General features: G+C 47.1%; 1 protein-coding gene across 2 annotated transcripts; it reads left to right on the forward strand.

The window, feature by feature from the left end:
• The first annotated feature begins 10043 nt into the window (after nt 1-10043).
• Nucleotides 10044-59199, forward strand: IGFBPL1 (insulin like growth factor binding protein like 1). 2 transcript variants are annotated; one of them, XM_073346314.2, is made up of 5 exons: nt 10044-10538; nt 37126-37235; nt 38619-38735; nt 39099-39246; nt 57200-59199. In XM_073346314.2, the coding sequence occupies exons 1-4, from the start codon at nt 10130-10132 to the stop codon at nt 39240-39242; spliced, it is 780 nt and encodes a 259-aa protein (XP_073202415.1). In that variant the 5' UTR covers nt 10044-10129; the 3' UTR covers nt 39243-39246; nt 57200-59199. The 2 variants fall into 2 exon arrangements, with proteins under 2 accessions (XP_073202415.1, XP_073202414.1); XM_073346313.2 differs by lacking the exon at nt 57200-59199 and adding an exon at nt 40481-41151 and having other exon boundaries at nt 10045-10538.
• The last annotated feature ends 12656 nt before the right edge of the window (nt 59200-71855 follow it).

The raw sequence follows: 71855 nt of genomic DNA on the forward strand, positions 1-71855 counted from the left end.
TGAGTGACCTGAGCTGGGTGTAATGGGGCTTGATTAGGCCCTGACCTCAGCTGCGGTGGCAAAGCGGTAGAGCACTATTTAAATAGAGCCAAGTCCTCACTAGAAGAAGGAAGACTCTGGAGGAAGAAATACCTATTGAATTCTGGGAAAGGGGCAGGTATGAGCCCACCCTTATCAGAAGGCCCCTTCCCCAGCCTTAGGGAAGGAGCCACTAAACCCAGGGTTCAACTGATCACGTAGGACAACAAATGATTAAACAGAGATTGAAGTGAGAGTCATAGGTTCAAAATTAGGAATCCAGAGGGGGACATTGAGCAGAGAACCAGGACAGCGCCCACTGCTCCTCAAAGGTGTCTAGGGAGCCAGCAGACACCACCCAGAGGAACTCTACCCAGATGCGTGAGACCAGGGAGGAGCGGAAATAGGCCCCCACAGTCACAGAGCACCTCCCCATCCAACATCCTCCTGCTGGTGTTGTAGATGGCCACTTTGGCCAGGGGCAGGAGGAGGCTGACGAGGAAGTTTCACGTCTTGGTGGGGCCATGGACTTTGGGGGGGTGTATATGAAAAGGTGTGGGGAAAAGTGCAGCTAGAACTTCAAAAGAAGGTTCTGGAGGAGCCGGAAAAGAGGCTGAAACCTGGTGCATCCCAAATAGGCATGTGCCAGGGTCTGCCTCACACCGCAAAAGGGACAGGCGTCGGGGACGGGGGTGAACAGCGCCAGGCACACACCCGTGCTCACGGCTCCATGGAGGAGCCACCAACTGATATCCCCGGCGGGCCATGGGACTAAGGTGGAATACAGGCTGGCCCACCGGGGTTCCTCACCCTCCACAGGTGGTAAAAGGTCCCGACACTTAGTTTTGGGGTAGGACACGAGGGTGAGGAAATGAAATGTGTAGAGCACGAGCGTGTATAGTTGTTTCCTAGGCATGGTTCAGAAGTGAACTGCCTGCAGGTCACGTAGCCGGCTTGGGTGACAGAGGGGAGGGGGCGGCTCATGGGGCAGAGGCCCGCTGAAAAGGTCCAGAGGGCCAGAGGTGAGGGGTGGGCAGGGAGCACCCTCCTGCAGGACCTGCTCAAGGAAAACCCGATAGGTCTGGAGGGAGGAACAAGGGGAGGTTTCCTCTGGGACGAGCCTGAGGAAGGCAGACTGAGGCACCCCCAGAGAGCAGAGCAGGCTCCTGACTAAGGGAATAGGCTGGAATAGGGCAGACGAGCTATTAGTTATAAGTAGGGCCCTTCGTTTTCAGTTTTTATTTTATTTAATTTTTCCAAGGAATGTATCAGTGTTTATTACTACAACAACAAAAAGAGGCGAAAATCCGTGCCAAAAGCTATTTTAATCATTTTTCTGGGTAAATATCGGGGCTTATTTTGGTGGACGGAAAGACAGGGGGGAAAGTATGCCGTAGATTAATGCTTTGAATGCCGTTCATCAATGTGGTTTGCTGCAGAACTAGAACAGAACTCAAAACACAACGCCACTGCTGAGTTTAAGAAAACGATACGTCTCTAATCCCCAAATACAACTTTTCATCTTAATAAACAGTTTACTGTTGTAGGCTTAGACCTATTAGCCTATACATATTTACATGTAATAATTGGATCACCCCATTTGCAGCACGTACACTCAACTTCATCCTATTCTCCTGGCTTTTTTTTTTAAATGTTGAATACTTCCTTTTGTGTTCTGAAACAGATTTTAGTTTTCTTCCCATTTTAGTGCATCAAATCTTTAAACTGTTGTCTGCTAACAGCTTGAAACCTGTACGTGGTGAGCGTGAGATTCATCAGCACGTTCAGATGCGCGCACACGTCAGAGCTTGTGGGCCTGTTTGTTTATTGGGTTTATCTTCTAGACTAACACATAGCCTTACTTCAACAGGCAGCTTTGCATATCCACACAGACTAATGTATTATCGTAAAACATATATCTCATGCCAAGCGTTGTATTTTCCTAATAAAACAAGTTATTCTTGTATAGTTGAACGATACAAAAGTAGAGGGAAAATCAGAAAAAACAGAATAATACTTTTTGTAAAACCTGGGGAATTTTTCGGTAAAAGTCGGTTTAAACTGAAAACGAAGGGGCTTGGTTATAAGAGGAGCTCTGCAGTAGAGAGACTCCTCGGGAAAGCTGCTGGAATCCCCGGGGAAGGGAGGTGGTAGGAGAATCCTGCTGAAGAATACACAAGCTGGGAGAAGCTCTGCAGGGGCCAGGAAAAGGGGCCAAGAAACAGGGGACTTTAGGGAAGACTATGAGGGTCAGAAGGATTATTAGTATGGATATTTTATTTGGACTTTGAGTTGGACCTTTGGTATCCTCGGAAAGGGACCAAACCACTGTGTGAGGGGGCCAGAGGGCTGAACCACAGAACACCTAGTGAGTGAGTCTGGGGAAGAGACCAACTGGGGGTGGTCACTGTGGCTGAGAAAGTGGCCACCACAGGGGGTGTGAGAAGGGAAGCCCCCTGCAATATGTCCAGGCCTGATAGGGCACGGTAGGTGAGGATGTGCAGTTACAGGGCTCTTCAGTTTAGCAGAGAAAGGTGTAATGTGATCCAATGGCTAGAAGGTGAAGCTAGACAAATTGATGCCAGAAATGAGATGTAAATCTTTAATGATGAGAGTAATAAACCACTAGAACAACTTGCCCAGGGTCATGGTGGATTCTCCATCACTGACAATTTTTTAATCAAGATTGGATGGCTTTCTAAATGATACACTGTAGAAATTTTTGGGGGTAGTCCCATAGGATCCGTTATACAGGAGGTCAGACTAGATGATCACAATGGTCCGTGAGCCGTTCTGTTTATGTGACAAATCGGAGGAACTGTCCCAGATTGAGGTGTCAATAGAGGAGGTTTTGGAACAAATAGATAAATTAAACAGTAATAAGTCACCAGGATCAGATAGTATTCACCCAAGAGTTCTGAAGGAACTCAAATGTGAAATTGCAGAACTACTAACTGTGGTAGGTAACCTATCATTTAAATCAGCCTCTGTACCAGATGACTGGAGGATAGCTAATGTGATGAATTTTTTTTTAAAAGACTCCAGAGGAGATCGTGGCAATTACAGGCCAGTAAGCCTGACTTCAGTACTGGGCAAACTGGTGGAAACGATAGTAAAGAACAGAATTATCAGATACATAGATGAAAACAATTTGTTAGGGAACAGTCAACACAGCTTTTGTAAATAGATCAGTGAGGCATGATTTCCATTAGAATTCTCTCAAGGGGTCAACAAATGTGGACAAGGGTGATACAGTATACTTAGACTTTCAGAAAGTCCTTCAAAGGCTCTTAAGCAAAGTAAGCAGTCATAGGATAAGAGATAAGGGATATGATAGAGGTCTATAAAATCAAGAATGGTATGGAATAGGGCTGTCAATTAATTGCAGCTAACGCCTGTGATTAAGAGAAAAAAATGAACACGTTAATTTTTGTAATGCGTTAATCGCATACTTCTGGGTGGAAAGGGAGGCATTGGCGGTGGGGGGCTAAAGTCCCAGCCCGCAGCTCCGTGGGCACCCCCAAGCAGGGCTGGAGCCCAGAGCCCATGCAGAAACCCCAGAGCCCCCAGAGCACCTGCAGAAACCCATAGACACTGAAATCAGCTCTGCATAGGAAGGCTCAGCTAAGGAATTGCCCAGGACTCATGTGCACACCCCCCTCTAAAGGATAAACCCCAAAATTTTACCATCTTGCACTGCACAGAGATCTGTACAGTGTAAGCCCATAAAATTCGCCTCCTCCCTCAATGTGGAGAGGAATACGCACAGCTTTCTGTCCCAAGTTATGATTTCCACACACACTGGATTTAGACAAAACACAAACAAGTTTATTAACTACAAAAATTAGATTTTAAGTGATTATGAAGGATAGCACACAGATCAAAGCAGATTACCCAGCAAATAAAACAAACACGCAATCTAAGCATAATATTCTAAAGAAACTGGTATAAATAGCAGATTCTCACCCTACATGTCGATTTAGGCACATTGCAGAGATTTTTGAAGGCAAGCTGCACTTGCTTGCAGCTTAAAACTCCAGTTATTCCTTTCACAGGCCAGACACCCTCCAGCCTGGGCTCAGTCCTTCTTCCCTAGTGCTGTCTCTTTGTTCCCAGGTGTTAAAGCAGTCTCTTTCTTGGGCGGGGAGTGAAGAATGAACCACAATGATGTCACTCTCCTGCCTTAAATAGTTTTTGCATATAGCGGGAATCCTTTGTTTCCCAGTTTGATCCCCACCCCCGGTCAGTGGAAAAAATACTAGCATTGTCATGGAGTCCAGAACCAGGTGACCTGGTCACATGTCCCTGCAGCCACAACTCAGAGGCTGTTTGCAGCGTCTCCAGGAAGGCTTCTCAGGACGGTGAAAAATTAGCATCTTCAAAGACCTATTGTTTTTCCCTAATGGCCCTTTCCAAACGGCGGTCCAGACTGATTGCATTCTGTCTAGTGGGTGTTCCCCAGGTGTAAACACATTTATAAGGGATGCATAGACAATATTCCTAACTTCAGATACAAAAATTATACATGCATACAAATCAGATAATCATATTCAGTAAATCAAGACCTTTCCAGTGACATCTCATATGACCCATCTTGCATAAAACACATTTTAGTTATGCCATAATTATATCATAACCGTATCTCTCTGAAGAACATGGGGCGTGGTGTTACTTGGGGTATTTGTCTTATAACACAGTCTTTTTTCTGCAAGTATAGCTGGCAACACCAGACTGTTTTCCTGGCTCAGCTGAAGTATCAGTTCAAATAGTAGCAGTGGATGTGTTCAGTCCAAGGCTGCCAGACCGGGCTGTGCAGAAATGCAGGGTGGTGGTAAAGAATGTGTCTCCATCCTGCATTTGCATCTTATTGACTTTTGTCTCGAATTTCTGGATGGTGATGCACGTGAACTTCTCCTAGGATAGGAACTCTAGAGGGTCAGTTAAATTCCAGGGCAGGGCATACTGGTTATGTCTGCCTCTCTAGCACATGACCCCCTGCATACAGAGATGTGCTGGTCAGTCACCAGACACCGAAAAATCTCCTGAGCACAGGTGGATGGCTCGCCTCCGCTAGCCTGGAACAGAAGTTCCCATTCCCACTCAGGTGCCCCGCGGATAACAATGCTTCCAGAGCTTGTCCTGCCTGAAAGACACTAACCTGGGAGGAGACGTAGATATGCTGGAGGGTAGGGATAGGATACCGAGGGACCTAGACAAATTGGAGGATTGGGCCAAAAGAAATCTGATGAGGTTCAACAAGGACAAGTGCAGAGTCCTGCACTTAGGACGGAAGAACCCCATGCACCGCTACAGACTAGGGACCAAATGGCTCGGCAGCAGTTCTGCAGAAAAGGACCTAGGGGTTACAGTGGACGAGAAGCTGGATATGAGTCAACAGTGTGCCCTTGTAGCCAAGAAGGCCAATGGCATTTTGGGATGTATAAGTAGGGGCATTGCCAGCAGATCGAGGGACGTGATCATTCCCCTCTATTCGACATTGGTGAGGCCTCATCTGGAGTACTGTGTCCAGTTTTGGGCCCCACACTACAAGAAGGATGTGGAAAAATTGGATAATGTCCAGCGGAGGGCAACAAAAATGATTAGGGGACTGGAACACATGATTTGTGAGGAGAGGCTGAGGGAACTGGGATTGTTTAGTCTGCGGAAGAGAAGAATGAGGGGGAGCTGATAGCTGCTTTCAACTACCTGAAAGGGGGTTCCAAAGAGGATGGATCCAGACTGTTCTCAGTGGTAGCAGATGACAGAACAAGGAGTAATGGTCTCAAGTTGCAGTGGGGGAGGTTTAGGTTGGATATTAGGAAAACCTTTTTTACTAGGAGAGTGATGAAACACTGGAATGGGTTACCTAGGGAGGTGGTGGAATCTCCTTCCTTTGAGGTTTTTAAGGTCAGGCTTGACAAAGCCCTGGCTGGGATGATTTAGTTGGGGATTGGTCCTGCTTTGAGCAGGGGGTTGGACTAGATGACCTCCTGAGGTCCCTTCCAACACTGATATTCTAGGATTCTATAAAAGGACTGTAAAGCCAAAGTTAGTAACAGGGCCCCTCACAGGAACAGCCCCTGGGGGGGAAATGCAGGACCGGCTCTAGACACCAGCAAATCAAGCACGTGCTTGGGGCGGCACAATCCCAGGGGTGGCATTCCGGCCACCCCTTTTCTTTTTTTCTTTTTTTTTTTGGCTTGGGCAGTTGCGCTTTCAGACCTTGGGGCGGCAAAAAGCCTAGAGCCAGCCCTGGGGAAATGAGATTGAGGAAGTATGATAAAACTGACATACCCAAATTAAAATAATGCATCTTGGCTTGCCGGGGCTTCTGAAGAGGCCAGTGAATAAAGTCGGAATAAAATAAAACCAAATCATAACAAGTATCATCCTGTGACCTTGAAGAGAGACAGTCCCTGGAAAAGGGGAGGAATCCTTCTTCCTCCTGGTCCGACAAGGACCACGGCAGGCCCATCCCCCTCTGCTGGGCTGAGACAGGAGCCGGCGGGGGAGTGGACCGTCACCCAGCATGGCGGAAGGGAGAGAATCAGCACTGAAATGATGCAGAACGTTTTGGCTAAGGCGGAGGAGGAGGTGTCAGAGAGCCAAGGAGCCCCCCCAGCATGAGGCGCCGTTCTTGGGGCAGACGGCAGGTTGAGGGAGGAGTGAGCATAGCAGAAGCAGCCAGTTTGTCATGAACACCAGGCTCCAGCTTCACATGCTGCCATGTCCTGCAGCAGGGGCTCCCCCAGAAGGCATTCTCACGGTACACCCCAGGGCTCCCTGCCGCCTTTCTCCCGGTCAGCTTGCTGCAGCTCCCTGTACTTCTAGCTGTTGCTGAGCGAGTCCCAGGGTGGCATAGCAGAGGGGAGACAGGCTGCTGGAAGTGGGTGAGGCCAGGCAGGCCTGCTGGGCGGGGGGAGCCCTGGTGCAGGAGCCAGCCCCACGGCAGCAGCCTGATTGCCCGTCCCCTTGCCCGGTCAGGTTGGATCCTGCGGCTACCCCACCAGGACAGCAGGGCTGCTGGGCCAAAGCTGAGAAGGACTGACCCCTCCTGCTGTGCACCAGGCCGCAATGCCACTCACTGCATGTAGGCCCTGTGCTGCCTGCCCCCATCCTGGCAGAGGGGGGCTGCCAGGCTGAAGCTGCGTAGGCAGTGGGGCAGCCAGCACTGCTGTGAGCAGGGCCCAGTGCTGATGACTTGGCGCCCGCCCTGCCTATCGCTCACATCGTGTGTAACGTGCCTGTAACTGCAGGTGCCACTGTGCTGCGGCCCGTGGACTGCGTATGGACTCCGTGGCCCAAGCCGCGAACGGTACGTGGCACAAGCAAACTCATGTTCTTCACCTCTGAGGACAGGACAAGAAGCAAGGGGCTTAAATTGCAGCAAGGGCGGTTTAGGTTGGACATTAGGAAAAACTTCCTGTCAGGGTGGTGAAGCACTGGAATAAATTGCTGAGGGAGGTGGTGGAATCTCCATCACTGGGGATTTTTAAGAGCAGGTTGGACAAACACCTGTCAGGGGGGTCCTAGATAATACTTAGTCCTGCCTTGAGTGCCGGGGACTGGACAAGGTGACCTCTTGAGGTCCCTTCCAGTCCTGTGATTCTACGTACCCAGTACGTCGGTCCCCAGCTGTTTAACCACAGCCAGGCCTGTAAAGTGCTCCAGAAGGGCCAACGAGAACAGGAAGACAGGGAACGCACAGAAACACAGGGGGCAGGCTGTCCCTGCCGGGATCGGGGGGGGGGGGGCAGGGGCTGGGCTGAGGAAGGGGGTCAGGAGACCAGGATGTGTTTGTGGGGAGGGGGGGCTGGGCTGTCCCAGCCCAGGGTTGGAAGAGTGGGCTCGGGGGCGGGGAGGGGGGGGCTGTCTCTACCCAGGTGGGGGGGGCTGAGGAACAAGGGGCTAGGCTGTCCCTGCCTGGGTTGGGGGAAGCGGGGAGCTTGGGGGGGCTGGGCTGTAGCAGAGGGGGGCAGGGGGCAGTCTTGGGGGGCTGGGATGTCACAACCGAGGTGGGGAGAACAGGGGGCTGTGCTGTATGGTGGGCAGGGATGTCCCAGCCGGGGAGGGGGAAGCGGGAGGCTGAGCTGAGCTGTCCCAGATGAGGGGCGGGAGCTGTTCCAGCCCGGGTGGGCAAAGCAGGGGGCTGGATTGTAGGGGGGGCGGGGGCTGTCTCAGCAGGGTGGGGGGAGCAAGGGGCTGGGCTGTAGGGGTGGCAGGGGCTGTCCCAGCCAGGGCAGGGGGAGCCGGGGGCTGGGCTGTGGGGGAGCCGGGGGCTGGGCTGGGGGGTGGCAGGGGGCGGGGGCTGTCCCAGACGGGGTAGGGGAGCAGGGGGCTGGGCTGTAGGATGGCAGGGGGTGGGGGCTGTTCCAGACGGGGTGGGGGGAGCAGGGGGCTGGGTTGTGGGCTGGCAGGGGCTGTCCCAGTCAGGGCAGGGGGAGCCGGGGGCTGGGCTGTGGGGGGAGCAGGGGGGTGGGTTGGGGGGTGACAGGGGGTGGGGGGAGCAGGGGGCTGGGTTGGGGGGTGGCAGGGGGCGGGGGCTATCCCAGCCCGGGCGGGGGGAGCACAGGGCTGGGCTGGGCAGGGAGCAGGGGGCGAGGGCTGTCCCAACCCGGGCGGGGGGAGCAGGGGGCTGGGTTGGGGGGTGGCAAGGGGCGGGGGCTGTCCCAGCCGGGGCGAGGGGAGCAGGGGGCTGGGCTGTAGGATGGCAGGGGGTGGGGGCAGCAGGGGGCTGGGCTGGGGGGGGGAGCTGGGGGCGGGGGCTGTCCCACCCCGGGCAGGGGGAGCAGGGGGCTGGGTTGGGGGGTGGCAGGGGGCGGGGGCTGTCCCAGCCCGGGCGGGGGGAGCAGGGGGCTGGGCAGTAGGATGGCAGGGGGTGGGGGGAGCAGGGGGGTGGGTTGGGGGGTGGCAAGGGGCAGGGGCTGTCCCAGCCGGGGCGGGGGGAGCAGGAGGCTGGGCTGCGGGGGGGGGAGCTGGGGGCGGGGGCTGTCCCAGCCCGGGCAGGGGGAGCAGGGGGCGAGGGCTGTCCCAGCCCTGGGTTGGGGGGTGGCAAGGGGCGGGGACTGTCCCAGCCCGGGCGGGGGGAGCAGGGGGCTGGGCTGTAGGATGACAGGGGGTGGGGGGAGCAGGGGGCTGGGCTGGGGGGTGGCAGGGGGCGGGGGCTGTCCCAGCCCGGGCGGGGGGAGCAGGGGGCTGGGTTGGGGGGTGGCAGGGGGCGGGGGCTGTCCCACCCCGGGCGGGGGGAGCAGGGGGCTGGGCTGGGGGGGTGGCAGGGGGCGGGGGCTGTCCCACCCCGGGCGGGGGGAGCAGGGGGCTGGTCTGGGGCGGGGGCTGGGGGCGGGGGCTGTCCCAGCCCGGGCGGGGGGAGCAGGGGGCTGGGTTGGGGGGTGGCAGGGGCTGTCCCAGCCGGGGCGAGGGGAGCAGGGGGCTGGGCTGTAGGATGACAGGGGGTGGGGGGAGCAGGGGGCTGGGCTGGGGGGGTGGCAGGGGCTGTCCCAGCCCGGGCGGGGGGGAAAGGGGGCTGGGTTGGGAGGTGGCAGGGGGTGGGGGAAGCAGGGGGCTGGGGGGGAGCAGGGGGCTGGATTGGGGGGTGGCAGGGGGAGCAGGGGGCTGGGCTGGGCTGGGGGGGTGGCAGGGGGCGGGGGCTGTCCCAGCCCGGGCGGGGGGGGGAAGGGGGCTGGGTTGGGGGGTGGCAGGGGGCGGGGGGGAAGGGGGCTGGGCGGGGGGAGCAGGGGGGGAAGGGGGCTGTCCCAGCCCGGGCGGGGGGAGCAGGGGGCTGGGCTTGGGGGGGGGGTGGCAGGAGGCGGGGGGAGCAGGGGGCTGGGTTGGGGGGTGGCAGGGGGCGGGGGCTGTCCCAGCCCGGGCGGGGGGGGGGGGAAGGGGGCTGGGTTGGGGGGTGGCAGGGGGCGGGGGGAGCAGGGGGCTGGGTTGGGGGGTGGCAGGGGGCGGGGGGGGAGCAGGGGGCTGGGCTGGGCTAGGGGGTGGCAGGGGGCGGGGGCTGTCCCAGCCCGGGCGGGGGGGAGCAGGGGCTCTGAGCCGGGAAGGGGCCGCGCCCGGCACTGCCTGGCTGCGCTGTCCAGCGGCTGCCGAGCGCTCCCTGCCCCGCACCATGGCCCGGCCCGGCTGGCTGCGGCTGCGGCTGCTGCTGCTGCTGGCGCTGGCGGCGCGGCGGGGCGCGGGCGGCGGGTGCGGGCCCTGCCGGCCCGAGCGCTGCCCCCCGGCGCGCTGCCCGGCGCCCGAGCTGGCGGCGCGGGACGAGTGCGGCTGCTGCCCGCGCTGCCTGGGCGCCGAGGGCGAGCGCTGCGGCGGGCGGGGCGCCGGGGGCCCGCGGGGGCCCCGCTGCGGCCCGGGGCTGGTGTGCGTGAGCCAGGCGCGGGGCGCGGGGGCGCCCGAGGGCACCGGCCGCTGCGTGTGCAAGGAGGACGGGGCGGTGTGCGGCTCGGACGGGCGCTCCTACCCCAGCGCCTGCGCCCTGCCCCGGCGCCTCCGCAAGGCGCACGACGGCGAGTGCCGGCTGGGTGAGACGAGACGAGACGGGGCCGGGCGCGGGCGGGCGGCCGGGGCTGGGTCCAGCGGGGGCGCCCGCTCTCCCCAGCCCGGGGATCCCCGGGGGGGGGGGGGGGGCTGGATCCGCTGGGCGGGGCGGACGGACGGACGGACCCGCGGGGCTCCAGCGCTCGGGTGCAGCGGGCGGCCTCAGCCCTTGCCCCGGGGTTGGGATCAAATGCGCCGGCTGTCCGGGCGGTTGCGCCCTGCTCCCCTCCCGGACGCTGCCTGGAAACCCTCGGGCTCGGGGGTGTCTTTCCGTCCTTGTGCAGGACCCGGCTCCCTTTGTGTTTGTAATGAGAGCAGTAACCCTTTCAGCACCGATCTCAGGGCACTTGGCAAAGGAAGGCTCGCTTCCCGGGGCGGTTGGGTTAATGTTTGAATTGTTTCCGTGTTACTTAGTGTAGGTTTAAACCGGGCTGGCCTTTGAGGTGCCATTTCCGTCCCCAGCCGCCACTCGTGTGTGCGCGCACTGGAGGTACAAACAACGGCGCACGTGCATTTGAACAAGGCTAAGATGCGTGTGCAAATTTGCACCCGCAAAAACCCGTTCGGACAAGTGAGTTTTGCAGATGCACTTTTCAGCCCCTGTGCGAGGAGGGGTCGAAGTGTTGTCGTGAGCGCAGGCGCGGGTGCGAGCCCAGCCTTGCACAGGAGGCTAGGTGGGGTCTGGGGGGAGAACTTGGCCATGCTTGTGCAGTCTCTTGGCAAGGTGAGCTGGGCAGGATGCCTCACATGTACTAATGTGTTCTTAAGAATTGACTGTCACCATTGTGATGCCCTACAGCAACACCGCAAGGTGCGAGCATTACAGTAGCTGGCCTGCTCACTCCTTGTCCCCCTTACATGCACTTCTGGCCCCCAGCGTGAGCTGTGTGTGAGGGCCAGACTGCTGTGGATTTGTTTGAGGCTGTGGGGGAGCAGGACAAGAGCTGCAGGCTGTGGATGGGTTTGGTGGGTCATCAGGGGGGCTACACTCCTCTCCTCAAGATACCCATGGGGGAGCAGAAGAAGCCTTCCTCCCCAGGCAGTAATAGCTAGAGGAGGTCTGAGGGGAGACTGAGGGGAGTGGGTTGAGGTGGGTGGGCCAGGGAGTGCTGTGACAATACTCCACGGGGGCTAATGGTGGGAGAAGTAGTTATGGATACAGCCTTATGAACTGATGCGGGGCGGGGGGCTTGATTCACCCTGTGGCTGCAGGGGGTGCATTGTGTTTTCCCCTGCGTCCGAGGGCCTCTGAGGTCCTGCCAGAGGGGGGCAGCTTTAAATCCCAGCATAAAGCTCCGACTGCTGGCTCTGTGAAGCATTGGGATCCTGCTGCCCCTCCCAGGCCAGAGCCCCTGCTAGTCAGCCCGCTCTGGGTCCCCCGCAGTGGAGTGAGAGTTAGAGATGGCATACCCTAGGGCAGCCTCTGCTCTGGAAGGCGTTTCCAACACGGGGAACCTAGAGCAGGAATTCTGCAGTGGTGAACAGAGCCCATTCACTCTGTGTTTTCAACCCCCCTGCCCTCCCACAGCCATTAACGGAGAGAAAGGCAGCACTGCACTTCTGAACTGGCCAGAGACATTTACCAAAAAGTAATAATGCTACTTGTCAATTCAGTGTTCTGGGTTAGATCCTGCAAGGTGCTGAGCACTCATGGCCTGGTCCAGCAAAGCACTTCACCACGGGCTTAACTTTAAGCACATAAAATGGGACTCATGTACTCAAAGCTAAGCACGTGCTTAAGTGCTTTTCTGAATCGGGGCCAGAGTGAGAAAATAATACTGAAAAGGCCAGCTGAGAGTATATAATCTTGAAATATCAGTTATATGGTCTGGCAATGAATGAGTTAAGGTTAGGTGCTGGTTCATTCTGTGTCAATGTCATAATCCAGAATTTTGAAGTTCTGTACCTCAAGCGCTAATTCTCTGGTCTGTCTTGCAAGCAGCATTCCTAAAAAGTAATTTTCTGGGTTTCTTTTTGAAATGGTTCACTGGAGGGGTATAATAAGCACATCTCTCAAAATCCTTTTCTCCAAATGCACATGCAGGATTATTCTGTTCCTTGACTGTAACTTATTCTTCAAATAAACTCATAATACAGCTAATGCCTCTGAAAGGCAAAGGTTGGGTTTTGAGCCTTTAAGTGATGAGAACTGGAGAGACTTTACCTAGCGTATTAGAGAATGGAATTCCAGATTAGACATGCTCGCTTTTAATATTTTTTTTAAATGGCTCTCTGCCTTCATATAATCAGCTTGTTTGGACAGTTAACTCTGTTAATGTTTCAGTAATTAACCTACATTTTCAGAGTTGAAAACTTGGTAATAAAAGTTGACTTGGAACTGGAATTTGGCATGCTAAGAACAAAATAATTGCCATGGATTTAAAAGAAAATAGAACCATTTTGGCCACTTCAAAGTTCCTTTAGTGTTTTAAGAAAAAACAATAGAAGTTTACCAGGTTTAGAGACTTTTTTTTTTGCACTTGAGCAACTGGAAATTTTGATGTAAATGAACTGAGGTGAGTTACTAATCTTATGACGCTTTAATCCCATTCAGTATTTCGAAAAGGAGTTTAAATTGGCCAGGAGATTTCAGTCCTTAAAACTTGACACAGCGGAATCTTTTCTTAGGAGATTCTTAATGTACAGTTAAATCCGTATATACTCAAAATGTAAAACTTTCCATGAAAATAATGCCTAGGATAATTCTCCCTTCCTCTCCCAGAAAACTAAATACACCCCAGTGAGGTCAAATCCTAAACCCTGCACAAAGCCAAAAGCACAGGGGACCTCTGCCAGAAATGCACTCTGCTGTCCCCCTCACAACCCCAACAAAAAAAGTGCTCCCCACCTGCTCCTGCAGTCTCAGTGGTGCACTAACCTCAGAGACAAGTGCAATTCCCCTATATTGTATAGTTGCAGATTCACTGGGCGTGCCCCATTCTGCCTCCCAAAACACCCCTGCCCATTGCTGGGGATGGAGCCCTTTGGATTCTGCACACAGGCGCTGCAGAACTCCCTTTGCAGGCTCCCTACATGTCATCCTCCTGCATATTGAGCCTTCTGCCCTGCAGATGGACAGAGGATAGCTCAGTGGGGGGAGGGATAGCTCAGTGGTTTGAGCATTGGCCTGCTAAACCCAGGGTTGTGAGTTCAATCCTTGAGGGGGCCATTTAGGGATCTGGGGCAAAAATTGGGGGATTGGTCCTGCTATGAGCAGGGGGTTGGACTAGATGACCTCCTGAGGTCCCTTCCAACCCTGATAATCTATGATTCTATAATCTGTGATTCTAGGATGGGGCGAGATGTGGGATTTGCTCCTATCCATATAATAACATTAAGGCCCTGTAAGGTGGTGTGTGGCCCTTGTGGAGTTGAAGGGGCCGGCCTGCCTGCAAGGAGCCAACTGCAGGATCGGGGCCTTAATGTTCTTGTAGTCTTAAGCAAGGTCACTGCATGGGCGCCAGAGTCTGTCTGCGGATCTGATTGCAGAAACGACTGGTGTAGTACGGCTGCTGAGAGCCATTGCACCGAACTGTAAAATCTACATGTGATGGAAACCACAGCAGCACCCTTAGTTTCAGCCCCTATGTGCAGGACAAAAGCCAAGCAATTCTGAGCATCCCTTATGCTATGCCAGTCTCCCTGTCCACAAGAGTGTGACCGAAGGACTGTCAGCCTTTGCACTTCCTTCCACTGGCAGATTTGTGTCACAACCACCTCATTACTGAACGGTGGCTGTCAGCGTCGAGCAACATTTTCTTGCATCTTCCTCCTTTTGTTTCCATAATGACGAAAATGCAACAAGGAGGGGGTATTTCTCTATAAATGAGTACCTCGTTATAGTATGACCATAGGGCACTAATTTATTCAGTTGTAATCAGAGGGATATTTTTTAACAGTTCCCCCTGGGGGATGGGTTGTATGCAGACTGGGTAGGCCTGGGTACCAGCTGCTTCCTTTCCTATTTGTAATCAAACCATCCCTTTGAGTTTGTTTATTTTTAATGAGCATCCCTGAAGCCCATAGAAGGAAAGGGCTCCTAAATTAAATGTGGTTTTGATTCTCATTGTGTAGCTGGAACATTTCTGAGACAGAATGGTGCCCATGGAGATCTGTTTAAAATACACTTCCCGCTCTGGCTTTTAAACATCCTGAATTGTAGCGGGGAACACTGGGTTATTGAAGGTTTGGACCCCTGGGCGTACACAAACAGTGCTTCCTTAGCTCCGCTCCCTGCCTTCTCATCAGCACTTTAGTTGGGAACAATCACATTGATTCAAAGGCTTTAGACCCTTTTCCAGAGACAAGCCCAGGTTCTTGTACAATCCTTCGGAGGAAGCTGCACTCTTACAGTGAGGAATCGCCTGTCAGATGGAACAGTCCTAAAAGAAACCTTTGAGCCACTGTCACCCAGAGTGTTCTTTACAGTGCTCTGAATATTACAAGAATAAATGCCTGATCTCCTTTCATCTCTTGCAGCGCTTTTGATACTCCCTTTAATCCTCTCGCTGACTCAGCCAGTGAGAGATTAGGCAAAAGCTCTGCTAAATCCAGTGCCAATGTGAGCACAATTTGATATTCATAAATTAGTCTTGTACCAGTAGATCCCAGTGAGCTTGGCTTTGTCTCTACAATATTCTTTCCTCGTGATCTGTTTTAGTACTGTAATATGCAATAACAAGTACAGGTCACACTTGCCGTAGCTAAGGTTGCAAATCAGATTCCATTAAAACTTTGTTACTTAAACTTTTACAAAATAGTCAACTTTGGGGCAGATGGTTTTCATGGTAGGTCTGTGCCCGAAAGTGAATATTTTACTTGTGCCTTTTAGAAGTATTTGAGAAAAATCCCTCTGGCTATTTTTGACTAATATAAAGTGGGGAGAGGATTGCACGTTTGTTCAGTGGAAAGACAGAAATGGACCCTGCCCGTGTTTTCCCCACGAAAGCTGAAATGCTTTGAGCAGGCTGTATTCCTCCACCAGGGTTTGCGGGTCAGGGTCAGTTCAGCTTGTGCTTCTAACCTTATGGAGCACTAGAACTTGATCAGAGCATTTCAGCTTTCTTGACTTGTGGAAGTTTGTTATATGGGAAGGTGCTGTCAGTTGCGACTACAGCATGAGTTATTTGCATGTCAATTTTGTGTGAGAATTTGAGCTGGCCTTACATTAAGCGTGTTAATGAGGCCCCGGGCTTGTGCTTGTCAGCACAGATGAGCATTTTAAGGATGACACGTATTAGAAGAAAATCTGTAAAATCTGAAATGCCACTAAATACGGAAGAATCTAAAGAAACAAGTACGAGCATCCACTTCAGCCATTTAAGACTACAAAAGGGAAGAAAGCAAAGAACTAGCAAGCTGTAAACAAAACCAATCATTAGGTCCTGAGTTCTAGTCTTACCTCAACTACTGACTGACTTTCATCCCTTGGACTTCAACAGCATTGTACAGTCCTTATTTCGGCCTCCTTCCCTCAGATACAGTAACTCCTTTCTTCACGTTTTAGTTATGTTCCTGAAAAATGTGACTTTAAGCAAAACCATGTTAAGCAAATCCAATTTCCCCATAAGAATTAATGTAAATGGGGGGGTTAGGTTCCAGGGAAAATTTTTTCACCAGACAAAAAACTATATTTTATATATATATGTATATACACACACACAATATAAGTTTTAAACAAACAATTTAATACTGTACACAGCAATGATGATTGTGAAGCTTTGTTGAGGTGGTGGAGTCAGAGGGTGGGATATTTCCCAGGGAATGCCTTACGGCTAAATGATGACCTAGCACTCGGCTGAGCCCTCAAGGGTTAACTCGTTGTTAATGGAGCCTCACGTTCTACAAGGCAGCACGAATGGAGGGAGGGGAGACAGCATGGCAGACAGCATGGCAGACAGAGACACATACCCTGTGTGAGAGAGAGAGAGATGCGCATTGCCCCCCCCTTTAGTGCGCTGACCCCACTCTGAGTACACTGCCTTGTTAAATATATCAGGAAGTTGAGAGAGCAGCTGCGGCCAGCAAGTTCCCTCCGTCCTGAGCCCTGTCCTGTCATTCCCCCCTCCCCCGCACTGCTCTATGGAGATGGGGTAAGCAGGGGACAGGAGCGGGGGGAGGGGGATACCCTGACATTAGCCCCCCACTTCGCCCCCTGCACAGCAAGCAGGAGGCTCTGGAGAGCAGCTCCAAGGCAGAGGGCAGGAGCAGCACATGGCCGTGCCAGGAGGGACAGCTGAACTGCCAGCAATTGGTAGCCTGCTGGGCAGCTGCCGCACAAGGAACTTAGGGGAGCGGGGAGCTGATGGGGGGCTGCCGGCCCACCCTGGTTCCAAGCGCCCACCAGCTTGCTGCAACGGACTGCTCTTCCTGCAAGCAGTGAACAAAGCAGGCGGCTGCCGAACAATGTTATAAGGGAGCATTGCGCAATTTTAAACGAGCACGTTCCCTACTTGATCAGCAACGAAACAACGTTAACCGGGACGACTTTAAGTGCGGAGTTACTGTACAGTTATTTGCCCCCAGTTACAAGATGGGTAACAGAGGCAGAGAGTTGAAAGTTGGTGTCTCGGTTTTTGTGACATGGCAATTCAGCTGGATACAGCGGTGAAAGTAAGCCGGTACGGGCCGGGACAGCATACCAGTAAAAACCGGCGCAGCAGCGTACCGGCAAGAAAGTGGAGCATTCAGTGCCGGCTTACTTTCACCTCTTTTGGCTGCACAACAAACAGCTTAAACTCAGAGCTAATAAAAGCTTGGAAAGGGAAAACTCACTGTCACATTTGTTTGTTGTTTCTCTCCCTCGCCTCCTCCTGCTGCAAGCTAGTGGGGAGTCACTGCAGCCCCTGCTGAGTGCGGGGTGGGGCGGGGTGGAGGGAGCGCGGAGCCTAGCCACATCCGCAGCCGGATTGGAGGAGGAGGGAGAACACGGAGAAAAATGTGAACCCTGAACTTTCACTTTTCCAGGCTTATTCCAATATTAAAGTGTTATTACAGACAGTACTGGTAGGAGTACTAGTAGTAACTTTACTTTCTCTATCTAAAGTCATGCAATGGGAGGGCTCCGTGAAGTGAGTAGGAGAGGCTTGGACCGAGCGAGCACGTGGAAAGGAAGCAGCCACAGGCAGTGCTATCCAAAGATAGTTTTTGTTGCTTGGCTGCTATTCCTGATCCCTCTGCCACCACTGATGTGTGTCACCTAGATGTGGAGAGGCTGATCTGGTGCAGCGGAGGTTAAACCAGGGCCCTGGGCTCTGAAATGCTCTAAGAATTTGCTGGTGGTTCGTGGCATGGCCCTTCCCCCTCACCTGGGAGATTTCCATTAGGAAATTCATGCTGGACTTAATACTCTTAAAGGCAGTGTCAGTACCCCTCCATGCCCTGTACCCCACTGGGCAATGGGAGGGGAAGGGCAGGGCCCAAGCAGGAATGGGGAGCCAATGACAGCTCGAGGGAAAAAAGCCCTGTTAGCACATACTGCTCCCCACACCACGGTTCCAGGGTACATGGCAGCACAGAATGGTTTCCCACGGAGCCTCGCCCTGGTGAGGACTCCAAGCCCCAGCCCACGTGCTCCTCCCCACGGGCGAGGTCTGAAACTCCTCCGTCAGGGTGGAGAATGGGGGTAACCCCTGGAGTGAACCTCAGTGTTTCCATCAGGAATTTCCCTTTGGGAGGGGGTGATTGGATCCTTTTGGCATCATTGGGAGCTGTGGGGGCTCATTGCCTCTGACAATAAATCGAGTGTGGGAGACTTTCTAAAAGAGACTCTGGCTCTGGCACCAGCTATGGCCTTGAACCAGGAATCACTAGGTGAGGTTCTCTGGCCTGGGCTAAGCAGGAGGTCAGGCTAGATGGTCATAATGGTCCCCTCTGGCTTTGAACTATGAAATCAGGCCATGTATTCAGGATCTTAAATATGGAAACGTATGCCCAGATCTTCCAAGGTATTGAGATGCCCATTGATTTCAATGGGAATTAGGTGACCGAATACTGTTGAGGGTTTGGCCCTTAGAGCCTAACTTCGAGGTGTGGAATATTGGTCTTTGGGTTAGTAAACCTGGCCCTAAATGAAGAGTGAACAGGCCAGCCCCAGGGAAGTCAGTAGGAGCCACAGGTGCCCTGTGCTTTTGCAGATCAGGACTTCCTGACTGTCTCATGTTTTTTTAAAGGTTGGAAGTGGATTAGATGCTAGTGTTTGAAACGTTACGGCTGTCACACCACATTACTCTGCTGCCGCATTAAGGTCGTTCAGGATTTATCATTTCTCAGCTATTTGTGCGTGTTTCTTTAAACTCTTATTCTAAAGTCTTTATTAGATCAGTGTGTTGGCTGCTGGGTTTACTAGACAAGAGCGCTTTGTTATGCTAAGCGCTCCGTGGCAATTCAGCCTATGAAAATCTTCAGAAATTCTTTCATACCTCGGCATCTGCATGTAAAGCTTCTTGAATGTGTCACATAAAGCGGAGAGAACAGTGCGCCCGGGGAGCTTGAGAAATGCCCTCCCCCACACCACCCCTCCAAATCTCAGCATTCATAACATGGAAATTAAGCAAGGGATTGTTGTGGATGTGAGCGTGGGCTCACGTTCACCCAGGAGCAGTTAGAATAATCCCTGCTTAGTACGGGGAGCTCAACAATGCTTTAATAACATTATTCATAGCCACTTTTGGCATTGCTTGTATATCCTTAAAGAGACACTGCTACCCAAAATAGTCAGCATTTTCCGCCTGCCCTGGGACACACTGCTAGCTGGAACCAATGCCATTGTCACAATTGGGAGTAAACTTTTGTCAGTAGCTAGATGTAAAAATAGCCTTTGGGGCAGATTTGTTCCTGACACAGGTTTGATCTGCTGGGAGATGGCAGAAATCAAGAGGGCCTTTGCCACTCAGTAATGTAGTGCATTGTTATAGGACTTACATTTCTTTGGGTATAATTCTTTATAACCTAGCCCTTTTATTAAGGGGACTCAAAGGAACGGGCGAAAAGTGTACTGTGGAATCCAGTACTGATATTCACAGCTCACTTATGACTATACATCACATAGAACATCTTCAGCTGAGGTTGTGCAGTGTTTCCATTATAACATCCTAGTTTTAGAGTGTGTCAGTTCCCGTGAAATGACACCAGGCTAAGCTCTGGCATGCTAGCTCATGTTTGGGAACGACATCCACTCTACAAAGCTCAAAAGAATTGATTTAACTCACTGGCCCGCAATCCTTCGTTTCTCCATTGCGCATAGATATGGCTGTGGTCTGAGATGAGGGGTGACCTTAATTTCCACCTGTCCTGCGAGGCACACAGGGTGAGTTAAGGATGGAGTTTTAACCTGATTTTGAGTTGGTTGGTATGAATTTTGATTGGTTTGGGCTTTTCACGGCTAACAGGTCCCACAGAAGACGTGTATAACAGAGCTTCTTTTCGCTCTGGCGTTAAAGCAGAGCACTGTTCATAAATACCCCAGGAACAGCTCATGGTTCTATTTTTATGCAGAGTAGTTGTAGCTAACTGTGTGTAAAATCTGATATTTCCGTTTGCATTAAATTGGGAATGTGACATTGAACTGCTGTGTCCCCTTAGCTCTCCAGCCTGAGATGCCTTTTACTCTGCTTTACTGGTGAACAGCAACCCCTCCAGGCTCTTCTCACTCACAGCCACTAGCATGTAAAGTCACTCCCAGCTCAGTACATGAATGCTATGCCCAGCCATCTATGAATAGATACAGGGTGACACCCGCATATCCCTCAGTCCCAGCCTTGCCTCCCCCCAGAAATGCGTGTCTTGTACTGCTCAGTAGCCCACTGGACAGTACAAGCTCATAGATGGTTCATCATTCCAACACTGGGTAATGATTGTGCATCAGCCCTGTTGCCCTAAGCAGAGATTCCCAAACACTTCAACCAAAACACCCTGGTTTACATAAAACAATAAAACAAGTGTATTAACTAGAGAAAGATAGGTTTTAAGTGATTACAAGTATATGTGCATATAAATCAGGATTGGTTACAAAAGAAATAAAAAGATAAACACACAAGCTAATTCCTAAACTTTACCAAGGCTAATAGGTTTAAAAGCAAAAAAGGAGTTTTTCTCACTACAAGCTTACAGGAGTCTGTACTGTCTGGAAAACCTGCAAGATAGGACCAGTCCCCCAGTTCAGTGATGCTTCTTTTGTCTTTCAAGGGATCTCGCTGCTGTGAGTAGAGATGGAGGGGGAAAGGTGAGGAGGAAGTCACTGTCTCCCATTCTATATCCCACTCCCCTCTTTGAGGATTACCCTACACTGGAGTGCAGACAAACAGTGTCCCTCCCATATGTGTGAGGTTTGAAGCATTTCTGGGATGAAATGTAAATTCTTTGTTTATACCATCCCCCCTCCTGGTGGTTGGCCAATTCAGTAGGTAATGGCTCTTTAGCACTTTGCTGGCGTGCTAGTGTGCCTTTGTCTCTGAGAAAATGGTTTGTGGGTGTTACCTAGAACAACAACATCTTTCAGTAATAATCATATAGCAAAATCACATAATTTCACATGCAATGATGTTACACACATTTCAACTGGACAATAACGTTCAGTCGATTATTAGTTTTCAAATGATATCTCACAAGGCATACTTTATACAAAATATATCATAACCATATAGAAGTGGTGAACATGGCATACAGGGTGTCACAGGGAAGCAGTGTCAGGTAAACTTAAATTGAAAACAGTGAAATGTCAATATTTTTGCAAAGGTAGCTTCCTATAAGTGGACATTTGAAAAGACAACCTAAACCCAAACCTTGCTGGCCATTATAGTAACTGACAATCTTGATGGACAGCTACCTGTTTTCATTCTGTTGAGTAGTTAAGTAAGATTAGTTGCAACTACACTCTGTGACCTAATGCAAAAGACTGCATTAAAGACAGAACTCTAGTGGTGTAATAGAAGGAATGTTATTGTAAGATACAGGCAAACTGGCATTGGTGTTGAAATGTTTTTAGAAATACGGGATTTTGTTTCTTTCTGTATCCCTCTTTATTCTGATAGTGAGCATCGGGGTTCACATTCTGCCTGTTTAACTTGCTTAAACAAAGTCAAGGTATTCCCACCTGTCTGTGAAGACTTCACAAATGTTTCATGATTGCAATACCTCAAAAATCTGAAGACTTGTCATTTTAAAGAGTCTAGGGGCTTGTCTACACTACTGGATGGATCGATGGGCAGCGATCGATCCAGTGGGGGTCAATTTATCGTGTCTAGTGTAGATGCGATAAATTGACTGTCGATCCCTCTAGCATCGACTCCAGTACCCCACCTCAATGAAAAGCATAAGCAGTCAACAGGAGAGCGTCTCCTGTCGACACACCGCAGTGAGTAGATCTAAGTACGTCAACTTCAGCTACGTTATTCATGTAGCTGAAGTTGCGTAACTTAGATCGACCCCCTCCCCCCCATAGTGTAGACCAGCCCTGAGTCACAGTGATGGGGTGGAAAGCAGCCCGATTCACCATAACCTCCTGGCAGTTTTGCACCACTCTAGCAATGCAAAGCAGCCATAAATCTGGTTTTGGGGTGGTTGAAATTCCAATCCAGCTTCAATCCTGAAGGGCCAGTTTATCAGATGCAGTCACAGAAAGCCACAGAATAATTGAGCTTATGCTCAAATAAATTGGTTCGTCTCTAAGGTGCCACAAGTCCTCCTTCTCTTTTTGCAGAATAATCACAGAGTAAGGTCCTGAGGTGTGATTGTGTCAGTGTATTACATTGCCCCAGTAGCGATGTGAGTCCTGGGACTACACCTTCACGCTGCAAAGGTGACAACGCACCCTGAAGTTGTTGGCTCTCGGTTATTTGGTGTCTGTCTAGTTAGACCTGTAATGGACTAAACAACGATGGTGCACCTTGGAAATACGTGAGACGTGCAGGATGCGTCGGAGTGTCTGAGGAAAGCACATGTGCTTTTTAATGCAAAGGCCCTGACAGCCAAACGGGAAATGAATAAATATTATGCACACCCTCCAGCAAAAAATTACACAGAGGGTGAAAGGATCATTGCATGCATAAATAAAGAGGAATCTGGGTTAGAAAGAAAACACAAGCGAGGACTAAAACCACGTGCAGAATGAAGAGTATAAATGCTTTATTGGAAGAACACAAGTGTGGAATGGAAGGACTTGACCTCAGAGGTTAAATACATATATTTTTAAAGTAAGGGTAATAAGTAAAAGAACTAGTGGAAAACATTAAACACATTCCGTGATTTGGGGCTCTGTGGTCCAGGGAGGTTGCTATCATTCTAATGTCATGACCTAGTTAAGTTAACAGAACTATGCCTGTTTACACCGTCTGAGAATCTGGGCTGATGGATGCGAAGGATACAACCAAACCTAAATTCCCCTGTGCTAGACAGGAGAAATATTAGAGGGAATCTGAATAATGCTAGAGCAAATGATCAAGAAACTGGAACCATGGGCAGGGGGCAGTAAAGGCCAGGGGAGGCTAAGTCTCCCCTAATCCAGGCCATGGCCCAGCCCTTGCTCCCCCTCTCCCCTGAAGCCAGCAGGGACTCAGCTCCAGCTGGCAGCCTGGAGCTCGGGGCTCAGGCTGGCGGACAGGGCCTGGGTTGGGGCAGTGGCATCCCGGGGCGGATGCCTGGGACGGACCAGCCAGGGGAGCAGTTTCGGGGCTCCAGCAGGGCCTCAGGTGGAAGGGACAGGGACAAGGACAAGGGGCTAGCCTCCCTGAAGGGGCTAGTCATCTGCCGCCCGTGACTGGAACATGTGGAGACTGACGACTGGCATTGAGGAAGTGAAAAGGAACCAGGAGCCTTTAGCAAGTTTAATTAAAGCCTCTCTGGAAATGGAAAAGGAGAGAACTCTCAACTGGAGAGAAAATCATGGAACTCTTCCGTATCGGAACAGAGAGGAAATCTAGGTCACTGGAGACTGGCAGCTGCACAATGGAAGAGATAGCTGAAGTCGCTGGGTCTTCACTAGAGCCGAGCAAATAACTTGATAGTTTGGTTCAGTAGCCAGACTGAAAAATGTCCCCCACGCCCGGCCCCCAGTGTGGTTTGTTTCAAAGCAAAACTGAATTTTTCTTGCAGAAACAAAAAACCCAAACCAAAAAAGTTATTCAAGTCAAATGAAATGTTTTGAACGTCATTTTGAAACGAAATGTTGATTCAAAAATGCAATGTCAGAATGGACTGATATTTCAAAAGATAGGGGTTCTCCAAGTTATTCTGGCTGAAAATATTCCTGAATTCACAAATAGTTCTGATGCCCTGAAAAATGCATTATTTAGCAAATGTACTATTTACTGAAATTTTTTTGCCCAGTTCTGTTCATCTCTCGTGTGCGATGGGACCCAGGTGGGTTAGTAGCTCGTGGCGCAGTCCTGTAAAATACTAGTGGCGTGCCACAAGAAGTGGCACCGAGACACAGCTGTGCGGGTTTCAAATCTCCGTGCTGGTAACAAGGGTCGTGCAACAAGGTGACAGAATTAGCAGCTCGCACTCTGCCTGGAAACTGCATGGAGTCTCAAGCAGAGACCCTGGTGTTTAGGAGCACGGAAAGATAGGGACACCTCAGACCCTGCCTCTCCTCTTTCCACACTTGCCTGATTTGGCTGACCTTGATTAACCCCTGCTGTGCCGCACAGATGCACCCAGTTTTGTACTGCTTGTGTACATCAGAGTCTCCCGTTAATCTCCTTTGCGAAGATCTTAAAGTGCCAATCTTTAAAAAAGGGAAGAAGGAGGATCCTGGGAACTACAGGCCAGTCAGCCTCACTTCAGTCCCTGGAAAAATCATGGAGCAGGTCCTCAAAGAATCAATCCTGAAGCACTTGCATGAGAGGAAAGTGATCAGGAACAGCCAGCATGGATTCACCAAGGGAAGGTCATGCCTGACTAATCTAATCGCCTTTTATGATGAGATTACTGGTTCTGTGGATGAAGGGAAAGCAGTGGATGTATTGTTTCTTGACTTTAGCAAAGCTTTTGACACGGTCTCCCACAGTATTCTTGTCAGCAAGTTAAGGAAGTATGGGCTGGATGAATGCACTACAAGGTGGGTAGAAAGCTGGCTAGATTGTCGGGCTCAACGCGTAGTGATCAATGGCTCCATATCTAGTTGGCAGCCGGTATCAAGTGGAGTACCCCAAGGGTTGGTCCTGGGGCCGGTTTTGTTCAATATCTTCATAAATTATCTGGAGGATGGTGTGGATTGCACTCTCAGCAAATTTGCGGATGATACTAAACTGGGAGGAGTGGTAGATACGCTGGAGGGGAGGGATAGGATACAGAAAGACCTAGACAAATTGGAGGATTGGGCTAAAAGAAATCTGATGAGGTTCAATAAGGATAAGTGCAGGGTCCTGCACTTAGGACGGAAGAACCCAATGCACAGCTACAGACTAGGGACCGAATGGCTAGGCAGCAGTTCTGCGGAAAAGGACCTAGGGGTGACAGTGGATGAGAAGCTGGATATGAGTCAGCAGTGTGCCCTTGTTGCCATGAAGGCCAATGGCATTTTGGGATGTATAAGTAGGGGCATAGCGAGCAGATCGAGGGACGTGATCGTTCCCCTCTATTCGACATTGGTGAGGCCTCATCTGGAGTACTGTGTCCAGTTTTGGGCCCCACACTTCAAGAAGGATGTGGATAAATTGGAGAGAGTCCAGCGAAGGGCAACAAAAATGATTAGGGGACTGGAACACATGAGTTATGAGGAGAGGCTGAGGGAGCTGGGATTGTTTAGCCTGCAGAAGAGAAGAATGAGGGGGGATTTGATAGCTGCTTTCAACTACCTGAAAGGGGGTTCCAAAGAGGATGGCTCTAGACTGTTCTCAATGGTAGCAGATGACAGAACGAGAAGTAATGGTCTCAAGTTGCAGTGGGGGAGGTTTAGATTGGATATTAGGAAAAACTTTTTCACTAAGAGGGTGGTGAAACACTGGAATGCGTTACCTAGGGAGGTGGTAGAATCTCCTTCCTTAGAGGTTTTTAAGGTCAGGCTTGACAAAGCCCTGGCTGGGATGATTTAACTGGGAATTGGTCCTGCTTTGAGCAGGGGATTGGACTAGATGACCTTCTGGGGTCCCTTCCAACCCTGATATTCTATGATTCTATGATTCTATGATCTAACAGATCGAGACTGGCTATGCTGAGAAATCAGGGTGCTGCACAAATTGATGGCCTAGGGCCACCTCCCATCCTCCCATATGCCAAGGAAAGTGTCCTGCTGGCCACTGGTGACTCTGAAGGTCAGGGCCTGTGGCAGGAGACAGTCACCACTGCAGTCTGAAATACAAAACGTGTGTTACGTCAACCTCTTTTGCTTGGAGGGCTTTTGCGTAGGTGCTGCCCAGTCCCCATAGTTTGAGAAGTGAGAGGATCACAGTCCATGGCAAGATTTATTTATTTACTTATAACCAGTGTACCTAACCAAGACACCAACCATATCTAAAGAACACAATAAATATCACACAGAGAGCTCAAACTGACAACACATTACTTTTCTCAAGCCCTCAAAATAAGTGTCACCGTCAGCTAAATGTCAGTAGACAAAAAGACAGGTTTTTTGCATCAGACACCTGGAGAAATGGATGGTTTTTGCATTGTGTCATGAAGGCCACAGAGCAGGTCAGAAAACCGGGCATATTCATTACCCAGGGTTGGAATGACTGACTAACTATGAGTTTGTATGGTCCAGTGGGCTGCTGAACAGTACAAGATGCACATTTCTGGGGAGCCAGGCTGGGACTGAGGGATATGCGGGTGTCGCCCTGTATATAGTTCATGGGCGGCTGGGAATAGCACTCATGTATTCAGCTAGGGGCTGCATGTGAGCAGAATCTGGAGGGGTTTGCCGTTCACCAGCAAAGCTTTATAAAAGACATCCTAGGCTGGTGGCTTAAGGGGACACTGCTGTTCAACAGTCCAGATTGTACCCTGAAGAATGTCGCAGTAGGGCAATACCATCACCTAGAATTGTTTGCAGCACTGCATTCAGGGCTGGCTGTAACACACCATTAAATATGCTTCTTGAGAGAGGCACTGCTCAATAAGCTGCCGAAAGACTCCATTCTGTACTCACTGAAGTTTCTGAGTGGTTCAGGTGTAGCTCCAGATATACTGCATTGAAGTCATTCAGCCTGGACATGAGAAAGGTTTAGATAAGCATAGCAAGGTTCACATCCACCAGGAATGGCCCCAGCCTGCTAGCCAAGCACAGAAGGATAAAAGCACTGTAGCTATCAGGACGTCTGGTAGCAGCTGAGGAAGCAACAAGAGCTCTCAAGGTGTGTAAGACAAGTTGAGCAGCCTCCTTTGGGGAAAGGAAGCCTGTCTTGCAAATTTCATCTCCATTGTCTGCTCGAAACAATAGCTCCTTCTGGGACGAAAACAGGGGTTAGAAATGGAAGTGCCAGCTCATCCGTAATTAAGTCGTTGCTACGAAGATGGGATAGTAGTGATGGTGCTAAGCAGTTTCCAGATGTTCATTTATCAGATGTGCAGAGGTGTCGGGGAGAGTCAGAATTATTTGAAACAATCTGTTTCAGGCAAGGATCTGATAGGAAATATTGTTATCCAAGAATTTTAATGTTGCCTTTAAAGAAGCTGTTTGAATGTGAACGGAAATATCTTTTGGGTTTGTGTGTCTTTTTCTCCTTTTCTGTTCTGAACTGCTGAGATTCTGTGTTGCAAGGGATCATGGTCGTGCCACATTGCTTTATTTTGATTGAAAATATTTAGAGGTTCATCCTCAAGGCCCAAATAACCTTTGGGTTTTTGTGTAGCTTGTGGTACGGGAGTATTTCTGCATTAAGCTGCTCATTCCAGAACAGATCTCAGTCTGTCTCTTTCTTAGACCGTTTGCATTAGCACCTGTCAGCACAGTATCTGCATCCCTCACTCTTTAATTCCTGGAGTTTTCTGCCCATCTGTCTTTGTTTATGTGGGCGTTGTTTGAGGTTGTGTTGAGTTGTGAATCATTCTGGTTATGGTGTGAAGGCTTTATCAAAGGGGAAGGCCTGGCAGCTTTTCCTGAAGATGGCCAGACTCTGCATTGAGCGAATCTCTTTTGAAGCTGCTGTCACAGCTAGATCCTCTCAGCTGTGAAACCCTTATCTCTGTTTCTCACGTGCTTCATCCTGGGTTCTCTGATCCACATTTTCACAGAGGAGCGACGCTGTCTTGACATTACATAGATAGAAATGCAGCCTCTATAATGAAACTGGGACCTGGTCCACTAATGACTCCGATGTTCAGGACATGCTGGCAGTGGAAACAACGTGGGGCCACGGAGGTACTTTAGGGCTCATAATGGCCTAGCCCATGCAGGAGGTGGACAGCTGCATTGTTTTAATCTGCTGGAGCCTTCGCATTGCTTTCATCTTCAGTGTCAGGTACAGCAAATTACAGGCATCCAGCTGGCCAGCGATGGATCACTGTGGGCGGGTCCTTGTCTGGCAGGAAGAGGTGACATTTCCTAGCGAGCTGGAGATGGAAGAAGGCATTTTTAGTCACAGATGTTCTCTGATCACATGGGCTCCGTGACGAGTTAGATAGGACCCCAAGCCCTCACGCTACGTTGGTGACTGGTCTGTCCGCGTTCAGTGGAAGAGGAGAACAGCATCCTGGCTACTTCTTGAAAGTATTTCCGTCTTTCTGACCAGCACGTCTGCAGTTGTGCGCAGGCTGAGTTAGGCCAGATGCTCGTCTTCTGGGACCTGCTTCTTGGGGGCATTGTGACAATAAGGTGTGCGCTCCTGACCGGTTAATGTCCTGTATGGTTACATTCTTCCAGCCAGCTTGTCTCCGCAGCGACTCTCTGAAGTAATCCGAAGGGTAGGACAAGTGAGATTAAAATAGAATCATAGAATATCAGGGTTGGAAGGGACCTCCAATAGACTGTAGTAAATGTCTAAGAGAGTCATGTTGGGCAAACTCAGTGACAGTACTGGGCCAAACAAAATTACCAAGTGTTTGGGATTCCAAACTGACTGAACCTGAAGGCTGTCCCAAGACACCTGGTCAGCCACGAAGCCTTTCAGCTCAGGTTTTGTTACTGCAGAAGTTTAAGTAACAAGGGGATAAAAGAGGCAAAGAGAAACCCTTCATGCATGAGAGCAATCCAAATGCTATTCAATTTCCAATGCAGCTCTGCAGTTAGCTGAATTAAGTTGCTTCTTGTTTGGCATTAGAACTGTAATTTCAGTACTGATTAGCATAGATCATTAGCATTTGCCTTTTTATTCATGTGTCTGATTATCTACAAATCAGTTTATTTTTCCAGATTGTATATATTACAGCTTAACCATATCTTGAACTGGACAAAACACTTAGGTTTTGCATGATTTTTTTTTTTATGTTTCATGATAAAACCGTCATCACCATATCAGGAGATTATAGCAGCTGCTGCTATTAACATAAAAATCCCCTCATAGACTTAAAGGCCAGAAGGGACCATCGTGATTATCTAGTCTGACCTGCATATCGCAGGCCACGAAACCTCACCCACTCACGCCTGTAACAGACCTCTGGCTGAGTTACTGAAGTCCTCAGATCTTGATTTAAAGACCTCAAGTGACAGAAAATCCACCATTTACTCCAGTTCAAACCAGCAAGTGACCCCTGCCCCATACTGCAGAGGAAGGTGAACCGCCCCCCCCCCCAAGGGTCTCTGCCAATCTGACCTAGGGAGAAATTTCTTCCCGACCCCCAATATGGCGATCAGTTGGACCCTGAGCATGTGGGCAAGACATACCATCCAGACACTTGGCAAAGAATTGTCTGTAGTAACTCGGAGTCCTCCCAGTTTAGTGCCCCATCTCCAGCCTTTGGAGATATTTGCTAAAAGCATTCATGGATGGGCCATATGCCATTGTAGGCAACCTCATCATACCATCCCATCCATACACTTATCAAGTTCAGTCTTGTAACTTTTTTGTCCCCACAGCTCCCTTGGGAAGGCTGTTCCAGAATTTCACTCCTCTGCCGGTTAGAAATTTTCATCTAATTTCAAGCCTGAACTTATTAATAGCCAGTTTACATCCATTTGATTTAGTGTCAACATTGGCCTTTAACTTAAATAACTCCTCTACCTGGCTGATATTTATTCCTCCCCCCCTCCCTCCCCGCTCTCCTGCTGGTAATAGCTCACCTTAAGTATGTATGTATATAAATCTCCCCACTGTATTTTCCACTGAATGCATCCGATGAAATGAGCTGTAGCTCACGAAAGCTTATGCTCAAATAAATTGGTTAGTCTCTAAGGTGCCACAAGTCCTCCTTTTCTTTTTGAGAATACAGACTAACACGGCTGCTACTCTGAAACCTACTTTTAAGGCAGGTTCTCCGTTCTCCTGATCATCCTTGTAGCCTTCTCAGCAACCTGTTTCAGTTCAGTTTGAAATCATCTTTCTTAAAAACATGGGAGACCACACAGTTTGCCAGATGAGGTCTCACCAGTGCCGTGTATAATGGTACTAACACTTCCCCCTCTCTACTGGAAATACCTCGCCTGATGCATCCTAGGACTGCATTAGCCTTTTTTCACGGCCACATCTCATTGGCAGCTCATAGTCATCCTGTGATCGACTAATACACCCAGATCTTTCTCCTCTTCTGTCACTTCCAACTGATATGTCCCCCGCTTATAGCAAAAATTCTTCTTAGTCCTTGAGTGCATGACCTTGCACTTTGCTCTGTTAAATTTCATCCCATTTCTATCACTTCATTTTTCAAGATTTTCCAAATCTTCTTGTATAATATTCCAGTCCGCCTCCATATTGACAATACCTCCCAGCAGTGGGTCATTCACAGATTTTATTAGCACATTCCCACTTTTTGTGTCAAGGTCGTGAATGAAAACATTAAATAACACTGGTCCCAAGACTGATCCCAGAGGAACTCTACTGGCAACCTCCCCCTCCAGCCGGACAGTCACCTTTCAGCATGACCCACTGTAGTCTCCCCTTTAACCAGTTCCTTATTCACCTTTTTGATTCTCATATTAATCCCCATCTTCTCCAATTTAACTAATAATTTCCATGTGGAACTGTATCAAATGCCTTCCTGAAATCCAGGGAGATTAGATCATCTGCTTTTTCTGTGTCTAGAAAACTAGTTATCTTCTCTCAAGTTAGTCTGCAATGATCTTACCTTTTGTACAACCATGTTGTATTGTATCCCAATTACTGTTTACCTCTATGTCTTTAATTAGTCTCTCTTTCAAAATTTGTTCTGACCTTGCATACAACTGAGGTCAAATTAATGGGCCTGTATTTTCCCAGATCACTTTTTCCTCCTTTCTTAAGTATAGGTACTGTACTATATTTGCAATTCTCCAGGCATAGGATACGACCCCTGAGTTTCTAGATTCATTAAAAACCCTTGCTATTGGGCTTGCCATTTCCCTATTAAAACATCCGTCAAAAGCTTTGCCCAACAAACAGCTCTTGGATATGCTCAAAGACAGCACAATTTTTAATATTTTTCATTCCATCTTTCAAAGAATTGAGTGTCTGAGCGAACAAGCTGTATTCGGTATTCTCCTCCCACTCCCATGAAAAGCTTGATTCTATCATCTGATGGCCTTATTCTGCCCTCGGGTGCATGTGCTGAACTGCCATTGGTTTTTAATGTTGTATAGGACTTTTTCCATGGTGCTCATTTCTATACCTGAGATCCTGGGGCACTTTGTGAATACCCCATAACAGAGGGGAATTCTTCCTTCCTTTTTACAGCTGGGGCTGGAGGCAGAAAGATACAGAATATCTTTACACTACAGTCAGAAGTGTGACTGCCACCCCTATAGACATACCCCAGCTACCTTGGATCCGGCTAGCGCAAATAATAATGGCTGTGAAGTCGTAGCAGCGTGGGGAGCCACTCGAGTACATATCCAGGGTCCTATGAGGAGCAGAACACATCACTGGTCTTATACCAGAGTGCATAATTAAATCCTGCCCAGCGTGGCAGTGTGCCCCAGATGACCTCTTGAAGTCCCTTCCAGCCCTATATTTCTATGATTCAGTGAGTCTGTGCCTGTCTTTTGTTTAAATAAAGGCACAGGATACAACAGCATGTCTTAAATATATGGTCACTGGCATGTTTTTAGAATATTGGATCATAATTTGCACATGATTTAGTGGCTACTTTTGGGTTATTTTTTTCTTGCTGTGACTTTACACCCTGAATTCTTCATAGAAATATGCTTATGATATGAATATGGCATAACTAAGATATGTTTTATACAATATGGGCCATGCGAGATATCATTGGAAAGGTTATGATTTACTGAATGTGATTATCCAATTTCTATGCATGTATCATTTCTGTATCTAAAGTTAGGAATACTGGCTATGTAACAATTACAACTCTGTATGTACTTGGGAAACACCCACCAGACAGCAGGCCATCAGCCTGGATGGGCCATTAGGAAGAAAGAGTTGAGCCCAGGATAGAAAAGGGATCTGGTCTGTGAATATGGTGTCTGAAGATTTAAGCTGCAAGCAGGGTAGCTAACTTTCAAGAATTTCTGCATCCTGCCTAAAAGCAACATTTAGGGTGAGAAATTACTTCTTGAAACCAGTCTCTTTAAGATCTTAAGCTTAGTATGCGTTTTGTTTTATTTGCTTAGTAATCTTCTTTGTTCTGTTTGCTATCCCTTAGAATCTCTTAAAATCTGCCCTTTGTAGTTAATAAACATGTTTTTGTTTATTATAAAACCCAACTTGTGCAATTTATAACTGGGGGGGGGAGAAGTTGTGCATATCTTCTTCCACATTGAGGAAGGGACGAATGTATGAGCTTACCTTATATAGATTTCTCTGCAGCACAGGACAATATTATTTTGGGTTTATACCCCAAAGGAGGTGTGCACGCGTGTGCAGGATGAATCCCCGAGCTGATTCTTTCCACAAAGAGCTGATCTCAGTGTCTGTGTGTCCATTTGCAGCTGGGTGTGTCCCTACCTGTGTGTGTGCCGGAGAAGGCTTGGGGGCCTGGCACCGCTAAGACAGGGTGAGGAAACCCAGGCTGGTGGAACCAGTGAGACCCCCTAGCACATCAGGTGGCATCCTGGACGGGGGGGGGTCCAACCCGTCACAGGCCTGTTTTTAGAATATTGGATCATAATTTGCACATGAGTTAGTGGCTACTTTTGGGTTATTTTTTTCTTGCCTACACGAGGCATAAATAAGAACTCATTGATGAGGAAACAACTAAAGTGATGCACTGAGGAGGAGTTTAAAACCGTAACCTTTCCTGCCTTGACACTTGCATATTGAAAATCTTTTATAAACGTCGGTGAACTAAAAGCAGGCATTAGGTGCAGTACATCAGCTACGCAATGGACTGCTGGCAATTAATCCTGAAAGCCACAGTGTATCAGAAATCACTTATCATAATTCTCCCGATTCAGTTCTACAATCTGTCATAATGTGCAACTTTTCTCCCCAAAAGCTGCAATTTACATCCAAGGATAAAAGTATCTTAAAGCAGATGTGTGCCATTAAGTTATTAGAGCATCAGAACGCTTGGAAGCAGAAGGGACTCAGCAGGTATTAATCTTTCAATCCAAAGGGAATTACTTTACATTCTGTATAGGATGCTTTATCTTCTTACAGACTCAATTAAGTAGCATTACTGCAAATATTCATTTGTCAGTGGTAATTTTAAAGATGGAATACCTTGGAACAGATGGTCTTTTTTCCTTTTCTTTTGTTTTCCAAAGAGTGATGTGTCCTATGCCAGCTGCCAAAGGGAAAAGATAGTCTGTGTTCAGACCAGCTGAGTTCACACAGTATTCAATATTCTGCATGCGTCCACATACTGAATAGAGATCAAAAGTAGTATCAGGTGCCAAGCATGATGGGTCCGCACAATGGGATCCCATGATGTGAACTCTGGAGATCTGAGCTTTAATTTGGCAGGCATTATTAGAAATCATAACTGGAGTGACAATGAGTTCCTGGATATTGACAGAGCTCAAGGATTTCCTCCTGGGCTAATTGTCTTCTGAGGAGGAGGAGTGTTCCTGGTGGGGAATCCAGGGTGACTGTTTCTAAATTACCTTGCTTTGTAGAGGCAGTAAATGCTCATGGAAAATTGGCTTAATTTGGCAAGGGTGCACCCTCTGAGGAAGACTGCTATTATTCATAAATGTTGCTATAGATACTGATGACAAAGCTGAAAGAAAAATGGGAAATATGGTGAAACTAAAACACCTGAACCTCTCTAAGGCCTTGTGTTGTAAGTCCCTTCCTCTCCTCTCAAAAGATGTAAATCTTTGTCCTTTGTTTCAAAAGAATTGTTAGATAGTTTTAATTAGAAATGTAGTCCTGAAATACTCTTGTTTGTATTGCACATTTGTTGGCATTGCAACATTTTGTCAATGGCTTTTGTTTAAGATGCTGCTGCCCCTGATAAGAGATTTGTCATGACTGTGTTTTAAAAAGCCAAATAAATAAGTTTGCAATGCTAATGGCTGTACAGCCCTTAGGTCATAATCCTGCAAAGATTTGCATGCATATTTAATTTTACGCATGTGTAAGCCCATTGGTTTCAAAATTAAGCTTGTGACTTTGCAGGATCAAAGCAGAGTGTTAGGTAACTGAGAGCTCTGAATGCCAATTTCACTGACAGTGACCTCTTTCAGGATACAGTCCACAACAACAAAAACTCATTAAATAGCGCTTTTTTTTTCCAACTGCCCCCTCTGGGAGCATAGTCCTGTGCGAGAGTGCTCTAGGCCTATAAACACTATCTGAAATGTGGCACGTCATGATCACTGCGGTGCTCAGAAAACATGGGCCAAATTCTCCTGCGAGATGGCCATTACTTTGAACAGGAATATTTTGAAAACCGAAGTAAATTTGGATTATGTCGCATATAGAACTCTGTAATCCTAAATTTACCAAAATCTCTTATAGTCTTCTAGCCTGTTTTAAGCATTCATTCTGCAACCAAGGTGGATGAGGTAATTCTCTCGCTCACCAACAGAAATTAGTCCAGTAAAAGATATTACCTCATCTACCTTGTCTCTCTAATATCCTGGGGCTGCCATGGCTACAACTGCACTGCATGCAATCTGCAAACAAGTCGGTTGCTCCAATTAAAGGGGTAGAAAATGGACTAATAACAGAGATCTGGATGCAGCCTTAACTGTGCCATCTCCAGGATAACCTAACATCAGAAATGCATTCTTTCCATTTCCAAATGGTTCCCTGTTTTATTATGTGTGACTGAGATTCAGGGTTTGGTATAGTTTATCTCACAGTGTACTTCCTTCATAGGAATACAGCAGTTGTTCAGCGGTCACAACTAGGCATTTAAGGCCCTGATCCTGCAACGAGGTGTATGTCCCATTGACTGCCGCTCACATGCACCTCACTTCAGGACTGGAACATAAACAAACTAGGGAAATGCACCCTAGATGGAGCTACTATAAGGTGGATGCAAAACTGGTTGGAAAATCGTTCCCAGAGAGTAGTTGTCAATGGTTCAGTCATGCTGGAAGGGCTTAACGAGTGGGGTCCCACGGGGATCAGTTCTGGGTCTGGTTCTGTTCAATATCTTTATCAGTGATTAGATAATGGCATACAGAGTACACCTATAAAGTTTGTGGATAATACCAAGATGGCAGGGGTTGCAAGTGCTTTGGAGGATAGGATTAAAATTCAGAATGATCTGGACAAACTGGAGAAATGGTCTGAAGTAAATAGGATGAAATTCAATAAGGACAAATGCAAAGTACTCCACTTAGGAAGAAACAATCAGCTGCACACATACAAAATGGGAAATGACTGCCTAGGAAGGAGTACTGCGGAAAGGGATCTGGGGGTCATAGTGGACCATAAGCTAAATATGAGTCAACAGTGTGACACTGTTGCAAAAAAAGCAAACATCATTCTGGGATATATTAGCAGGAGCTTTGTAAGCAAGACTGATTAGGCCTCAACTGGAGTATTGTGTCCAGTTCTGGGCACCACATTTCAGGAAGGATGTGGACAAATTGGAGAGAATCCAGAGAGGAGCGACAAAAATGATTAAAAGTCTAGAAAACATGACCTATGAGGGAAGTTTGAAAAAACTGGGTTTGTTTAGTCTGGAAAAGAGAAGACTAAGAGGGGACATGATAACAGTTTTCAAGTACATAAAAAGTTGTTACAAGGAGGAGGGAGAAAAATTGTTCTTCTTAACCTCTGAAGATAGGACAAGAAGCAATGGGCTTAAATTGCAGCAAATGAGGTTTCAGTTGGACATTAGGAAAAACTTCATGTCAGGGTAGTTAAGCACTGGAACAAATTGCCCAGGGAGGTTGTGGAATCTCCATCATTGGAGATTTTTAAGAGCAGGTTGGACAAGCACCTGTCAGGGGTGGCCTAGATAATGTTTAGTCTTGCCATGAGTGCCGGGGACTGGGCTAGATGACCTCTCGAGTCCTATGATTCTATGTTCAGGTTCCATGTTTGTCATGGAGGTCACAGATTCTGTGACTTTCTGTGACCTCCTTGACTTCTGCAGCGGCTGGTGTGTCTGGCCCTGGGGCCGCCCGAGCAGCTCAGGCAGCTCCCAGACCAGTCTCCGGACTCCCCCACCCCCTAGTAGCAGAAGTTTGGGGGGCGGGGCTCAGGGCTGGGGATTTGGGTGCGTGGTGGCGCTTACCTGGAGGGGGCTCCCCTCCCTCAGCCCCTAGCTTCATGTGTCACCACTGCCGGCAGGCACCACCCCCGCAGCTCCCATTGGCCGCGGTTCCCAGCCAATGGGAGCTGCAGAACCGGGGCTTGGGGCGGAGTGGAGGCAGCACATGGCGCTGTGGAGCCGGTGAGGGGGCCTGCCCCAGCCCCACCAACCCTCCCCCCTCAGCACCTGCCGTGCCCCCCTGCGCCACCCGAGCACCCATGGTGGCCCCCCACCAGCACCCACATCGCCACCCCCAGGCTGCAACCCCCCCCGGGCTGCACCTCCCTCCAGCACCTGCGTCACCGCCCTCAGGCTGCGCCCCCCCGGGCCATGCCCCCCCGCACCTGTGTTGGCACCCCGAGGCTGCGCCCCCCGCTCCTCCCCGAGCCGTGCACCCGCAGCGCCCCCTGGTCTGTCGCCTGAGCCCCACCCCCACAAGTTTTAGTCAGGGGTATATAGTAAAAGTCATGAACACGTCATGGGCTGTGAATTTTTGTTGATTGCCCGTGACCTATCCATGACTTTTACGAAAAATACCCGTGACTAAAATGTAGCCTTATCTATGATTCTATGTAGCTAAAAGGAATGAGCTAAATTCCATCTCTGTTTCAGTTTATCTGGTGGCAGATGGAGAAAGACAACAGTGCATTGATTTATATAATGAAGCCAAGCTTCCCAGGGAGAAGGGCTAAAAGCTTTTTAAAATAAAAGCTCAGAACCATTTCTGTTGCCTCTGGTTTAGAGACAGATCCAAACCTTTGCGACTGAATCATCTCTGGCTGAATGGAGGAATCTGTATGTTTTTTCCATTTAAAATTGGCACACAAAATTGAGAACTATTAGTGGTCCCATGTAAAAGTACTAAAACTGAAATGTTCTTGTTATTTCCAGCTCCTGTGATTGTTGTTCCACCAAAAAAGATTCATAATATAACTGGTGCCCAAGTGTACCTGTCCTGTGAAGTGAAGGCAGTTCCCACTCCCATCATCACATGGAGAAAGGTATGCCAAAATCTGATTACATTTTAGCCAAGAGGTTACACAGAATCTGATGCGTGTAGGACAGAGAAACTGACATGGGGCTAAATCCGCTGTTAATGTAAACTGTCTCTACGCCTTTGGAACCAGTTTTCACCAGGAGACAATTTGGCCCATTTCTTTTGCTCTCTTGCCATACCTGATTTCAGATTATTATATTCACAAATAAAATGGCATTCCTTAAAAATGAGACTAGAGGGCAGTAATTCCCTCAGTGCGTTAGCATGCCCCATCCGCAGACAGGGGCTATGAACATCTGCCTGCCTGAGGGGCTTTGAGAATTGAAGTGTTGGTCTCACCAGTTTTGACCAGCTCCTCGGCTGCGGTAAGTCAGCGTAGAACCACTAGGTCAGGAGAGCATCTCTGATTTACAGCAGCCCAGGGCCTGGCCTCAGTACATCCCTGAGGGGGAGGAAGGGAATTAATAACCCAAACCCCACTCAGTGCTCAGGTTGAATATTGGACTGGCTTGGCTGGGGGTGATTCTGGGCTGAAAGCTGATCTGACAACGTGACTGATGACATCTATATAAGCAGTCCTCAGAGCAGCACCAGGGGCAGAAAGGAAGAGTCTCAGCCTAGGGACTCTGGCTGTGGAGAGGAAATCTCTCTCCAAGGAGCCAGCTCTGGGGTTAAAAGGGGGTGGTCAGAGAGCTAGGGCTTTGGGGATGGCCAGAGGAGTGGGATGCTAAGCTCCTGGGAGCTAGGGACAGACCTTGAATGAAGGCAGCTAGTCACTTATGCCAAAACCTTCAAACTAGGGTGCCTAAAGTTAGGCACCGAAACAGAAGGGTTGTGGAGCACCCAGCAATTCCTAACCCCAGGGCTACGTTGGGAGAATGGGGAAGCTACCCTGCATCCTGCACACCCACCAGTTACTTAAGGATCCAGATGGAAGGGGTAAGAGGAGCCCCATGTTGTGGCTGGCACTGGCTGGATGTGTGCAAAGAGAAAAGTCAGAATCTGCCCCCAGTAAGCTGGGGCGAGAAGGACTACAACCAGCTGCATACCACCATGTAAGAGGGAGGCATTGCCTCACGTTGGCTCCTGGTCCTTGACTAGCATCTGCCTCTCACTCCTCCCAGTAGCTGCAAGAGGTTCTGCTCCATATTCCTTCCCCTCAGTGAGAGCATCACTCTGAGATGCTCAGGGGTAAGATAATGGTATGTGTTCTTCTGTTATAGGCATCTCTCTGAGGAGCACCGGTGCACATTGCAGAAGCTAGTATAGACGGCAACATGTTGAGCTCATACCTGCCAAATGCAGAGGCAACACACTGATGAGCGTGATGCTTTTAAAGTATTCCATAGCTACATTAACAGTATGCCAATGTCATAACACCCCACAGGTCACAGAGTCACCCAAGGGAGTTAAACTCCTGGAAGAATTGCCTGGAGACAGAATAAACATGGCAGTTCAAGTTCGTGGTGGTCCTTCTAAACATGAGAGCACCGGGTGGGTTTTGGTAAGTCCAACAAAGCAAACTGTACTGAGGGCAGAGATGGGGAAAGAGAGGGGCAGGCTGATTTTGGAAGTGTTTCCATACAGAACACACAGTACATTGCAAGCACGTGATGGTACAGTTTCTAGGGGAGACATTTGAAGAGAAGAAACTCAGAAGAGTGGTTGAGCAGAGTTTAAAATAGAATGAAAGTTCCTACAATCTAGCAGACCGAATTTAAACCAGACATTTTAGTCCTTGTTTTGAAGGAGGAAATCTAAAATCCTTTAGATTTTTCATTCTTATCAAGAATTGATTTATGGCTGCCCTTTTGTGCTTAGTGTTAATTTGTTGATAGTGTGATATTCTCCCCTTTCATTTTGCCAGATTAACCCGCTGATGAAGGAAGATGAGGGTGTTTACCAATGTCATGCTACCAACATGGTTGGAGAAACACAGGCAGAAGGGAATATTAAAGTCAGTGAGCAAAGTAAGAGGACTAACTTCCTAGAATCAGATGACATGATATAGCAGGGTAAGTTTAACATTACAAATCCACTTCAATACCACAGAAGCCTGTTACCCTTTTTTGCATTCACTTGCTCTTGTTGGTCTAAAGATACAGAAGTAGAGGAAGCATGGCCTAGAAACAGTGAATCTGGAGGAGCCTGGAGTCGGTTAGAGGTTGAAGCATTGGCTCAGTATTATCTTGAATAAGTCATTTTCTTCTGTCTGCCTTACTAAACCCATGCTGAAGCGTAGGAAGATAAAGGAAGGGCATTGCAATGTGCTAAATACCTTAGATTTTTCAAAAGCAGATACTATTGCACTGAACATTTGTGGGTAGATAAGCGTATAAATATAATTGATGCTTTTAATTCAACATTTAATGACTGCAGTGTAAATACATACCATACATGATCAGAATGCTTGACATCTTCAGACCAAAAACCAGCATTTGGTACCATATTCTAAAGATGATGCTAATGTTACATGCCAAGGAGACAGAGCAGACTTCCCTCATCTATGACCGGTTCATCTCAGTCGTCATCTCTTCTCTGTAGTATCTTTTCATGTAAATGGATGCAATTCACCCCAGGGCAGAGGGACAGCACAATACCTGTGCCACACTTGCATCCAACTTAAGTCCTCTAAATGGGATTTAAGCAGTGCATATGCCTTGTGCTGACCCTCCCTTTGCACCCCCAGGGTGAATCTCACCCAGAGAAAGGAGAGCAGACACCAAGCAGATAAACAAGCGTGTGGCCGAGATTTAAATAAAACAACCAAAAACTTCCTTCCGCTGATAGCTTCATTGTTCCCAGAAGTTTTAGTATAAGGGCCTGATTCTCCACTGCATTACTCCAATTCTACACTGGTGCAACTCCATGGATTTCAGTGAACCTTTGAATAACAGGAGTAACACCGTAGTGGTGAATTGTGTCCAATACGTGACTCTAGCAAGACGAGGCTGCGAAGCAAAGAGGGTGAACAGTGATCAGAGTCTTGTGCAGAATTGGCCTGGAAATGCAGCTCTGTGCATGAAAATTAATGCTTATTTCTGGGAGAGATACCCTATGTATTAGCTGAAAGAGGGTTTTTATGAAAAAAGATACATCCAGTTTAGCAAATATATTATTCAAAGCAAGGTATATATGTTGTGCTAGTTGCAGCCATGGCCATGTCTCCATCACAGTTCAGTTTTCTGTACAAGTTATTACAAATCCCTGGATGATAAGCTCTCCAACTGTGCTTTTTTTCTCTTCTAGGGAAAAGTGATTCAGTCGTCACTCCAGGGAAACAAAGATTGTCGAGCACAGGCTAAAAATAAGTCCATTAGTGGCTTCCTTTGCTATTTCATATTATAGAATTAGGAAACTGCATTAATATTCTTGTTATGTGGTTAATGACATGTTTTTTGTACATTTTCCTATTTAGATCAATTAGATTAATATTAAAAATCTGTAGTTTATAACGGGAATAAACGAGCAATAAAACGTTTTTTTTTTAAACCATTTAAAAGATATATACCGTCTCAGGGTTGCTTTTTGTTGGCATGCTCAACTGTAACACTGGGGGGCAGCAATTATGGAAGAGACCATTTAGTGTAATTTCTGCATCTCAGTCTTGGCCCGAAAGACAAATCACAGCAATGTAACAATTTCCTTTCTTCTTTTCGCCCACTTCTTAGGGGAAAAAAGCTGAACATTTAATGAAGCTTTGGCAATTGTTGCTTTTGGGTACATACAGTCTCTAGAACATGACTCTAACTAGAACACCGTGTTTTGAAGAGGTTTATAGTCAAAATGGAGGGCTTCCGATGTCTAAAACAGATACGGGGAGCCCTGATTTTATGAGCCCAGTACTCCGTCTACTGAGAGGGGTGCAGTGATTCATTAGATTCCAAGGCCAGAAAAGTATCAAAGTGGCAGCCGTGTTAGTCTGTATCCACAAAAACAACAAGGAGTCCGGTGGCACCTTAAAGACTAACAGATTGATTTGGGCATAAGCTTTCATGGGTAAAAAACCCACTTCTGCAGATGCATGGAGACAGAAAAGACCACTGTGATTCTCTAGTCTGCCAAGGGCAGCAGAAATAATGTGTTTTCACTGCACTTCTGACCAAAGCAGAGATTCTGAGCAAATGGACTCCACCCCAACATACTGTGGTATAAGAGAGCAGTGATAGGTTCCTTACCAACAGGCACATCCCCTGACCCTTTCCAGATAACCCTTTTGTGTTCTCTGTCTCACACAAGTCATTCAAGAATTAACACTAGGTGGCCCAGTCACGAGTGAGTGACACTGACCCTGTGCAGAGGTTCTGCGCTTGAGTAATGCACCACGTGAGACTTCTGTGATGCATGAAATCTGTGCTGCACATCAGTAAAGTCCAGTATAAGGGATGCCCAGGCTGAATGCTGAGACTCTGAGCAAGGACAGAAGTCACTCTGGTCTGCGTTAGCCAGGGTTTTAAAAATCCTCTCATACAACACATACAGCAGCACTGTCAACCCCAAGTGTTCAGAAACTTGTGGTTGACTTAAAAATCGTAATTCTCTTTCTCATTTGCCCGCTGAATTCTGAGGCTGTGGGGGCACTTATGTCACATCGTAAAGCTTTTCTCTGCAACTATAAGAGTTAGAAAATTTCATTTTCAGTGGAGACTGAGGTTCCTGGAGAAAAGCCTCTCAGAAAAACACCAGGTACGACAAGTGCTAGCATCAATGCATGCAAGGGCTGTGCCCAGCCAGTGAGGGGCCCAGAAGATGCTCTGACGGCTCAGCTGTGATAGGAAGGGTCCTTTCCTCGCCTGAGCGCATCCCCCACTATGGACGTGGCAGCTGGGGAGAGGGTTACTTTGCCCAGCCTCCACCACCGGGCCACCCATGCATCCCCGCGCACCCTGCCTCGAGGCCACGCACCCCCCACCATGCCTCCGCCATAGGGCCACACTAGGGTTGCCAGGCATCCGGTTTTCAGCAGGAACACCTGGTCAAAAAGGGACCATGGCAGCTCCAGTCAGCACCACTGACTAGGCCGTTAGAAGTCCGGTCGGCAGCACAGCAGGGCGAAGGCAGGTTCCCTGCCTGCCCTGGCCCCGTGCAGCTCCCAGAAGCGACCGGCATGTCCCTGCAGCCCCTAGGTGCAGGGGTGATCAAGGAAGCGCTGCATGCTGCCCCCAGCACCAGCTCCGCAGCTCCCATTGGCTGGGAACCACGGCCAATGGGAGTTGCAGTAGTGGCACCTGCCCCCTCCTGCACACCAACCCCCTGCCCCAAGTCAGAATCCCCTCCTGCATCCTAACTCCCTCCCAGACCCCACACTCCAACCCCAGCCCTGAGCCCCCTCCCACACCCTAACTCCCTCCTGGAGCCACCACTCCAAACCCCTCATCCCTGGCACCACCCCAGAGCCCACAACCCCAGCCGGAGCCCAAACCCCAAACCTCCTCCTGCACCGCCACCCCATGCCCCAGCCCTGAGTCCCCTCCCGCACCCCAAACCCCTCATCCCCTGCCCCACTCCAGAGCCTGCACCCCCCGCCGGAGCCCTCACCCCCCTCTCATACCCCAACCCCCTGCCCTATTTCAGTGAAAGTGAGTGAGGTTGGGGGAGAGCGAGTGACTGTGAGGGAGAGGGGCTGGAGTGAGTGGGGGCGGGGCCCTGGGGAAGGGATGGGGCCAGGGTGTTCGGTTTTGTGCAACTAGAACGTTGGCAATCCTAGGCCACACACTCCCCATATCCCCCCCCCCAGGGCCACGCACCCCCCATCCCGCCTCAGCCACGGGCTGATTCGCCTCCTAGAGCCAGGGGCAGGACCCGCCATGAGATCGCTCTGCCCTCCCTGCTACCACACGTAAGCATGGCACAGGTGGGGGGAGAGGCTCCTCCCACCACGTCCGCTATGGGGAGGGGCGGAGCCAGCAGCGGAAGTGACTCAGCACCGGAAGTACCAGGATCCGTGTCACGTGACCAGCACAGGCGATAAAAGGGGCCGTGCAGCCGTGGCAATAGCCGGCACTGGCAGGGGCCAGAGGGGCCCTGGCGCTCTCGGTCCATCAGCGGCTGCCTGGAGCAGGGCACACGGGTTGGGATGTGGGGGAGGCCACGGGCACCTTGGAAACTGCGGGGGTGCTGCCCTGCCCAGGGAACGATCTCGCCTCGGGGCTGTGGGCGTTGGTAGTGCCCATGCGCAAGGGGAAGGACACGCTCTAGGCCTTGGCGTGGTGGTGGTAGGTAGGTGAGCGTACACTGTGCTGCATTCTTGGGTCCGGTGCTGTTCCCGTGTGCCGGCCGCACGCAGTGCAGGCGTGGTGGGGCGATCCTGCCGGCCCCTGGGCTGAGCCATGTGGCTCCGAAGCCAGGTGCGCAGCGTTGGGACCGGGCCGGACCCCGCCTCGCACCACCCAGATAGCTCTGGGGCCCACAGCACGGGTCCCTGCAGGGGGTGAGAGTGCATTCAGTGGCTCCCACCCAGGGATCAGCACAACCCAAAAGTGCCCGGGCCGGTGGGCTCCAGCGTGGGCCAGGGGATGAGATGTGCACCTCTAGCACATTCCCCTGGGAGTAGTGTTTTAGCAATGAGAACCCATTAGTAGGATAACTCCCTTCGTTTCTCTTCATGTGCCAGTATATTTATGCCTATATCTGTAATTTTCACTCCATGCATCTGAAGAAGTGCGGTTTTTACCTACGAAAGCTTATGCCCAAATCAATCTGTTAGTCTTTAAGGTGCCACCGGACTCCTCGTTGTTTTTGTGGATACAGACTAGCACGGCTGCCCCTCTAATACGTTAGTAGCACACTGTCATTATCCTGTTCTGAACCAGAACCACTTTTTAACATCAAAAAAACCCAGAACAGTTGGTTCCAAAGTGGCGCACACAATGAAATTTGTACACATCGCATATTGCCTTGATAATGTTTTAGCAATGAAAACTGAGCCACTAGCCTGTTCCAGCTCACCCACTTTTTGAGACCAATGAGGATCCAGAACACCAGGTTCTGAAGTGCCTCAGGATTAAATGTGTATCTATACTCCAGTACCTTGTGGATGATATTTTAATAATGAGAATTGATTAGTAGCACACTGTCATTAACCTGACCCAGATCCACATCTTAACACAAGTAAGGACCCAGAACTGTCGGTTCTGAAGTGGCTAAAGAGGACGAAAATGATTCACATAATACAAATGAGAATAATGCTATATTTTCAAGTGCCCCTTATGGGAAATAATACCTTTATGAATAGAAGTACCTGGAATACTCTGTTCCAACATAGCACAGGGGACCAGAATGCTGTAGCATGGAAAACCTCTTCTGAATGCACCTTCAAATGGCCATTTTGTGTAATTAATTCCCTTTATGACTCGAACCACCTAGAACACTCAGTTCCAAAGCAGCACAGGGAACCAAAAGGATGCACATAATACAACTAACTGAGAATGGCATAATATTGCAGAAAAAAATGACCAAATCAACCTTTCTTTACCTGTTCCAGTCAATAAAGTAATGTAGTATTGATTCAAAACATCTGGAACTGTATATAGCTGAAGTGAAGGGAGACTAAAAATAATGCATAGGTCTATATAATACAGAATCAAGTTAGAAAAATGTAATCCTTGGTAAAATGCAGCTAAAACCGACTTTTAATGCTGTACCACCTTCTGTGAAATGAAATGTTACATATTATTTGCAATTCATAGATGTATTAGCTTATTGTTTTTGTTGTGATTCCTATTGTTGGTAGTAATGAGAGTAGTAGTTTATACAGTATTTCCATATAGTCTAAAAAAGTGGGCTTAAAAAGTCTTTACCCTCAGTCTTGGTGCAGATATGAAATATTTTACTGATGGAAGCATTTCGAACATATATTTTTGTTATTTTGTTTGTGTAGGGAACGGTATTATATAGGTTCTGTGCAATAATCTAATTGCTGGTTTTTAATCAAAAATTTTTTAACATTGTTTTCCCTTTTCTTAACAGTGGAATATAGTGAGGCCTAAATAGTATTTTGAACACAAGAAAGTGATAAACTAGCTTTATTTTCACAAGTAGGCCTGTATTGCAAAAGTTTTGGAATGGCTGTTTGCCTGTTAACTGCAACTGTTTGCTCTGATTTTAAACAATGTAACATTAACACACAAGTACAGAGCAAAAAAAGTTTCACGACTTTTCTATCGGCCCATATTTACTGCCTGGTTAGTTTAATAAAATATTTTTACTTTCAATTCAAACAACTTCTGTACAGAACTAGCCGTGAACCTGGTGAAAGAGTAAACAGCCGGAAAGAACTATTGAAATCTTGATGGCTTAACAAAGTACCGCAAAGAACCCCTTGCATACCATCAAAAACCAGTTTTTATTAGACATCTCAGGGTGACAGTTGTCAACAGCTGCCAGTGGAGAGCTGGGAATTGAGTTGCATAAGAAGTATATGTTTCCAGGTTGAAATGGGTCAAGTGGGTAGGCCTGCCTGTAGAACAAATACATAAGATCAATCACGATAAATTTCTTAGTGTTTACATCAACTGTTATTAAACCAAAAGTGGTCAAAAACCTGAACTAGTAACTTTGAAAATAAAAAAACATTGAATTAAATGGCAAAAAAATCTTCATTAACAGAGAGTTAAGGTTGCCCGGAACTGCAGTCCAGACCTAGCAGCTGAGGCTACCAAAGTGCCATCCAGCAACTGCTAGAGCTCAGCCCGAAACCCTGAGCTGCCAGGAACAACAGTGGTAAATGGTGCTTCCCTAGCACATGCTAGTGCCTCTCCTTGGAGGAGCACCCACCATTTGAGCCCACAGCAGCCCAAATGGTCACTTTGGCTGCTGTGGAATCCCCAGTTTCCCTATTATTGGGGCAGGAAGAATAAAGTGTTGTTACCCTGATTATGTGAATCAAGGACAGTGAAACTGTTTTATGACGGAGGGACTCACCATCAACTAAGTAGCACTCATTAGACAAGGGACATGGGTTCCAAAACCCAGTGAATAGAGAGAGGGTGGGTATTTGTACTCTGTGGTCTGGGTCCCTTCTGAGGGCCCTAAATGCCAGCTGCACCTTCTCCTCCACTGTGTAATAGAATAGCAGAGCTAATTTTGATTTCAATAGGGGTCTGGTTACAGATTGCAGAGCTGAATTCACTTTGGGCTAATGGTGCACAAGCATTAGGGCTCCCCTACGATGAGCTGCAATCACTGAGTACTGTGTCAAGTAGTAGGGGGCCTGAAGATATATTGGTGAGCAGCTTGCAGGACGGCTACCAGTGGGGAGCAGCTGTCAGAGCGGCTCCCAGGACAGCTACTGGAGAGAAGCAGCTGTCAGAGCGGCTCACTGGACGACTACTGGAGAGGAGCAGCTGGTGGAGAAGAGTGGCCGGTGGTGAAGGCTGCAGCAGAAATCCCCGGAGAGGCAGGGCAGTCGGTCGTCAGAGCACGTAAGGTGCCCCTTTACTAACCCCCCCCCCCCCGCCGCCGCCCATTTCCGCACAGGCTGTGGGGGTTAAAACTCTGCAGATGACCTTTGGAACTCTCGACTCACCAAGGACAGAGACAGAGACTTTTGGGTTGCTGGACTTTTGGGACTTTGAGTGACTTTTGGGTTGCTGGACTCAAGAACCAAAGGGAAAGGACACAGCCCAATTTGCTTGGGGTGGGTTTTTGCTCATGGTTTGTGTTATGAATCCTGTTGGTGATATTTCCCCAACATAATGCCACATTGTTTCTCTCTGTTATTAAAAGGCTTTTGCTACACTCCAACTCTATGCTTGCGAGAGGGGAAGTATTGCCTCTTGGAGGCACCCGGGGGAGGGTATTTTTTGTCCCAGGTCACTGGGTGGGGGCTTGAGCCGGTTTTGCATTGTGTTATTGGAACGCAACCCCTAGATACTGAACCCGGCCCTTGTTGCTGCCAACTCTGACAGGCAGAAGGGTTACATATGTATGTGTGTGTATATATATATATATATATATTACTAAAGTGGTTGGAGACATTAATTTGCGTGCTTTAGGTGACTACTAACTAAAGCACCGATGAGAAAGTTTACCATTCCAATATGCAGAATCTTAATGCTCTGGGTCAGGTATGCTTTCTTGGTATGAAGATAATATCAGGCAGTTCATGTCAGTAAAGTGACTCCAGCACAAAGTAGCTGCTTTTTGCAGAATTGCTCGACCTGGATTGGCAAGGGGAACTATATCGATCAGAATCCTAACTGTTCTGCCAATTTCAGTGGGCAGATTATTTAACAAGTCCCTAATAATACTGCTCTTCTGAGTGTACACACACTCTGAATTAAACACCCCTCCACCCCATCCCCAAATTTGTCTTCGAACGCAACACAGTGTGTACTTGGTTTTTTTTTTCACAATAATGTCCTTAAAACTCAGACATGGTTTGACAGGCTCCCCTGCACATAAAGCCTAGAACTCTTACTAGGCATCTCAGACAAGCTGCTCCTTCAGAGTCGTTAATGAATATTATGCCCTGAATGAGGATTATGGGCCTGAATACTATAGGTCTAAATACTAATACTAAAATGAGCGCCTGGCATTGAATGAGGATATTGACACCATAGGCATCATGGACACTTGGTGGAATGATGATAATGGAGGATATTAGTACCAGCATCTCATGGGGTGCAATCAAGACCCGTGAGGGGTTGTGCCCTTGCCTGCCCTGTAACCCAGGGTGCCTTAAAAGGCTCTGCTGCTGTGGGGCCCTTGTCTGGATGCTCCTAGCCAGCTGACAAACCTGCACGGAGTGTCTGGGTGATAAGCAGCCTGCTTGTAACACCACACCACCGCTCTGGCCTCCACCAGCCTTGGTTACACCTGGAAGATGATCCCAGCAGCCCCAGCCCTAATTTTCCTGGTATGTTTGTCATTTTGAATTTGTCCTCCATACATACCCCACACAATCATATTAATGGTCAGGGTGTTGTTAGCTTTCTATTGTTATCTTGCATGACACCTTTTAATACAGGTTAGTACATTAGTGAGTTGGGATACACTGAACGGGTCAGGCCAGCTGACACCCATTAGCAGATACCAGTGAACTTCTTGCATTGGGATACTATTATGGTCACCCAAGGTACAAAATATATTGGAAGGACAGGGTAGGTCCCACTGGTGGGGGAGTGGCACTATATGTGAAAGAGAGCAGAGTTAAATACAGTAAAAATCTTAAATGAATTAAACTGTACCATAGAATCTCTGTGGATGGATATATCATGCTTGAACAAAAAAAAGAAGAGCAGTAGGAATCTCCTACTGATCACCTGAGCAGGATGATGATGGTGTTTGTGAATGCTCAGGGAATTAGCGAGGCTACAAAAGCAGGAAGCACAATAATAATGGTTGATTGCAACTATCCTCATATTGGCTGAGTAAATGTAACCTCGGCGCATGATGCAGAGAGAGAATTTCTACACACCAGTAATGACGGCTTTTTGGAACAGTTAGTCCTGGAATCCACAAGGGGCTTGACCCCCAACCCTGCTGTGGTCACCTAGGACAGGGGCTAGGGTGTCCCAACTCCGGGGTACTCTCTCTGCACTGGGCACTTCTCTGACCCACTGACCATTACATACGATTTAAAGCAAATACAATTTATTTAATCAACAATTAGCTTAAAAAGGAATAAGGAAAAATGGGAAAGGTTAAAGGAAAACACATCACCCCGCTCTGTGGCAGGGAACATCACAACCAGTGTCTCTGGAATGTCAGGGCTTTAAATCATATGTAATGATCAGTGCATCAGGGAAGTGCCCAGAGCAGAGAGAGTACCCTGGAGTGGGGACACCCTAGCCCCTGTCCTAGGTGACCACAGCAAGGTTGGGGGTCGAGCCCCCCAGGAATCCTGGGCCCAGCCTCGTTGGGGTTACAAGGACCTGCCAGACAGGAGAGTGGGCAGGAAGGCCTCCAGGTAAAGGAAGTGGGAGTGAGGACTCAGATCCTTCTGCTAGCCCATTCCACCGGGGTAGTGCAGAAGCCAGGAAAGTTCCCCACAATAGCGGGACCATTCCCCCGCTTACATAAAGGAAGACCAGGCCATTGCAGGGAAGCTAAATAAATTCACTGCAGAGGAAGTGGGGAAGATACCCACATCAGAGCTAGTCTTTTGGGTGACAAATCCAAAGTAGTGTTACCCCTTGATGTGTCAATAGAAGAGGTATTGGAACAAATTGATAAATAAAACAATAACACATCACTAGGACCAGATGGTATTCACCCAAGAGTTCTGTAGGAGCTGTTGTGATAATTGAGCCTACAAATCTACCCAAATAGTGAGCTCAACTCTAAATAGTATGTAAAAGTTCAGAAGATGTTACAATAACCTATAATAACCAGTGCTGATGGGGGAAAGGCAAGAAATGATCTGGAGGATGGTGTGGATTGCACTCTCAGCAAATTTGCGGATGATACTAAACTGGGAGGAGTGGTAGATACGCTGGAGGGGAGGGATAGGATACAGAAGGACCTAGACAAATCGGAGGATTGGGCCAAAAGAAATCTGATGAGGTTCAATAAGGATAAGTGCAGGGTCCTGCACTTAGAATGGAAGAATCCAATGCACCGCTACAGACTAGGGACCGAATGGCTAGGCAGCAGTTCTGCGGAAAAGGACCTAGGGGTGACAGTGGACAAGAAGCTGGGTATGAGTCAGCAGTGTGCCCTTGTTGTCAAGAAGGCCAATGGCATTTTGGGATGTATAAGTAGGGGCATAGCGAGCAGATCGAGGGACGTGATTGTTCCCCTCTATTCGACATTGGTGAGGCCTCATCTGGAGTACTGTGTCCAGTTTTGGGCCCCACACGACAAGAAGGATGTGGATAAATTGGAGAGAGTCCAGCGAAGGGCAACAAAAATGATTAGGGGTCTAGAACACACAACTTATGAGGAGAGGCTGAGGGAGCTGGGATTGTTTAGCCTGCAGAAGAGAAGAATGAGGGGGGATTTGATAGCTGCTTTCAACTACCTGAAAGGGGGTTCCACAGAGGATGGCTCTAGACTGTTCTCAATGGTAGCAGATGACAGAACGAGGAGTAATGGTCTCAAGTTGCAGTGGGGGAGGTTTAGATTGGATATTAGGAAAAACTTTTTCACTAAGAGGGTGGTGAAACACTGGAATGCGTTACCTAGGGAGGTGGTAGAATCTCCTTCCTTAGAGGTTTTTAAGGTCAGGCTTGACAAAGCCCTGGCTGGGATGATTTAACTGGGAACTGGTCCTGCTTCAAGCAGGGGGTTGGACTAGATGACCTTCAGGGGTCCCTTCCAACCCTGATATTCTATGATTCTATGATTCTATGAAAGGGAGCCAGAATTACTAAATGCGTCTGAACAAAAAGGCCAAGTTGATATGCTTCAAGAACCGTGTTGAAACAATGCTTATTAAAAACAGGAGATGTGGAGTCAGAAGTTAATGAGCCAAAATTGGTAGGTTGGCTATTAGGCCTAATAGCTGGACAATATAATGAGGTGATGGGCTCTTTTGTGGGGAAAGTATGAAAGAACAGAAAATGAAGAAAGAACATTCAAAAGAATGGAGGGAGGCACCTGAGGTGGGCGTCACCATCATGGCTGCCACCCCAACCTGGGACCTTGTGCCTTCATCATCCCCATCTTGAGAAATATCCTGACCACACCAGACAGAGGGGCCCAGGCGACATCATCACCTTTCCTGGCTCCAGCTGAGTCCCAAGGCCCCCCCACTCCCGAGTTGAAAGGACTTCGACAACAGCTGCAATAACAACCGCTCATCTCAACTCACTTCTTCTCTTTTTCTAAAAACGACCATTTTTACCATCTCAGAGACTGTCAGACAAGGGTGTTTGTCTTTCTAAAACTCTCTCCAGCTAACAGGAAAGGGAACAGGGGATGCTGTTAAAATGAAAGCCTTATTTAATACTTCAGCTTTCAAATGTTTTAACTTTTCAAAAATGTTTTTTTCTTTTTCTGTATCTTTAATAAAAAAGTTAAAAAGATTGTTAATGGTGTGTTTGCCATAGTAAGCAGGCTGAGGTCTCTGTACACCAAGCCCTGAGCCTTGTTTAACACTGTTCAGTGTTAGACAGTGACTGCGTTATGTTAACACTGCTGGCCCTGTGTTGGGCTGTTCTCCCCATACCACCATTGAAAGGGTTCATGAGGTTGAGAAGGGGGCCAATTAACCTGAAAGGCTGCACCGGAGGGAGAGCCAGGCTGGAAAGGCTGAGTGAAGATGGAGCCCAGCTGAGATGGAATGGGTGAGGCTGCTATAAAGACTGGAAGTTGACAACAGAAAGGGGCTTCAGAGAGAGAAACCGCCATCACTCACAAGGTGAGAGAAGGCAAGATAAAAAGTAGCCCAGGGATACAGACAGCATTAAGGATTGGGACTGTGCAGACCTTGACTGCTTGTGGTAGGGTCCCTGGGCTGCAACCCAGTGTAGAGGGCAGGCCCGGGTTCCCCTACCAGCCACTGGGCAGCGTGGCTGTTAAAGGGCAGCAAGAGGAAGGACTGCCTAGGTCAGTGGGTCCCTAGAGAGTTTGATACCCCGGAAGGGGAGAACTACAGTGACCTGGCTGGAGGGCCAAGCCACGAAGCGGGAGCAGTCAAATCTCAAGTGAGCAAACAGGGAGAGTGCTGCAGTGAGCAACTGTAAGAGCTAATCCCCAGACACGGACAGAAGGAGGTGCCCCAGCGGAGAGGAGAGCACCCGGTGACAGGCCCATTTATTCCATCTAAATTCATAAAACAGGACTCAAATATGAAATTACAGACCTATGTATATGACTTATTGCTGAAATTAGCCTCTGTACCAGATGACTGGAAGGTAGCTAATGTAATGCTGATTTTTAAAAAGACCCCTAGAGATGATCCTGGCAATTACAGGCTAGTAAGCCTAATTTACCCACAGCAAATTGGTAGAAACTGTAGTAAAGAACAGAATTATCAGACACAGAGATGAACATGATTTATTGGGGAAGAGTCAACATGGCTTTTATAAAGGGAAATCATGCCTCACCAATCTACTAGAATTCTTTGAGGGGGTCAACAAGCATGTGGATAAGGGGGATCCAGTGGATATAGTGTGCTTGGACTTTCAGAAAGCTCTTGACAAGGTCCCTCACCAAAGGCTCTTAAGGAAACTAAGTAGCCACGGGACAAGAGGAAAGGTCCTCTCATGGATCAGTAGTAACTGGATAAAAAATAGTAAACAAACGATAGGAATAAACAGTCAGTTTTCACAATGGAGAGAGGTAAATAGCAAGGTCACCCAAAGGATCTGTACTGAGACCAGGGCTATTCAATATATTAAGAAGTGATCTGGAAAAGGGAATGAACAGTGAAGGGGCAAAGTTTGCAGATGATACAAAATTATCCAAGATAGTTAAGTCCAAAGCTGATTATGAAGAGTTGCAAAGGGATCTCACAAAACTGGGTGACCGGGCAACAAAATGGCAGATGAAATTCAATGTTGATAAGTGCAAATTAATGCACATTGGAAAAAATAATCCCAACTATACATATATAACGATGAGTTCTAAATAAGATGCCACCACTCAAGCAAGAAATCTTGGAAACACCGTGGATAGTTCTCTGAAAACTTCAGCTCAGTACACAGCAGCAGTCAAAAGGTCTAACAGAATGTTAGGAACTATTAGGAAAAAGATAGAAAATATGACAGAAAATATCATAATGCCACTACATAAGTCCAGGGTGCACCCAGACCTTGAATAATGTGTCCAGTTCTGGTCGCCTCATCTCAGTATCTAGGGGACCTGGAAAAGGGTCAGAGAAGGGTGACAAAGATGATCAAGGGTATGGAACAGCTTCCATACAAAGACAGACTAAAAAGATTAGGGCTGTTCATTTTAGAAAAGAGACAATATATGGGGGACGTGATAGAGATCTATAAAATCATGAATGGTGTGGAAAAAGTGAATAGAAAAGTGTTATTTCCCCTTTCCCACAATATAAAAGCCAGAGGTCACCCACTGAAACTAATAAACCAGCAGGTTAAATACAAACAAAAGGAAGTACTTTTTCACACAACACATAATTAACCTGTGGAACTCATTACCATATGTCATTGTGATGGCAAAAAGGATAATTGGGTTAAAAAAGGAACTAGATACATTCATAGAGGATAAGTCTATCAATGGCTATTAGCCAAGATGGTCAGGGACACAGCCCCATGTTCAGGACAACCCTAAGCCTCTGAGTGTCAGAAGCTGGGAATGGAAAATGGGCGGGTCACTCCAGAATTGCCCTGTTCTGTACTCACGCTCTCTGAAGTTCTGGTATTTGGCCACTGTTGGAGACAGGATCCTGGGATAGATGGATCATTGCTCTGACCCACGATGGCCATTCTTATGTTCTGATGAACCAGCAGTCTTTTCTCAGCCAAAATTCCTGATGGTTTCAATCACGGGGTCAGATTCCGCTGTCAGGTGCAGCAGCAGTATAAATGCTTGGATGGAGTTACTCCAGATTTGCATCAATGTAACTGGCAGCGCAAAGACTTAAATCAGTATTTGTTTAGCCTGAATAAGAAGAGCCTGGGGCAGGGCAGGAGGGGGAGGGGGTTAGCTCTAGCCTGCAGAGCCACTGGGCAGAAAAGGCCAGGTTCTGCTTTCCGACACACTGGTGTAAACCTACAGTAGTTGAATTGACATCAGTGGCATTACACGGGTTTAAAGCGGTAGTGAATGAGATCAGAATCAGGCTGAAAAATATTCGGGTGCCATCTTTGACATATCAGGTCTGTAGGGGAGTTCGATTTGAGATGACATGAATGGTTACGCATTTTCAGTGACGGCTGTTGTAAGTGCATGGAGCTGAACGTGGCTGCGTTTGTGTGCAGAAGTGAGAATCCTTTGGTGTTCACATGTAGTTCCACCAATGTGTGTGCACGCAGGAAGCAGCATAGCTGTGTGCAGTTAAGGATATTTCAGTTTCCAGAAAGGAGGCTTGTAACGGGCTTTCAGTCATTACGACTTAAAATCAGATCACGTCGCGAGGTGATATGTTTTGTCAGATATTTAAATCAGTTTGGTTTGTTGCAAAACTTCCCGTGCCCCATGCTAGCACACGTATATTTGACATGTTAACTACTTTTTTAGAGGATAAAACATTAAGTTTGAAAAATAATCTTTTGCAAACAATCTGCCCAGTGGATTTGCTTTGGGTGTTATGATTGGGAAAGCTTTCTAATATCAAAAGTCATTTTTTAAATACCTACTGACTGTACAAAGTAGCCAGTTTTCATATTTTCTTTAGGTTGTAGCAGCGGCCTGAGATAAGCAGCTTACCGTTAGAAGGTGAAGTTCTGGCCCTGCTGAAACCTCCTATTGACTTCAAAAACAAAAGGAGTACTTGACTAACACGGCTGCTACTCTGAAACCTATTGACTTCAGTGGATTTCACTCTTGGTATATGTGTGAAATTCACCCAGGCATGGAGGCCCATGCAAAACCTTCAGCACCATTTACATGCAATCCATGGTGGGGGTGGGGCTGCTGGGGGACAGGAGCCAGTATAGAAGGCTGCAGACAGGTTCCTGATTTACACAGATCCCGGTGGTCCTACCACCCATCACACACGTCTTCTGTTGATTCCCAGGGTTGTCAGGGGCCAGGACACTGCACAGAAGTGCAGGTATATTTGCTAAGATACTCTCAGGAACTAGAGACAGGTGCAAAGGGGTCCAGCAGGGAGAACCTACCCTTCGCCATCCAGTTAAACGCAGGAGGAAATTTAGGATGATGCTTATGTTTTGCTGTTCCTAAGGACTGAAGGAAAATCACCAGTAGATGGGGCAGGGAGTTAGGGGGAACCTCCACATGCATGCATTTGGGGTCTAAATAGGCCTGCCAAAACGACGGTCTTTCTGCCACAAACTACTGTTGCCCATTTCTCTTGGGAATGTTGATCCCGATTTTTTTCCTGATGTTGAGTTCAACAAGGCATGGGATGGGCAAAGCGCCCATGAAATCTGCCAGGGATGTGTGTTTCAAAACAATTGAGGCACAAAAACTTTGAGAGAGAGCTTCTTGTCCCCTCGTCTCTGAGTGCAGACAATCCACACCAGGATGCCCCCAAAACAGGTTACTGTCTGCATGCAATTAATCCAGTCTCATGACTATAGTATCGTTCTTGAGTTTGTCTAACTCTGTCTGTTGGATTTTTTAAGAGTTTTAGTGTTAAAATGCCATTCCCAAGGCCACTTCAGCTTGTTCCAGCATATTTTTGTTCTCTGTGCTGCTTTGGGAGTGTTCCATGTGGTTTTAATAACGTTGTTTAGAACCCCAAACTGGCACTTGGAGGTGGGTTTGAAACAGGTTTTTTGCCGTACAGTGTTGTGCTCAGTTAGTTGTATTATGTGTATAATTTTGGTCCCCTGTGCTGCCCTGGAACTGTGTGTTTTTTGGTGGTTCTACTCATAAAGGTATTTATTGCCTGAAACAGGCACTTGAAGGTGGGTTCGGACAAGGTTTTCTGTAGTACTGTGTTGTTCTCAGTCAAGTGTATTCTGTATATCATTTTTGTCCCCTGTGCCACCTCAGAAGTCCATGTTCCTGGTTCTTTATGGTGTCAAAAATGGTTCTGAGCTGGAACAGGATAATAACAATGTTATTAGTTCGTTCTCATTCAAAAAATATTGTTAAGTGTTTTTACCAATATCAGCTGTGTTTGACAACAACTTAATTTATTACAGTGTCTTTCTGGGATGTTCTGGAATATTTTTGTTCCTTGTGCTGCCTCAGAACTGAGTGCCCAGAAGAGGCCCTAGAAGGTGCTTTGGAAGAGGTTTTCTGTGGTATAGAGTTATTCTTCGTTCCTTGGAAGCTGTGTATCATTTTGGTCCCCTGTGCCGCCTCGTAACTATGTTCTGGGTCATTATTGCTGTTCAAAAAATGGTTCTGGGACAGGTGGAGTAAATGACTGTGCTCCTAATCGATTTTCATTACCCTGAGGACAAAATTTTAGTAATGAAAACCAATTAGTAGCACACTTCCATTAACCAATTCTGGCCCATAACCACTTAACAATGTGGTTTTAGTCTGTTCTCATTACTAAAATGTTGCTCCAAACTGTGTAACAGTATCTGCTTTTTTTTTTTTTTTGCAAGAATTCTACTTATTAAAATGCCATTCCAGGCTTTTCCAGCTTTTACACCATACCTCAATGCAGTGCCTACGCTGATGACTGTCAGTGTGCCCTAAACTTGGTGTCCTCTGAGTTCAAGGGCAGTATTGTTTTTTTACTCTTACCTAGTCCCTCCTCTCTGTTGTCACAGTATCCCCATAAATTATTTAAACTCATTCTTGTAATAGAGAGAAATTTGCATCTCCACAAGAACAGTTCCTATGGGGCTATCTTGTTAAAAGTTTATCTCCACTCCCAATGGTATGGATACTCAATTAAATAATCTGTTGATGGGCCCTATAGAAGGTTAAAACATTCTTGGGGCTACATGTCTAAAGGCTAAGAGTTCAGGAACCTGTAGTGAGATACTGCATCATCTGAGCATGTAGTGTCCCTATGTTGACAAACGATTCATGATCTGCAAGTCAGACCTGTTAGTATTGGGTAATTTTATAAGCTATGTAACTGTGGTGGAGATGACACTATTCTCGTTTGATTTGCCTCTATCTGCTCCATTAATACCTTGTGTCTCTGACCCACTTTGTGTCTCTGAAGAACACAGAGGCAGATGAAGTTGTGTTGACAAGTGCAAAGTAGTGCATGTTGCAAGGAATAATTTGAACTACTGACGCACATTTCTAGGTCGTATAAACTAACTGCACAATAATCTGGTCACCAAAAATGTACACCACGATGCTGCCATAGTAAGAGCTTTAGCCACATGACCTCCAGCTAGATCAGGGGTAGTCGATAGGTGGACCACGAGCCAAATCCAGACCTCCAGATGCTTTTGAACAGACCCCGAAATCTTTTTATTGACTTATCATTATTTTTTATTATTTTCTCAGGAGTCTGGACCTTGACCAGGACATTTGGACCTTGACAAAAAATAATTGACTAACCCTGAGTTAGATGCTGCAGAACTCTCGAAATGCCAGTGTCTACACTGCAGTTTAGTACCAGACTTCGAAAGAGCCACCAGATGTCAGCAAATACACAGTTACAGCACTCCCACAGGAACATCATGAAATTAAAAGCCATGCGGAAGTTCCCTCCACCTTGAGTAACTATGGGAAAATACAGCTGTTTTTTTTTAATTCAATCCTATGCCAACACCACTTCCCAGGCACACCAGAGCTATAAAACATAATCAATTTCAAAGCATGAGGTATCATATAAAACAGCTAGCTAGCTACCTCTCACTCCCCTGCAGCCACCCTAGGACAATGAAAATGGCTGCCAAACACACTGCATCCTATGCTCAAATTTAAACTGGCACAGGTTATGATGAGCATCTCTGTGAAAAGGTGCAGAACTCAAAGCATTTTATAGACAAAAATACCAACATTAATTCACTTTTTTAAAAAATAAAACTTTCTATAGTCTGCAGGGGTAATTGCAAACTGTTCTCCTGCACACTTGCTTTTCAATTTGCTGGAATGCTACATTTGCATGGAGGGGTGTTATATGGAAGCAAAGATGGATTAATCAAAGCAGGAGAAGTGATGTTTGTGTAGTATTCTGGCCACATTCTGCTGATGCAGAAAATAAAATCTCTGATATGGTACCCAATTAACAGGGAAGAGTAATGTCCTCCAAAACTGGGAAACTATGGGGCACAGTCTTGTCTATGGAAAGATGTAAATAGAAATGATTCCCTGTGGTCTCAGACCTTTCATGGGAATACAACACCTCTAAATGTCAAGGGAGAAGGGAATAAAAGGTGGCATTGCAGATGAGACTCAAGTCTCTCTAAAGCATTAAACTAATTTTCAGCCCTTTGCATATAAGATACCGAGCTCCCTGTGTTTACAGTTATATCTGCAACTCAAGAGCATTGGGCAGTCTATAAGAAAGCTGAAAGACACTAATCCAGGCTGACCTCTTTAAACAGTTATCAGAGTATAAGGACTTTGCGCCACCTTCCAAGCCTCCCCAATGACCTGGATACCCCCACTGGTTTCTGACACTAGCCTTGTTCAGGTAAGTCTTCATATGCAACCAGTTGTAGAGCATCATTAGTTTCTAAAAATTACAGACCATTTTCTAACACAGAAGGTTTTCCAACGGACACAAGAATTCTATTCTGGACATCACTGTGATGGATAAAGACGAATAAGCCATTGCCTAGGTACTGGTGATCAAATCTGATTACATTCAATATTGGCAAACAGAGGACAGCCCCAGCCAGTAATAAGTATACTTGGAGCTTCAACCAGACAAATTTCCCAGATCTGAGGAAAATTTGAGTGAAATTGATCAAGAGGGAAAACTTAGAGATATGAGTGAAAATTGTGAGTTCTTTAAGATGGCATTATTAAATGGCCAAAAGCCACGATTCCACAATCAAGAAGCCAACTTTGGCTAAAACCCCAAACTGGTTCAGTAGCAGAGTGAAGGCAGCAATTAGAAACAAAAAAGCAACCTATAACTTAGAAAAAAGGGAAAGCAGACACAAATTAATTTAAACTAGATGTTATAAAATGAAGAAAATTGATAAGAGGAGATAGACATCAGAAAGAAAAATCTATGGCTGGCAGGTCTAAGAACAGTGAGAATTTCTTAAAGTACGTTGGGTACAGGCCCATTACCAGCTAGAGATGGTAGAATTGTTGATGTTGTCAACAGAACAGAAATATTTATTGAACACTTCTGCCTATTTCTGGAAAGCAGCAGAGTAATGTACTAGCATCATGTGAGGATAATGAAGTATTTTCTAGTCCAGTAGTAAGTGAGGATATTAAACAGCATCTGCTAGGGATAAACATTTTTAAATCGGCAGATTCTGATAACTTGCACCTAACAGAGTTGAGTGAGGAGATTTCTGGCCTGCTAATGTAAATTTTTAATAAACCTTAGAATATTGGGGAAATTCCAGAAGACTGGAAGATTGCTAATGTGCCAGTATTTTAAAATGCAAGTAAATTGACGCAGGTCAGGATGTCTGGCTAATTGTTACATCAATCCCAGTCAAAACAACAGAAAAGCTGATGTGGAACTCAACTGCTAAAGAACTGAAAGAAAGGAACATAATGACTGCCAGTCAATATGGTTTTATGGAAAATTGCTCATGTCAAACAAATCTGATTTCATTCTTTGTGATCACAAGTTTGGTTGATGAAAGTAACTATATAGATGTAAAAAGAAAAGGAGTACTTGTGGCACCTTAGAGACTAACCAATTTATTAGAGCATAAGCTTTCGTGAGCTACAGCTCACTTCCTCAGATGCATATCGTGGAAACTGCAGCAGGCTTTATATATATAAAGGATATAAATATAAGGATATAAAGGATAAATATATATAAAGCCTGCTGCAGTTTCCATGATATGCATCTGATGAAGTGAGCTGTAGCTCACGAAAGCTTATGCTCTAATAAATTGGTTAGTCTCTAAGGTGCCACAAGTACTAAGCCTGCTGCAGTTTCCACGATATGCATCTGAGGAAGTGAGCTGTAGCTCACGAAAGCTTATGCTCTAATAAATTGGTTAGTCTCTAAGGTGCCACAAGTACTCCTTTTCTTTTTGCGAATACAGACTAACACGGCTGCTACTCTGAAACCTGTCCTTATATAGATGTAATAAGTCTAGACTTTTGTAAGGCATTTGACTTTGCTGCACAACATTCTGATTGAAAAATTAGCACTAGACAATATCAATAAAGCACACATTACATGGATTAAGAGCTGACTAACTGACAAATCTCGAAGTAGCTGTCAATGGGGAATCATCAGATGGAGGTGTTTCAAATGGAGTTCTGCAGAAATCAGTACTAGGCCTGATGCGATTAAATATTTTCATCAGTGATCTGGAAGTAACTTTCAAATCACTGCTGATAAAATTTAGGGTGTGACGTTTCACTCCATACTCTGCCAGAAACAGAACAAGCAGATTTCTGTGTCTCCAAGATATACCAAACTATTGTAAATGGGTAGTGCAAATATTCTGTACAAGGCTTTGTTCTCTGTGTAGCGTAAAAACTAGAACCTGGTGCAGAGATAACATTGTAATCCTATTGCCCACGCCTTTCTTCTACAGACCTGCCACACTTTCTTTTGCAGAACACAGACAATTAGTTTGCTTTACTGGGAGCCTCCTTGTCTACAGTTGCCATTTGGGGAGGTGTAATATAAAACTGCCTTGTGCTGGCCCAGGATCAAACGACAGGCTTTGCTAGAAGTTGCCTAGCATGCATTTTGGAGCTATCAACATCTCACTGTAAATGTAGAGGATTGTGAACAGAGAAAAACATCACCCAAGATTTTGCGAATTCTTGTAAGAGAAGTCTGATTAATTCAGTAACAGTTACCTTTTCCCACACCTTTCACAAGGAGGGGGAAACTGAAAGTCACTTTTTGAGGTGTTAGTCTCTAAGGTGCCACAAGTCCTCCTTTTCTTTTTGCGGATACAGACTAACACGGCTGCTACTCTGAAAACTGCTTGATTTGATGCTCTCAACTGATTAAAAAAACATCAGATGTTGTGGCTCTGCTACTGACTTTCTTAGGGTTAAAAATTGCTCTCAAGTGTTTAATTTCAGAGTCCAAACTAGGCCTGATGAAATTTGTAAAGAACGTAGCACTGCATATGTCACTTTTTAAAAGGACCACTGTGTACACTGGCATTTCTTTCCAAGCCATCTAACCGTCTGTGACCTTGTTCATGCTTCCTAGCGTATTGTCAGTTGCTGTTTCATCCTTTTTAAAGTTAAATTCGGCTGCGTGGTTTGGGACTCTGTCCTTAGAATAATCTTCACAGATGTGTCTGAAGGGTTTGACTTCACAGTACACAGAATTCTTCATATTTGCTCTGAAATTCTTCCACTGATTCTGAACTGATTAGCTGTGACACAAAGGTCTTTCAAAACCATTAGGTCAACATTCCCCTAACCCCCCATGCCTCTAACCTAAGTGGCCCCAGCAGTCATAAGATGACTTGTGCAGTACTCCCGAGATCCAAGAGAAACTTGCTTGTGTAACCCTTCTGCCCGTCAGAGTTGGCAGCAACAAGGGCCGGGTTCAATATCTAGGGGTTCCATTCCAATAACACAATGCAAACCGGCTCGAGCCCCCACCCAGTGACCTGGGACAAATATATACCACCCCCGCTGGGCGCCTCCAAGAGGCAATACTTCCCCTCTCGCAAGCATAGAGTTGGAGTGTAGCAAAAGTCTTTTAATAACAGAGAGAAACAATGTGGCATTATGTTGGGGAAACACCACCAACAGGATTCATAACACAACCCATGAGCAAAAAAAAACCCACCCCAGGCAAATTGGGGCATGCCCTTTTCCCTTTGGTTCTTGAGTCCAGCAACCCCAAATCACCCAAAGTCCCAAAAGTCCAATGCCCCAAAAGTCTCTGTCCCTGGTCAGGGCAGCCCCAGAGTTCGAAAGTTTATCTGCGGAGCTTTACCTCCCAACCTGGGTGGAAATGGGACAGGGGTAAGAGGCACCTTACGTGATCTGAAGCTGACCGCCCCATAGCTCCATAGTGGCGCTCCACTCCGCCAGCCGCCCCACAAACTCCTTCGCTCAGCTGCGCTCCGCTCCGCCAGCCGCCCCACGAACTCCTTCGCTCAGCTGCGCTCCGCTCCGCCAGCCGCCCCACGAACTCCTTCACTCAGCTCCACGGCCCACAAGCAGCTCCTGCCATCCACACACTGCGCCGCATCGAACTGCTCCACAATATATCTTCAGGCTCCCCCACTACTTAGCACAACACTCAGTGATTTCAGCTCTTAGGTGAATTCAGCTTATAATAGGGGAGCCCCAGTGCTGGTGCACTGTCAGCCCAAAGGGAGCTCAGCAGCCTATAACTAGACTTCTAATGAAATCAAAATTAGCTCTGATATTCCACAGTGGAGAGAGGAGGAAGTGCAATTAGCATGTAAGGCCCTCACCAAGGGGCCCATGCCACCAAGTATTAATACTTGTCCCCAGCCTCTCTCTATTCACACAGTTTTGGAACCCATGACCCTTGCCTAGCGAGTGCTACTTAGTTGATGGTGAATCCCTCCATCATAACAAAAGGCCACGTACAGTTCCAAGCACAGTTCCCATAATCAGGGTAATAACAATTTATTCTTCCTGCCCCAATAACAGAGACACTGGGGATCCCACAGCAGCCAAAGTGACCATTTGGGCAGCTATGGTCTCATTCTAGGCGTGGTGGGTGTGCCTATGCAAATGAGATCAGCCCCTGAAGTTCTTTTCCACAACTTGCCACACCTCACCACCAGATGTCAGGGTGGAGCTCATCCTGACACTGCTTACACTTGTTTCCCTGCTTGAGGAAATGGGTACATTTCTCATTTTGTCTTCTGTGCCGCTTTTCTAGTGTTTCAGACACAAATTCCTGCTGGTGCATCCGATGAAGTGAGCTGTAGCTCACGAAAGCTTATGCTCAAATAAATTTGTTAGTCTCTAAGGTGCCACAAGTCCTCCTGTTCTTTTGTGAAGATAAACAGCCATTGGAAATATTGGGTCACCTTTCAAAGTGGCATTTCTCATCACGAAGGGAGGCAAATCCAAGTAGTACCATGTGACATGAGCTGTAAAGAAGGACAACAATATTTTGTCATGGCCAAACAAAACGGAGATTGAGCAGCATGTGAGCTTAGTTATGTACGAGTCAGGATGCACAGACTGTTCCAAGAGGCTAAAGATTTCGTTATTCCAAGGGTGCCCTCCTTCTTGGGACATATCTTGCCCCCGTTTGAGGATCCATGGAGTGTGCCTAGAGGAACCAGCCAGAGCCTGTGCACTTTGCTAATGTTCATAAGCTTTCGTTGGATCTTTAAGTGATAGCAGAGCAGCTTCCATTTCCATGGTAGCAACAAAAACCTGCTTTGAACATTCAGGTTACCATATCTTGAAGAGTGGCACAAACTTCCATCACCTAAATAATGCTGTACATGAAGCTTGCTGAATCAGGAGATTCCCTTAGGCAATACACGTTTCCTGTAACTGGACAGCGAGATGTCTTTCACCTCTCCCCTCCCATTTACCTTTTTCAGACAATTGTACCTGTCCCACAGCACCTGAGGTGGATGAACTATGGGTTTTAGACTCAAATACCATGAGGGGAAAGAGCAGAAAAAACTCAAGAGTATAAAAAAGATATTTTTTTAATGTAAGGTCCCATAAGAACTGAAATCTCTTTGATTACAGAGATTCCCATAACAACTTCGTAATATAGCTCCAGGCTAAAGTAAGACCCTCTTGAGTACAGCAAGATTCACCTGGGCTGAGCCTCCAGGCTAACAAGAATCTTTCAAGGCTGCTGTTGTCTGCAAAAGTCAAGTTTCCCTATTGGATTAAGCCCTTGTCAACAGAGGACAATGTTTTTTTATGTTTATAACTTTACTGAAGAAAAAGTATGTCCACCACACTTTGTTTATGCCATTTTATGCTGCTTTCTTGTGACTCATTGCACCCGCAACGAGTCAGCAATGTGATGCTGTTCATAGGCGTGCACACATTTCATTAGGGTGTGCGCCCAGGGAATATTATTTATTTTTTTTAAGGCGAACATTTATTGAATACTCAATCATAGAGGACGTTATTTTTATTCATCAAAGAAACTAAAGAAACTAAAGCTTAACTAAACGTAATTTTTTTTAAATTAACAACTAAACTTTACTTAAAAAATGAGACACAAAACACTACACTATAACCAGGCGTATACAAAGATACAGTCAATTTTCATGATCTTTATCTTTAACCAGATCATGAACTAACCCACATTGACCAAAACAGATTAAGATTTCCTCATCTACCTGTCCTAGAGAATGAGACGTCACTCACCAGGTGTTATGGACTTAAATTCCTCAATCACATCATTGTAATTAACTGACGAAGCCAATCCTTGTTCAATGTACAAAGTCACGAGTGAGTCGAGGTGCTGTTGGGACATTGTATTTCTTAGGTTGTTTTTTACGTGTGCTAGTTTCGAAAAGGCTCTTTCACATGAACAGCTTGTCTGCTTCTTTTCTTACCTTAACAACGAACCGATCCATATTTTAAAATTAAAAGGCGGTATCATAGGATTGAATTCAAACGTAAAGCCACGGGCTTGTTATGCTATTTCAGTAGAGTACACGTGACAAAGATTACAAACACTGTAGACATTGCGCTGGGCATGCCTCATGCGGCTGCTTATATAGGTCAAAGAACTTTCTAGAATAGTAGTCAGAGGAGGAGGGGAGGACCAATGGTAATGTGGCGCCGCAGTAGTGGGGATGCATGCGGCGAGCGAACGCGGGCTTTCTGGATAGAGCGTATCATGCAATTAAATTAAAACTCAAAGCCACTTATTTTGAGACATTAGGGCAGGCGTGGGCAAACTTTTTGGCCCAAGGGCAACACCGGGGTTCCAAAATTGTATGAAGGGTCAGGTAGGGAAGGCTGTGCCTCCTCAAAGAAGCCTGTCCCCGCCCCCCACCCACTTCCTGCCCCCCTCAGAATCTCCAACCTATCCTGCTCCTTGTCCCCTGACCACCACCCCCCGAGATTCCACCCCCTACCCAACCCTCCCTGCTCCATGCAAGACACACATTTCTGGGGTGCAAGGCTAGGGCTAAGAATTTGTGGGTGTCACCCTATATATAGTTCATACATGGCTGGGAGAACATTCATGTAACTTTGCTGGGTGTGCCTTTACATACTAATGGCTGCGAGTGAGCAAGTCCTGGAGAGGCTGCTTTTTACTAACAGAGCCGTGTAAAAGGCATGCTGGACTGGAGAGTGAAGGGGACACAGCAGTTCAACAGTCCAGCATGTACCCTGGGGAATCTCTCTCTCACTCACACACACACAGACACACACACACGCATTTTTGTTATTTTATCATTTTTCTTACTTTATCCTAAGATAGATGTTTTCACACTTAGTACCACATACCATCTCTTATGTCCACTTTTTGAATTTGTATTTGCTGTTTAATTTTGCTGAAGCCAGCAAGTTGTTGTTTTGAATGCAGATGTCATGGAATTCCATACATGAAACCCACGGTCGCATCTAATGCAAAGTTCACTTTTGACTAAGTCTACGCTTAGGTGATTGCTCTCATCAGTCCACAGGTCTCCAATCACAATCACACCCCCCTAATGAAATGCTGCATGGCACAGAAAAAATACTGAATTATTTTTTAAGAAATCTGGGGCTTGAACCACCCTGAAAAATGTAAACTGTGTCTGAGCTGGTCCACTGAGACTTTTATCTTCCATTCTAGCAGGTGCAGCAATGTGTAATAGACAGACCTCCTTATACAAAGCATCTCCATCCACACTCAGTTTCATCCTCTCATCAAATGAAGGCGTCTTGTTAAGACTCCGGCCAGAAAAACGAATAAGAGGAAGAATTCTCAAAAGAAAACCATTTCTCCAGATAGGCCACCCTTCTAAACTGCCTTGGCTTCAATTCTGAACTTTTGTTGAGCTTCCCTGGGCAGGTGCGGTAAAGCTCTGTTCACATGCTAACCAAAGAACTCAACATTTTTCCTGTCAATCAGCTGACTTCTGACGTAACACCATAAAGTTCTGCAGCATTCCTAGCATCCATTTCAAGAATACAGCCGGGCTTCTGAGAGCTGGCCGTGACCAAAGGTACAAAATACATGTAGCTCTTAGGGGAGTGTCAACATGTCACTTAACTCGCGCTTCTGAACTCAGATGAATCTCCAAACTGGATTGTAGCAGTCTGATTCTCAAGGCTGCAACAAATACAATGTAATGGCCTCCCAGTTCAGCAGAAGCCTTTCAACTGTATGAAAGAGGCTTAACCAGCAGGTGGGGGACATGCAGAAGCACTCTGAAATATTTTGCTGTGGAAAATCCAAACAGGACTTGAGGCATCCAACTTTTTTGCACTGCGTGAAAACCCATTAAGAACTTTTAAAACCAAACCTCCCACTTCAAAGCGGAGTGCTTTCCTGAAAATGTGTGCTGGGTTGTGCAGGTCATTGCAGTTACAATTAGTCTGTATTATCTTTGTTTGTATTGCTTTCACTTTAACAAAAACAGAGCAGTTCTTACCGTAATTCACTGATGCATTCTCTGGTCCATGTGCAATTACTTCTTTCAGGGCCAAACCAAAGTTCTTCACAGCATCAATTATACATTTTGTAACAGATTCAGATGATTCATCTGCCTCCTCGTAAAAATCCAAAAGGACATTGTTCAGGCCACTTTCACCATAAAAAAAAAAAAAAAGCAGCCAAACGGAAAAATATTTAGTTTCCTTAATTTGAAGCATCTGTAGCAACAGCCAAGGAAGAATGTCTTGCCTTCAGTTTTCAGTTGCAGTGACAATGTCCACCGTTTTTGCGTTTTTCAGTGATTACAAATGTGTAATACAGATGTTCTGTTTTGCATTCTGAACAGTGAACTGGTGCTTTCCCCCGGTAAAATGGTGTTAAACAGGATTAACACCAGCATATTTTACTGTAAACACGCAATAACAAATTCTGCCACTGGCATTAGTTTTATCCCATTTAGCTAGCCAGGCTTTAAAGTCTGCAACCGTTAACGTATTTTCTTCAAATGTGCAGTGTCTGAAGTGTGTCCTCTCAAGAGGCATGGGACCTCTGGTGCAGGTGTTACCCATTATCCTCACCACTCTCCATTGGTTATTTAAGTTGAAATTTGTTCTGTAATTTAACCGTAGAACTCTTTCTCCTACCAACTCTTCACTCTAGCACTGACACTTGCAGACACGGGGACATGAACAAAGTAACTGCATAATCCATGTCCTTTCTCCTCCTCCTGCCTCTTTTACGTCTCGGGGCCTGTCAAGTCTATCTTCTAGATGCTTCAGTGGGACCTGTGAAGTGCTTAGCATACTTAGGAGCTCTAGAAAGTATTCAGTTAGAATAAGGATTCTTCCTATATTATACGATAACAAGAATTCTTCCTCCTTGCCCTTAGATAGTAATTTTTCCATAGAAATATGCCCCCCATGTAGCCTCAAGTCTGAGGTAACACCCAGGAACTCCCCGAGAGAGAGAGGTTCTTAAAGGAATGTGTTTCTCATCATACAAGCTTTCCGGAGAGAAATAAATAAATCACGGAACACCAGAGAGTGACAGACCATCGGTTACAAATTCTCCTACCTACTGAACAACAAATAAATACGTACAACAAATGAAAAAAGGTATTCTCCTTTGGGGAATAACAGATGTTCAGTGCAGGACAGGGGTGTGGCAGGTAGCAAAGACACTGGGTTCTGTGTTTGTGCTTGACAGAATATATCTCTGTGTTCACACCCTACACACAATTGTAATAATGTTTGTACAAGGTACGCCTTGTGAGGGGTCATTTAAAATCCCATAACTGGCTGATCAGTAATACCATGGCAAAAGGCACACAGCAACTGTGATACAGCATGGCCAGAGGGCAGCAGGAGAGTGTTAGAAGGGAGCCTTATTCCCTGTAGAGGGAAGAAAGTTTTCTATAAATTAATTAAAGCACCTGAAGCCAGTCACATGATAAAAACTCCCTGCTTCAATCAGACAAGAGGAGGAGTTGAAGCCGAGTGGACTGGTGTTGGAGCAGAGAGCAGTTTGGAGGGAAGCAGAGGGGAGTTTGGAGAAGTGCTGCAGTGGGCTAAGAAGACCAAGACCCTAGGTAAAGGGACACCTGGTTTGTGCAGAATCATAGAATCATAGAATATCAGGGTTGGAAGGGACCCCAGAAGGTCATCTAGTCCAACCCCCTGCTCGAAGCAGGACCAATTCCCAGTTAAATCATCCCAGCCAGAGCTTTGTCAAGCCTGACCTTAAAAACTTCTAAGGAAGGAGATTCTACTACCTCCCTAGGTAACGCATTCCAGTGTTTCACCACCCTCTTAGTGAAAAAGTTTTCCTAATATCCAATCTAAACCTCCCCCACTGCAACTTGAGACCATTACTCCTCGTTCTGTCATCTGCTACCATTGAGAACGGTCTAGAGCCATCCTCTTTGGAACCCCCTTTCAGGTAGTTGAAAGCAGCTATCAAATCCCCCCTCATTCTTCTCTTCTGCAGGCTAAACAATCCCAGCTCCCTCAGCCTCTCCTCATAAGTCATGTGTTCCAGACCCCTAATCATTTTTGTTGCCCTTCGCTGGACTCTCTCCAATTTATCCACATCCTTCTTGTCGTGTGGGGCCCAAAACTGGACACAGTACTCCAGATGAGGCCTCACCAATGTCGAATAGAGGGGAACGATCACGTCCCTCGATCTGCTCGCTATGCCCCTACTTATACATCCCAAAATGCCATTGGCCTTCTTGGCAACAAGGGCACACTGCTGACTCATATCCAGCTTCTCGTCCACTGTCACCCTTAGGTCCTTTTCCGCAGAACTGCTGCCTAGCCATTCAGTCCCTAGTCTGTAGCGGTGCATTGGATTCTTCCATCCTAAGTGCAGGACCCTGCACTTATCCTTATTGAACCTCATCAGATTTCTTTTGGCCCAATCCTCCAATTTGTCTAGGTCCTTCTATATCCTATCCCTCCCCTGCAGCGTATCTACCACTCCTCCCAGTTTAGTATCATCCGCAAATTTGCTGAGAGTGCAATCCACACCATCCTCCAGATCATTTATGAAGATATTGAACAAAACCGGCCCCAGGACCGACCCTTGGGGCACTCCACTTGATACCGGCTGCCAACTAGACATGGAGCCATTGATCACTACCCGTTGAGCCCGACAATCTAGCCAGCTTTCTACCCACCTTATAGTGCATTCATCCAGCCCATACTTCCTTAACTTGCTGACAAGAATACTGTGGGAGACCGTGTCAAAAGCTTTGCTAAAGTCAAGAAACAATACATCCACTGCTTTCCCTTCATCCACAGAACCAGTAATCTCATCATAAAAGGCGATTAGATTAGTCAGGCATGACCTTCCCTTGGTGAATCCATGCTGGCTGTTCCTGATCACTTTCCTCTCATGCAAGTGCATCAGGATTGATTCTTTGAGGACAGGAAGGGCAGGAAGCCCCACAAGCTAAAGGGCAGGAGAGGGAAGTAGCCCAGGGGAAGGAACCGCTAGTTCTAGTGGTTTACCGCTATCCCTAGGGCCCCTGGGCTGGGACCCGGAGTAGGGGGCGGTCCTGGGACCCTCCCTCTTCACTCCGCTCCTCTAGGACACTAGTGGGGCAGTTAATACCCCAGTTCAGGGGCAAGAAACGGTGCCCTGAAACACACACACACCCCACAAGAGAAAGCACGAGACCTATCATAGTAGTGCTGGCAATTTGCCACACAACACAAAAGGTAAAGTTATGAGCATAAGCTGAAATCATGACTGAAGTATGTTTCCTAGATAAGTCTGGGGAGTGGCTAAACCAGTACCTCATAGACAAAGGGTAAGCTGACACCTCAGCCAGGTGTCAACAAGGCTGAAGGACCAATACCTGCTCAATGGTCACTCTTTGACAAGGATGGGGGCGCGGGACCAAAATTACATTTTAGCAAAGAAACAACATGGGAGTTTCCCTTTTCACCAAGCTGTCTGTCATCTTCCTCCCAGCGGGACATGCTTCTCAAAGGGGGGACAGGACTATAAAAAGAAGGACAGACACCCCAAAGTACCTGCCTCTCTCTCCCTGTCGCTGGCATCACACCTAAGAAGAAAAAGGAAAGCGGGTGTTGGAGTCGGGGTGGGGGACTCCTGACCTGAAGAGTTTGTTCAGTAACCTTGCTGGAAATAGGTGGTGAGGAATTTTGTTTAAATCTAATAGTTTGTTAAGTTAGGCACTAGTAAGTGATTTATCTTTTGTTTTCTTTTAACCATTTTTTTTTATTTTATGCCTCCTGGCTTGTACTCACTTAAAATCTCTCTTTGTAGTTAATAACCTTGTTTTACCGTTTTATCAATTCCAGTGTGTTTAAGCTGGAGTGTCTGGGTAATGCTATTTAAAATAATAAACTGGTATATTATTCCCTTAAAGGAATAAGGGACTCAATATGTTCACACTGTCCGGAAGAGGGCTGGGCATTACAGGACATACGTTTCTGGAGGGAAATCTGGGACTGGGCGTGTTGGTGTCACCCTGTGGTGATCTTTAAGGTTGGTAGGAGTCAAGGTGTCAGTGCTCACATCTTTTCCCAGCATTTCTCTCACCTTTTCAAACTGTAGATAACTAGGAGTAGGGCAGGACCATGTGCAGCGAAGAAGAAACAGGACAGCAGCATAAAGGTGAACTAGATCCATTAGAACTAGAGAACATTGCAAGCAGCAGCCACGAAGGCGGAATTAGGAACAGGCAACAGAGGCGTGTGCCTGGGGTTTTGGCTCCTGGAGTCAAGTGATGACATCAGAATGGTAGTTATTTTTAATTTTGTCCCCTAGGCTTCACAGCTACAATGCACCATAATGCTCTTCCTGAGCCATGACAGTGTATGATGAGTCCCATGGCCACGGGGCACCATGGGAGAAGTAGTCTGGCTTAAGAGCCCAGCAGGTAGAGAACTGGGCCACCATATATCCAAACTAGGGTTGTCAGTTTTGGTTGGACATATTCCTGGAGGTCTCCTCACATGACATAATCTTTAATTCCTGGAGACTTCAAGACAATCCTGGATGGTTGGCAACCCTAGTCCAAACTACAATTCCCAAGAAGGACGATGGTAGCATCTCCAAATTGTCAACTGAATTTCTCTGTTTTCAGGCATTAGGTTTTTGGACAAGTCATCGACATTTTCTGTGGAAAGCAAATACTTTTCATGAACATTTTTTAGTCAACACCCCATTTTTTGGGTAAAAAAAAAAAAAAGTTTCCACCAATAATGTTTGACCAGCCCTGGTTGTTCACTATAAAATGGGTGGTGCTTTTCCAGTCGCAACCCCACCTCTACCCCAGTAAAAGACACTGTCGTCGGAGTGATCTTCAAAATGGTTTACTGCTTTAAAGGACTTTAACCTGGGGGCAACTCAGGAAGTGTTTTGTCATTTATGGTAGTTGAAACCCCAGTTCCTTATTCCAGGATAATTTGCAAAATACAACTGTGTGTGTGTGTTTGGTGGGGAAAGGGGGAAGAGGGACATGGGCCGCTATTTTATGCAAAGAAAAATACTTCAGGTCAGGAAATGACACGTCTCAGCTATTTCAGAATAGGGGAGAGGCTGCAGGGATGTGTCAAGAAGAATTTTGACCAAGAAGAATTTTGTTCTCACAGCTAGTGTTCATTTAAATAATGAATTAGTAATAAAATTGTAACAAATCAACCACGCTTATTCTGGTGAAATTTCTAAAAAAGTCTTACACTAATGACTTCTTTAAAATGTTTGGTCTGTGAATAAGGAACTGGGACAAGGCAAATGACTTCAGCCTTGTGTGTTAGTTTCTTTTAAAATGCAGTTAGCCCTTCATTGCTCATGTTCTAGAGCAGTGGTTCTCAAACTTTTATACTGGTGCCCCCTTTCTCATAGCAAGCCTCTGAGTGCAACCCCCCTAATAAATTAAAAACACTTTTTAATGTATTTAACACCATTATACATGCTGGAGGCAAAGCGGTGTTT

Source organism: Lepidochelys kempii, chromosome 5 (genome assembly GCF_965140285.1).
Source record: "Lepidochelys kempii isolate rLepKem1 chromosome 5, rLepKem1.hap1, whole genome shotgun sequence".
Taxonomy (NCBI): Eukaryota; Metazoa; Chordata; order Testudines; family Cheloniidae; genus Lepidochelys; species Lepidochelys kempii.

Bases quoted from the DNA above. Each gene is read 5' to 3' on its own strand.
- IGFBPL1 (XM_073346314.2), top strand. From the start codon at position 10,130: ATGGCCCGGCCCGGCTGGCTGCGGCTGCGGCTGCTGCTGCTGCTGGCG. The intron at 37,236-38,618 runs GTATGCCAAAAT...AACACCCCACAG, and splicing joins CCATCATCACATGGAGAAAG to GTCACAGAGTCACCCAAGGG. The intron at 38,736-39,098 runs GTAAGTCCAACA...TCATTTTGCCAG, and splicing joins AGAGCACCGGGTGGGTTTTG to ATTAACCCGCTGATGAAGGA.